This window comes from Miscanthus floridulus, chromosome 9 (genome assembly GCF_019320115.1).
Source record: "Miscanthus floridulus cultivar M001 chromosome 9, ASM1932011v1, whole genome shotgun sequence".
Lineage (NCBI taxonomy): Eukaryota > Viridiplantae > Streptophyta > Magnoliopsida > Poales > Poaceae > Miscanthus > Miscanthus floridulus.
In genome coordinates, this window is record NC_089588.1 from 18,370,889 (window position 1) to 18,442,651 (window position 71,763).

Here is a 71,763-nt window from a genome sequence, read left to right on the forward strand (position 1 = left end):
ACAAATGCACGGCGCGTCGTCATTTCCGTGTCCGCCGCCGCCGCCGCGGCGGCGGCCGCTCGTTCTCTCTTTCCCGCTAGTGCGCCCGTTGCCGACTGCTCGCCGCCCCGCCCTGAAACTGAAAGCCAAGTGGGCACGGCAGCGAGGCGCGCAGGCCACAGAAACGGGCGGCGCGGACGCAAAGGCAACAGCATCCGAGTAGCAGGCTAGCTATCGTATCGAGTGCGCACCGCATCGGCACGGCCCACCAGCCGAGCAGTCCAGTCCACCACAAAAGTCCCCACACCCCACAGATGCTGCGGCACTAGCAGGCGGCAGGGAACCCAGCCGAGAGGGAGGCGGGCGAAGGGCTCTCTCGGTCGGGGAGGCGAGGCCGCGTCCGCCCGCGCGCGGGGCGGGATGGCGTCCGGCGTGTCGCCGAGCATGGCGCTGGCGCTGGCGGGCTTCTGCTTCAGCCTCATCTTCATCGCCTTCGTCTGCTCCCGCCTCGCCTGCGCGCTCCTCCGCCGCCACCGCCGCCGGGCCCGCTCACGCCTCGCCGCCGCCCTCCCGCGGTACGCGTACGCCGACTACACCTTCGCCGTCCAGGTCCACCACCCCGCCGCCGGCGGTGGCCTCGGTGGGGGGCTCGGTCCCGCCGCTGTCGCCGCCCTCCCCACCCGCGCCTTCGCCGCCCGCCCCCGCGGCTCCGGCGCCTCCGACGCCGACTCCCAGTAAGTACTTCCCATCCTCCTCCTATGTCCCTCGCGATTCGTCGCCGCCGCTGATGCTCTGGCCGGGCCGGCGATCGGCGGTCCCAGTTCCAGCCTGCGCCCGTACGCCACCGCCTCGCTCCTGTAGCTGTAGCGTCCCCGTCCCGTGCAATCTCGCGTGCGGTCAGGCAGGTGTCGGTTCGCGTCGGCGGGGTCCAGTCGGTTACGTGCCGCGCGCCGCGCGGTGGGCGCGTTCGTTGGTTTGTTCGTCCGTCCTGTACCGAATCACATTTGGGGCGCTGCTGCTCCTTGTAGTTGCGAGGAGCGCCCTCGGGTGGGTGGGGAACGGGATCTCCCTCCCTTCTCCCCCACTCCCCTTGCAGAGATAATAACATTGGCCGATTGGGAATTCTTAGGTGTTCTGGCGGATACCAGAGTCACTGTCAGTGCTTATGAAATGAGATCATGCTCGGCCCTGTCTTATGATCCGTACTTTTTAGTTTTTTTTAGCCAAAACATTTTCTGATTCACACAACAAATAAGTTAATAGTATTTTCAGCCTGAGCTTATCAGCCAACAGTTATGCTTGTCTGCCTGTACTGTTATGTTTGTCGGCCATAGATATACCAGTTGACCTGTTCTGGGGACTGGGGGTGGGATTGAAACGTGAAATGGTTCGAATTAGGCTGTCTTCAATAGGAACTTAGGGGTGTGGTTCTGACTAATTTATTAGTCACATCGTCGTGTAGCCTTTAGGAACTAATATGAGTTAATTATAAAATATTAATAGACGGGACAATTTATTAGCCTAATTATCGTCATTAGCACTATTTACTGAGCAACATGTCAAATCATGACTAATTGGCTTAAAAAATTCGTCTCGCAATAGCACAATCTGGCAAGTAGATTTTTTCATTAATATTTAATCTTCTGCAGTGTCCAATCCGATGGGCAAAAACTAAAATTTTCCTGTAGGATCAAACCCCTATACTAAACTAAAATGGATAGAGATCTAAATCAGTCTGTACCTATACGGGAGATCTATTTTGACTTGCCAGAGAGGCACAACCCAAATATGGGCATTCTTTCTCTTGGAAACCCATTTGCAGAAAGGATTCTCTTTTGATACCGAATAGGCATTGAACTTTTTGCCTGTAGCGCTATCCAAAGGACGAATAGATTTTAGGTGTTGTTGGTGGAGATAGTCTTAGTTGTTGAATGTGAATGTTAGTCTGACCTTGGACTGTAGCACTATATAAGTTAACACAAGTTCTACTGCATCCTCATCGGTATGTGGAAATGATGTTTTGACTGATTCCAATAACCGAAACAAACTTATGGGAAATCATGAATAAACTTACCTCCCGTTAATTAGTGTTTTTACCGTATTATTCGGTGTTTTCCCAACACTTCGCCAAACCTGTGCACTGTGCCTCTGTGCTTGCTTAATGCTGCTGGGAATCGTGAAGATGTCCTTGCCACCATAGGAGATAGCCTTTTGGCACCGAAAGGGTTGTCAGTGAGGATGTTGATTGCGTTCTCAGTACCAAAGAAGCTGTCCTTGAGGATGTTGGTGCCTTGTCCTTGATGACTTCGGTGCCTAAATACAGTGGCGGTGCAGTTTTTTTTAAGTACAAGTGTACTGATTGTTGTGCTTCGCTGGAGATTGACAATGGAATCATGATGTCCCTCAGCTTGCATTGTTACTGAACAGCTAAGACCACTTGATCAATTCACATGACATCAAAATGGGGTATGGGTGTTAACTGTTCATGAAGAAGATGGGTCATTAGGCATTGTTATTGAGTAGGTTAACCTCACTTGCGGTGCCTGATGAAGTGAAACAGGAATCAGATTACGAGTATTCTGGCTGAATACTGAACCGTGAATTTAAAATTTTTGTCACTGTCAGAACTAGATATTTCACCCCAAGAGTTCTCAACTTAGTGCCTGTACTATTCTGCACAAGTTGGTTTGTATCATATTTACGTGCCTTTGGTTTTCTATAGCTTCACTGAGTTTACATGAGAACACAAACCATCTGATGGTAAAACGTGGAGGGAAAACAGTTTCAGTCTGAGTCATAGAGCGTTCCATTCTTAAACAAAGAGAGTAGTAACCATGCCTGGCATCCTATTCTCTCATCAAAGTGAAAATTGCTGATTTTCATTTCTGTTCCGTATCGATAATTCTTTAGCAACCGTCTTTGATGGTACTAGTCACTGAACTGTTCACATCGTTTTCTGGCAGGTGCGTCATTTGTCTCGCAGAATACGAAGAGGGGGATGTGCTACGCGTTCTTCCTCACTGTGGTCATGATTTCCACATGGCCTGTATAGATTTATGGCTGGAGCAGAACTCGACCTGCCCCGTCTGTAGAGTCTCATTGCTCGATAACCCTGACAGCGAGCACACTGCTCCTCCGCCTCCGCTACCCAGTGTGGTGGTGATCAGCCCTCCAAGCTCTCCTGAACCGTCAGCATCAGATCCATGCCGGTGCCTGTTTGCCGGCACCGGGCACTCGTCAAGGTCATCAGAGGCTCCTAGACATGAGGCCGACCAGGAGAATCAGGTGGCATCTAGGCCATCGGTGGACGGGGGTGCTAATAGCATGCCGCTGTCCGAAGTTAACCCCACTCCTGAGAATAACAGCCAAACAGTAAGGAAGCAGCATCTAGGGCCCTGCAAATAGCAATAGCAGCTGCCTGGAGTCGGCGAGTCGCTGTCCTGCAGGCTGCAGGGTGAAGAAGCACCTGTACAGGGGCGGATGTCTGGCTGGCTGCTGTAGGTTGGAATTTGTTGTTGGAAACGAAACACACTTCATCAGTTCAATATTCATGTTGAAACACAGCAAACCGTGGTACACGGATACCACAGAGAGATTAAAGCATCAGTGAATTCGCCAAAGGCTAGTTATTATTAGTATCATTACCTGTTGGCATCAGCAAATAGGAAGCTCTTGACTGGTTCCATTTGAGGAGAGCATTTGAAACTAACAGGATTTTCTGCAACAGAGATTAAAATAAACTTGTTTTATTTGTTGGTTGGTTGGTTGGTTTGGGGTGTGGGGGGAGAGAGGGGGGATGCAGCTGTTTCACTCAAGCTAGGCATGAAAATACTGTTATTATCATCGACCAGCAGAAATGATCAGACCATGTATTATTAACTACTTCATCCTTCACGAAGAAATTACAATCATTTATTTTGAGGAGTTAAACAGTTTTGAGTATAAATAAATGCATAAACAATACTAACATTTATGATACTGAACAAGTACCGTCAAATAATCAGGGAATTCATAATAACCCTATTTTTAAAATAAATGTTAATACAACTTTCTATAACTTAGTCAAAGTTAAAAAAAAATAGACTTGGTTCAGATATAAAATTGTAGTTGTTTGGGGACGGGGAGTTGCTAGGAAACCTATCGCAGTGTGTTGAAACGTATGCTATAGCTAGGGTTCAAAAACAATTAGTGAAATTTCAACTGAATTTCGATAATTTTAGGGGTCATCGAAAAAAAAAATTCTGATATCGAAATTGAAAACCTTGGCTGTAGCATCGTGTGGCCTGGATCCAATGTGGGAAAGTGTTTTTGTCAAGCACATACGATGACACCCAACTCGATCCTAAGGCCCAATTGACCTGTGAACCCCTCCTAATATATTTTCATAGCTATGACGCTGCATAAGTCAAATTAGTTTTTGAAAAATAATAATAATGACATGATTTTGTATTTAGAAGTGTACATAGAAGTGCTTTTGGTTATTTCTTCATAATTAGGAGTAGGTAATTTAGATACAAATTTTAATGGTTATTTTTTTTTTTGACAATGGATGAAGTGTGTAGTTTAGATGCAAATTTAAAACTTGTTAGATATTAATTTTGATAACGGAGATGGTTAGATGCAAATGTTTCATAATGATATAGGTGGATAATTTAGATGGTTATTTTAGAGTGTTTTCTTAATGACCGATGTGATAATTTTTAGAAATCTAGCGGTTATTATTGTCAATAACAACTAGAGTGTACCAAATCATTGACCTTATGTCTTTTGATTTTTGTAAGAATTTCTAAGATTTTTTTCCTAGTGTATCTCGTGAGGCATATAGGTTTTAGAAGGATATGGCCACCAAACGGTGACCAAATTCAAATGTGTGCATGTTTAAGAACAGAATCCGGATGACCAGTGTCTCTCTAACAAGAAGACGTGTTGCAGCTCATATCAAGAAATTTGGTGAGCTCCGGAACAAATACTGGTGATCTTTCCGGAAGCAGGAATTTGTACCATTGTAATTTCACCCACTTTTCGGAGTTAGATTACTGATCTTCTTTTATTACTTGGCCTGCTTAAACTTTGGCTGAATGGTAGATTCTCGCAATATAGTGGCAAATATTGACATGCTATCGTTATCGTTAGAGTTTATATATAGGCTGGACCATGTAAGTTTACTTGTGTATTATAATGGGCATATTTACTTGTGTATTATAATGGGCTTTAATATTTAAACCTATGAGTAAAGGTGAAATATACGATATCAATTAGTACCATATTGCTAGTTAATGTGAATGTAATGGTTCTTCTCTGTATATATATATACCAACCCCTCTTGATTAAGGTACACTAGAAATACGATGTGAGGAGCTCTATAAGTTTGGGAATTCTTATTAAGGGCTTGTTTGGCACGGCTCCTCCCGAGGGTCTCCTCCGGAGGAGCCGGAGCCGTTTTGGAGGAGCCACAAATTGTGGCTCCTCCAAAACGGCTCCGGCTCCTCTGTTTTTTACTGAAAAACGGCTCCTCCAAGAAAACGTTTGGCAGGGCTTCTCTGGAGGAGCCGGAGCCGGAGCCGGAGAGGAGCCCTGCCAAACAAGCCCTAAGGTAGACAATTAGATTTTTTTTTCTTTCTCTCTATCTATTGTGCCCACCATAGTCTATTCCATCTCGACGGCCGAAAGAGTCCTCTTGGGGCAGAAAGAAGGCGAATAAGGTTTTTGGGAAGTCGAGGGTGAATAGCTTGAGTCAGCTAAGGTCGAATACATCAACAAGACTCGGTGAGATCTAAATAATAAATCTAAATAACAGCACCGTTGGTACTCCTCCACCATCCCACTCAAGGTTACAAATTTCTAACCATTCTGCTATCGTTTATTTTATTCATTCCAATAATGCTCACTTTTATGTGTATGTTAATTTATGAGAATAACATGATTTATTTCATTAGCACTGATATCGTGCATATATTACCTATTCTATGATTTATATTTGGGATATAATACAACAAATGCCTCTAAAATCCTATTTTCCTCTCTTCCTACCGTAGTCATTCTGCGGAAACAGTGGTATTGTCTTTGAGGTTCCACAAGCGAGTAAAAGGCCAAAATGGCACCAACAGCTTTCTTTTTTGCCAAAACGGTGAAAATATTGAAATTTTGAGGATCATCATCTCTCTAAAACAAAGGCTGGCAAGAGATGAGTAGTCCTGCCATCATCACTACCATCTTTCTTTTTGTGCCATGACAGCGGCCATCGTACGTGATCCGTACTTTCTTCTCACAATTCTTTCTCCCGTGCCACAATCACAATCCTGATTTTCCTAATTAGATAATGGCTATCGTACGTGCTAGGTATGCTTTCGCAATCGCCATTCATGAAATTCAGGAGTAATACACAGATAGTGAGGCCGCTTACAATTGCATATCATGGGCGATGATGTGAATTCTTGCGACGATAGACATGTGCATCTGGCCAGTAAGATTAGCTGCCTGTAGAATTGGCACAGACCCAAGCAAGAATGCGCAGAGACTAAAAACAGAGCGATCAGATGGAAGATTGAACTTGTCGCCTTCAGCTTCTGGAGAATCACTAATCCATATGGGAGTAAGATTAGCTACTTGTAGAATTGGAACAGACCCAAGCAAGAATGCGCAGGGACTAAAAACAGAGAAATCAGGACTGAACTCGTCGCCTTCAGCTTCTGGAGAATCGCTGGTAGTCACAATCACAATCCATATAACCGGGAGGTTCACCAGACTTGCAAGCCTTGTATAACCTTATTATACAAATATAGTTCCTTGGATGCTTGAATTTTCCAGACGTGCTGCAGTGGAGAAACAAATGGCAGGCCTGCTATCTGAATTTGAAGGCAGCAGCCATGCCTGAAAGCAGGCCTGCCATCTGAACTTGAGGGCAGCAGCCATTCCTGAAATAGTGTGAAGTACTACTCCATTGGCAGCAAATCAGCACAACATTTCATCTTCAGAGTACAGACAGATCAGCAGGTCGGTCGCCATTCAACATGCATCAGTCTGTATACGTTGCATAGCTTCAAAGCAATGTGTCATGAATCGTGAAAGCAACACTGCATTTGGCCGACCCCAACTCCAAACCAAGGCCATACAGCTCACAAACCACGACGAAGCTGGCCAGATTCCATGGCCGCCGACGTGCCGTGCCGAGAACTGTCATCTGGATTCTGGACTGGAGCCTGCCTGCCTCAGCCTGTTCTTGGGGACAAGGCCCAGCTAAAATCCAAAGACAGATTAAAAGATACTGATGCTGTTGTGCGTAGAAGTGTGTACGTAGGGTCCGTTTGCTGAAGCTCCGCTTGATTCCGACTCTTTCATGCACTATATAGCTATATAATCAAGTAAGGATCTATTTTTATCTCTCTTTTTTTTCTCAAAAGAAACTATAAGTCGATGAAGTCACTATTTTTAGTTTCAACAGCTCTAATCCTCTATGGCCCCGTTTGCTGGTCTGAAACTTGGTTGAGACTGGCTAAAAAACATTGTTCCGGCTGAATGGTTGTGAGAGAAAAATATTGTTCCGGCTGAAAAAAGAAGCCGAATAAGCCCGAATATGGAGTAAGCCGAATATACCGTAGTAATAACAAGGAGCCAAAGCCAGACCCTACAATAAGGAAGAGGACACAAACAAAGAAGTGGTGATTTTGTCCTGGTGCAGCAACATGGTTGCTTGGTTGTCCTGGTGCAGCAACATGGTTGCTTGGCAAACAGAGTAACAAGATATGATGATGCTCACATGACAGGTGACAGCGCCATCAGTCCCTTTCACCTGCTACTCTACGTATTCCTATTGCCAATTTGGCGTGGCGCATCAGATAAACTCCGGAGAAGAAAACAAAAGCCAAAGCAGAAAGCACGCAGCAGAATCTGGGAAGCCAAGCTCTCACAAGAGTGGAACTGGGAAGGAGAAAGCAGTAGCCTGCACTCATCATCATCCTCAACTTGTTTTTGTTTCGTATGCCTGGTCAGCTTGGGACCAACTACCATCGAGCTCTTGCTTAGTTCCTCCAAACTCTTGAAAAATGTACTATGCAAAAAAAAGATTACCTATCACATTAAACTTACGGTACATGCATGGAGTACTAAATGTAGACGAAATAAAAAACTAATTGCACAGTTTACTTTAACTTTGCGAGACGAATATTTTGAGCCTAATTAGTCAATATTTGGACAATAATTCACAAATACAAACAAAATGTTACAGTAGGGAATCTTCACTATGTAAAATTTACCCATGCAAACTTTGCCCAACTAAACACCGCCCAAGTGCATGCATCATTTCCTTGCATTGATACCCCCTCTCATGCTCTGTTTATTGTAAACAGAGAGAGACAGTCATGTGGCCATAAATTATGACAGGGACATCACTGTGTACCTGCAGAAATTACATGATCAAATAAACAAGATGCAGGAACCAAATGGTGGTTGTTGGAAGAATGCATGTGAATGATATGATAGGCTCCAAACATCGGTAAACATGCAGTGGATCTCTGGAACAGTGGAATTAGTACAAAGATATTTGGTGGAGATGATGCAGGAATCCATTGAGGCACAGGTTGTTGCCCTGTGCTGCTGTACTAGGAATTGTGCTAGAATCACTTATATCACTATTACTGCAGCATTCCATAAACGGAAATGCTATACAACAACCGGGTGTTTTATCATCCGGTGGCACACGAATTTTTTTGGCTGCGGAACCGCAAGTCCGCCGCGCCCGCGTCGCTGCAGCGCCTACGCCGCCGTGCTTGCGCCCGCCCGTCCCCGCGCCGCCGCCGTCGTGCTCGCCCGTCCCTCGTCCCTGCGCCGCCGCCCCCGGCATCTTCCTCAAGTTCAGTGAGCTTCTTCCCCAACTCCGATGCCGCCACCAAATTTATCTTTATCCTTTCGTAGAAAAAAAATTGTTATTTATGATTTGTTACTTGTGATTTGTTAGTTGTGCCAAGGAGTAAGAGAAGAGAGGAGGAAGATAAAAAGTATCTATGGGGAAAAAATTCAGGTGTTATCGGATGCTAAAACACCCGGGTGTTAGACAAGCTCTTCCATAAAAACAGTGACGAGCAACAGGATACAGATAGGGAGGTACTCCTAAGCATCAATTCTTTCTAGTGTACTTCAAAGCAGGAAGCAACCTGGACACCATGATTTCATTTCATGGCTAATCACAACAATGCTGAGGGCCTGTTTGGTTTACAGGATTTTCAAAGGAATTCTAAAGGAATCGGAATCCTATAGTTTAAAACACTGTTGATTTCCTTCAGCTGCGCAGTGTTACTTCCTACGTTTTTCCTGTGTTATGGATTTCTGTGTTCCAAACAACCCTTCTAGTTATTTACCGTGTTTTTCCTTTCCTCTGTTTTACCACTACACACCCACCCCATTCCTGTGTTTTTTTTATATTCCAGTGTTTTAGATTTCTGCATTCCAAACAGGCCCGGAATAAAGACACACTCTATGATGACACTGTATAATCCTTTGTTAACTGTACGAGAACACAGAGCTAAAATTATCCGGAAAATAAAGCAAATTAAAAGAAATAAAGGAAGAAGATGACCCAAAAGCACAAATCAATCTCTCCTCTTTTTATACCATACCAACATGAGATTCATGGTGTCTTCCCAAACTCATTCGACACACCGGAATCTACAAATATCTAGATCGTCAACGCAACCATTTTCCTGGTTGGATTTGGTTTGGTTTGCTAAATACCACCAAATTCAAGTCAAAAGGCAGAGGGAATATGAACCAGCAGGCAGCAGTGAGCGACAGAGCATTTGGTTGACCTCATCATCAGGTGGCATCACCAAGATGAGGATCAAGGCGGCGTCTTGAAGGCCTGCACGAGGAGCGCGAATCCGAGCGCCTTGGCCTCCTCCTCGAGCCAGAGCCTGCTCTCGAGCGCGCTCCTGGCGCGGAGCATGACGACGGCGCAGCCGGGCGGGTCCTGGAACCACCAGCCGTGGAGGTCCCAGAGCACGTCGACGGGCGCGCCGTCGACGAACACGGTCTGGTTGCCCCGGAAGTTCCAGCGCAGGCGGCGCGCGTGCACGGCGCGCTTGCCGTCGACGCTGACCCAGAGCTCCTCCTCCCCGGGCCTGCCGGAGGCGGAGGAGCGGCAGCAGCCCACGGCGACCTCGTGCTCCGGCGCGCCCTCGGCGAACCGGACCCGCGCGGTGTGCACCGCGGCGCCCGGCGTCTGCCCCGGCGCCGCCGCCACGACGACGCGGTCGGCGCGGGACACGGGGCGGATGGAGCGCGCCCGCGGGATCTGGCCCTCGAACTTGGCCTTGACGAACTCCGCCGCCAGGTCGCCCACGGCCAGCACCACCTCGGCGCCGGCGACGGCGACGACGTAGAACCCGGAGACCGGCTCCGGGGACGAGGACGGGGAGGAGGACGAGGCCGCGCCGCCGTACCTGGCGGCGGTGAGGTCCCAGAAGAGGGCGAGCGGGGGCTTGTGTGCCGAGGAGGAGGAGGGGAGGCAGCAGGTGCCCTTGCGGCGGCGGAGGAGGACGGCGGGGGACGACGCGGTGGGGCCGGCGAAGGAGAGAGCCGGGGCTCCGTGCGGCGAGTGCGACCAGGTGAGCCGCAGGAGGAGCGGCGGCAACGACGGCGCCTGCGGGGTCGCGCGGTAGGTGACGGCGACGGAGAGCGTGGACGGCGGCGCCGGCGAGGAGGAGGAGGAGACGGTGAGGGTGGACGCCGGGGTGGTGCAGGCGACGCGGACGGCGCCGTCGGAGACGCAGGACGCCAGGTCCCGCACCGAGGACGGGAGCAGCAGGCTCGACGCGCTCACCATTCCTCCTCCGATCTGCTGCGCGCGCGGTGAGGCGTGGGTGGTGAGGTGAGGGGAAGAGGAGGAGGCGTGCGAGTGTGAGAGAAGAGGGGGGGACTGGACTGCGGGGGTGGGCGTTATGGATGGGCGACCGGCCTCAGCCCTCAGGTGGTGGGCGCGGGCGGCGACGTGGCAAGGCGACCCGACGGCGGGCGAGGGTGGCGGGCGGCACGGCACGCTCTGCAGCCCGCAGGCAGAGCACGAGAGAGAGACGACTGGTAACTGCCGGAGGAGGAGGAGGCGGCTTCGGCTTTAAGGCTGTCGGAGGCTGTGCTGGCCGTCGGATCACGGGCGGGGCGGACACCAACCGTCCGTTCGGCTTCCGCCCCGCACGCACGCTTATTTGTTGCTGTGATGGCGTGGGCGTGCAGCTTCTTGTCTTCCACGCGAGCTCCGAACTTTGAGAGCAAAGCTTGTCGGATCCTTAGGATTTACAATCTGTCACTCGCTTTGCAGAGCCCAAACTATATTCATCATTTTAAATAAACTATGAAAAATTAACTAATTCATTTTAAATTAGAAAAAAAATTAAGAACTGATTTATTTTAGATTAGAACAAAAATATGAATCCATTTGCCAACGTTTTGTAGCGCCGACCGGTAGATCTGTAGCCGTGTGTGTGGTCTCTGGCACTCGAAAACTCAGGATTTATATTAGTTCAATCAACACGCCCTACCTTCAGTTCTAGCGTCTGTTGGTGTTCGTGAGCACGAGTGCTCAACGAACAGATGAGAATGCTATGAGGCTTCGTCCTTAGAGAGAGCTTGGGCCTTTCTGGGGTAAGGGGGTGTTGCAATGAGAGGATTGCGTTGTCCTTCATCCTCTTTGGGGAGGCATTGTGCCGTCGTTGTGGCGTCAACAGCGTGGTGTTTTGATGCCGTCGGACACCAATCAAAACCTTGGAACGACAATCCTTCACCACGTAGATAGATCATAGTTAGGATTTGCAACTGGCATGGCACCACTGGCCTATAAAAATGGCTTCGCTAATTTTAATCCACATATTTGGTACTCTACTCGAAGTATGGATTCTCTTGGTTCATCTCTAAATTTAAAATAGCATAAATAATATGAAGACTTAAATAAATAAAGGGAAAAACTATGGGCAATAAAACACTAAGGACAATTAAAAAAAAATCCAAATCTAGCACCAATAGATAAATTATACTTTTTACAATTTTTTTTTGATATTGGTTCCATTTTTTTTGAAAATGAATTAGTTATGTTTTTTAGAAAATAACATATCCCATTATTTTCAGAAATATAAAACCACCGTTGAACCCAACTAGATGGCAAAATCTGTTTGGTATCAATAGTTTTGATGGTAAAAAGTTTCGGTTCTAGAGTTTCATCACGAAAACCAAACAACAATAGTTGGATAGACGAAAAATGGACGTTTTATGGTCTATATCTTGATTCATATATATAATATAAAAATAAAAGTATCTCTTTTCCATATAAAGTGTAACATAACAAAATCGTGGTTTTCATGGCCCTGTCCTGCCCGGGATACTAGGACATTCGTAACAACTCTACTTTTTTTTTTGTTTTAGGCCATGTTTAGTTCACCCCCAACTCTCAACTTTGACACTATGTAAAAAAAAAAGATTCCCCGTCACATCAAACTTGCGGTACATGCGTGGAGTACTAAATATTGACGAAATCAAAAACTAATTGCACAATTTGGTTGTACTTTGCGAGACGAACGTTTTGAGCCTAATTAGTCATCGATTGGACAATTATTACCAAATACAAACGCAATACTACAGTGCACTACAGTGTCGCTGAAAATCCGGCGACGCCACTTCCGGACTAAACGCGGCCTTACTTAACTTTGATCAAATATATTAAAAATATTAATATTTATAGTATATAATTAATATCATTAGATACATCTTTGAATATATTTTCGTAATTAATTTATTTGAACATACTAATATTTCTATATAAATCTAATTAAAGTTAAGAAACTTTTAACCAACAGGTTTCCTATAGGTACAGATAAAAAAGACTAGAGGGAGTAGTACGGCGGCGTCAGGGGGTGTCGCCATCAGGCTGCAGAGTGAGTGTCAGTCCAGTGACACCGAGAATGGGCAGCAGCCAGCAGGAACGCAGAACGCATGTTTCCACAAACTGAATGCAGCATGCATGCTGCTGTCGCTGTCCGCCCTGTCCCTCACGACGCCTTTGTCCGTCCTGAGTGCCTGAGCATCTCTTTTACCCTGATAATCACATTAAAAAAGTTTATAGTACAATAACAATAACATTATATTTGTGTTTAGATAACGATACTTTTGTCGTTATAAATTATATATGTATTATAAGAAAAATTAATAGCCAAAGTGTGATATTCGAGACCACATCAAATCAAATCGTGTCCTCTCTATTTTGAGAGGGAGGAAGTAAATTGAATTTGAAGACTTTATTAAGTAAAATCATATAAACAAACATAAAAATCATAGACACGTGAACGCTGTTGGTTAGGATCATAAAATCAGACTCTTTTAATTAACATTGTAAAGCCAATAAGATTATATAACTAAACTAGGGGCCGAGCTAGGAAATTGTGCGAGGGGGCTCATCTTCCCTTTCTTCTCCTCCACTCTTCTCTTTGTCTTCTTTCTCCTTTCTCCTCTTCATCCATGGCTATAAAGTTTAGAGGGGGCTCCATGGGCTCTATGGGGTAGGGGCTAGAGCCCCCAATCGGCCCACATTGATCTGTCTCTGAACAAAACTATAGATTTAGCTATCGGCTTGTTCGGCTGATCGTTTCTACGGCTGATAAGCCGGCTGATGCTGTTTTGTTGTGAGAGAAAAACACTGTATCATGACTGATAAGTTCAAGCGATCAGGGTGAATATGGTTTCCATGGCCCACCTCACCTCTCACTCTCTCATTCAACGACAACACCACGACCAGCTCGTCATCACCGAAAGAGAAACAGAGCAAAAGCGATTGCACATGGCTATGTGTGTTGAGAGAGTGGGCACTTGGGCAGGTCAACTAGGCACGAAGGGGCATGTGGGACCGAGGGTGGAGAGCAGCAGTGCGGCGGTCAGAGACCCAAGGGCGATGGCCATAGGTGCATTGTCGAGCTGCGAGCAAGAAGAGGCGCACACGGTTGGCTCCGTCACGTCCTCAATACGTTTTGGGCGAACTCTGCTTGCCGTGTTTTGGGCAAGCTCTGCCCCGTCCTGATGCGTAAAGGCATGCTGGGGGCGTAGGACTGGGCAATCAATTTTAACCGATACTTCGGTTCGGTTTCTTCGGTTCTCAGAAACTTTGGTATCTAGAAAACACAAACCGATCGGTTTGTCATAGAAGGAGAAATCGAGCAGTTCGGTGTAGCCTTTCTTCGGTTCGGTTTTCGGTTGAACTGAACAAACCGACGAAGACCGCGCGTAGGAGAAAGAGGCGACGAGCGACATCGCTCGGCCTGCGCAGCCTCGCCCCCGTTACTACCGCCGTCCGACCACGCGCCGTCAACGAAGAGCCGCCCCCGCCGTCGAAGAGCAGCCAACCCTACGCGGTCTTACCGTGCTGCCGACAAGCCGCTTTGCCGCGCTCCACGCTGGCGCGCCCCTGCTGACGACGAGCAGCCCTGCCCCTGCGTAGATGAGCCCCCGCTGCCATCGAGCAGCCCAGCTTCGCGGTCACGCAGCTCCACCCGTGCTGCCGACGCGCCACCCCACCTGGCCCGCGCAGGATTCGCTAACGAGAAAGGAAAGGGGAAGAGATTCGAGTGCCTTCCGTAGGGTCTGAGGAAGAGGAGGGGTCGAGCGGATAAAGCCAAGGAGAGGGAAAGTGCGTGCGTGGAGTCGACTCGGGAAAGTGCTGGCGGTGTTGAATACTTCAGTTTGTTCGGTGGTCGGTTCGGTATTACCCCAAAACCGAAGCCGTAGCTGAAAACCAATCTTCTCATATACAGAAACCGAAACTGAAAACCGAAAGAACCAACTTTTGGGTTCTGTTCGGCTCGGTTCGGTTCGGTTTTCAGTTTAAAAGTGCCCAGCCTGACGGGGACAAGTGGCAGCGTTGGCACCCGTGGGCCAGGTTTCATGGATGTGTGCGTAGGAAAGGAAGGGAGAGACGGGAAATGAAGAAGAATGGAGAAAAAAAAGAAAGACTCTGACATGTGGGCCCTACTTGTCAGGTGGCTAATCCCATTTTCGGTATCCCTAAACCGAACAAAAAAAAATGAGAGTCACGTTCTTCTTCAACCAAAACGCTAGACATGAACCCATCCCTAAAAACTAAAACGAAACCATCACGATGTCTCTCGACCAAACACAATCTTAACTTCCAGGTCCTGATGAGCTAGCGCTCCATCTAATGTGTCAGATAGTTTCAGTTGGAGACAAAGTAAGATACTAAAGGCGTGTTTGGATGAACTAGCACTAGTGATTAGTCCAACTAGTTGGGTTCTATGGACTAGTGAACTAACAACTAGTTAGGGCTTTGGCTAGTTGTTAGACCAACCACTAGTTCACCTATTTAGATCTTCAAAGGCTAAACTTTAGCCAACTAGTTGTTAGTTCCTGAGATCCAACCAGGCCCTAGTTCTTGCCTCCCATCTCGTCCTCCTTTTATATGGTCCGTTGCTTCTGATAGTAAACTCTTATCTACTGCTCTGCTCCTGTGGTCCAGTAATCATTCGGTCGATCAACGAAGTTGTTAGCAATAGATAAATATAAGAGGCAGCCGTTGGCAGGGGGTCGAAGTGGAAGGAAGCGTCGGCAGATGAATGGTGGCAAAGTGCGGACACGCAGGACGCAGCAATGGCATGACGATGAACACGCGAGACGAGAGAGGAGTAGGAGTGCTCCGATCCACGCTCATCACGGGCTCACCTCATCCCACCAACTACCAATTAGTGCAGTAACTGCCACTACGATGCGCGCGGCGGTGGAACGGAATGCAATACTGCTACAATGCAACTCGTGGAATTAATAACAGTTACGACTCACAGTAATTGAGGCTGGATCGAGAAACGGATAAACAATGCTTTGCTATGCTATGCTACCAACTACCAAGGGAAGCAAAAAATGGAGGATTACAGTTACAGTTACAGACCAATGAGAGGCTCTGTTGCATTGCCTCGTCCATCTCCATGTTTTATGGATGGTTGGCTGGAATCTTGTTCTTATTATCTGCTCGAAATCCACTTCCTCTAAACTGAGTACAAATTAGGAAACGAAAAATCGATAGACTCAGTTAGTAGACCACCAGACAGTGAGTTTATATTAGGGAATAGGGACTGCAACAAAGGACAATCTTGTCACATTATTACCTACACATAAAGTTACCCATAAGTATCAGGCACTATCGTCCTATTCGCTTGGCTTATAAGTTATACTTTTTTCTGCTAACGAACAATATTTTTCTCTCATAATAAATTAGCTAACAGTGCTTTCAGTCATGACTTATCAGCCAAGCGAACAATATATATATATATATAACTACTATCCTGTAGCTGGCTACAAAATAACTTATTATGTAGCCACTTTGAGTTACGATAATTACTATATTAATTTACGAGATTATAGTAACTCCTTACTAAGTGGTTTACTATAACGTTATGGTAAATATCCTCATGTGTTATAGTAACCCAACTATCGTAAATATATATTGACATTATCGTAAATTAGTATATAAAATTATCGTAAATGGAGGTGGCTACAAAATAACTTATTTTGTAGCCAGCTACTGAATAGCCTCTCCCTATATATATATATATATATATATATATATATATATATATATATATATATATATATATATATATATATATATATATAATACTACACATGTCCAGCCTCCCAATAAATGAGGGGTCAGGCATATCAAATCAAAAGATGATGAATTAGAAACGAAGCAAAGCCTTCTCAATTTCTATATCTAGTGTCTCTTAGCTTATGTCTTCCGTCTTCCATCAATGCAGCTGCATCCGCATACATGCAAATCGCTATCATCACGAGATAATTAGTCATCAATAATTTAAGGTAGACAGCAAAACCCTATTAGTTAGCGCACACACACACACGTGCCACACAATGTGTGTCGCGTTTGCATTGCCCGGACGAGGTGGAAGAACCTGCACATAAATAGTCTCATAAATTTGATCCCATCTTGACAGATCGATCATTGCGTTAAGTAACTGATGATAGGCCGGGTTTGCTAGATCAGGTAGCCAATTAACACTGATGGGACTCACTAGCCGGCCGTTTGAAATTTAAGAACCGCACACAGGTGCATGCATGGAGCATGGACCATTGGTCCTTGACTCCATGAGCAATGCAATTGCATGGCCATAGTCTGATCTGACAAGCAAAGCAAACCATGTGAAATCATGGCTAAAAAAAGCTCAGTTGGAGTATACTCAAAAGATGGTAGCTCTGGCATTCAAGGAGTGACGATCTGCTTCGATGACTGAGAATGCCGGCCAGCAATACCAGGTGCTTGATTGATCCCAGGAGCATTTAAAAATATTAAATAATATATTATATGCATGATGCATGGTTTGTTGACTTTGCTTCTTATAAAGAAGAACAAGCAGGCGAATGAAACAGAAAATAGTTGTGTCCCATGCTGAATATACACTTGTTTATTAAAGCAGAAATGGAACAACCAACTGAAAACAAGGAAAAGAGGATCCATGAAAAACAGTAGACAGCTCTTCAGGTTTCAGCGCTCTCAACAACCGGCCAAATCTGAAACCAGTTCTTAACCCTGTTGTTCCTTTCCAGGAAAGATCAGAAAAAGCTGGTATCCGTGCACAATGATCTACGTACAGTCTAGTAGATATCTAATCCTGTCAGCAAAAATAAAATTTGTATTGCCAGGAAAGTGAAGGAGGCAAACTAGTATTCTGCTCGTTTTTTTATCGTACCTGTATCACTAGCTGTATGTCTCAGCAGCAAGTAGATGAATTGCTGTTGCACGGTGGGGCGCAGTTTCTTTTCTTGTTAGACTACAAGTTAACACTGTTTCTGACCTACAACAGAGAACCAGCTGACTGAGATGATGTCATCATGCAATGGGAGCGAGGTTATATAAATATAACCTCCCTCCCATGTTCTAGCTGAGGAACCCCAGCGCCTTTCTCATGTTCAATTCAATTCCCCAATTAGAGGCAGGACAAGCACTACATAAAAAAAAGAGAGAAGCATTAGGGGGAAAAAATTCAGGTGCATTTGTCGTCTTCTATGCTCCAGTCAGAATGGCTCCTCGTGCTTACCTGCTGGTTGTTGGAGCACTGTAGATCTTGATCAGCATGGGAGGAAGCTTCCACTCCATCAAGACTCACTCAAGAGTCAGTTGGTCCTAGTTTAGCAGGCAGCAGCGAGGCAATGAAGAACCATTCCAGCACATGATTCCGTCCTACCTTGTATATAAAATTTAATTCAGTTGAATCAAGACCGGCAAAACTAGATTTGCTGCAACTAATACTAACTGGAATGCTTTAGAACTTCAAATTCGTTGTGTAAAGAACCAGATCTCCTGATCTTCAACAATTTTCAGAACCTGCTATACGAGGTATGATGACATGGATGGATGAAGTACGGATAAGGGGGCAGCAGGTTTTTTATGACTTAAAATGAATTATTTATGGTCTTTTTAGAGATTTAATCATAGTTTTATTATTTTTAGAAAAATATATAATATAGGCAAAACCACCTTCAAAAGCAGCCGAGGGTCAAAGTGCCCGAATTGTATAGTTCAATGGCCTGAGATATCTGGTTTTAGAGTTTGATGGCAAAAACCGGACTTCAGCAATAGTTCGATGGCAAAAAATAGGCTTCTTCCAAAAAACAAAGGGTTAAGTGTTGGTTCAGACTGACAACTGGATAAACAATGTGTGGAGGGATCAGAGAATCATGCTCATGGTCCCTTGACGTGTGAAATGTATGATGAGCAAAAAACATAGTATGGTCCTACATCCAAGCACATGCCAGTGCCAACAACTACCGAGATCTCACACTCCAATGGAACGCAGTGGAAGGTTTGTGACTTTATTACCTATACAGAATTCAGTACGAAAGCAAATGGATTCACCTCCTAATGATTGAGAGATTGACTAATGATGGATTCTAAACAAAGCAAAAGCTTGCTCCCCTGTCACATGGCTAGTGTCTCCATTTTTGTTAGGCTTAGAACACATTTTTGTTAGGTACCAACTAACAACTCTTAAATGTTAGAGTAACTAGGAATAGTACCACATTGTCTAACCACGTGAGGTGTTAGTCCTATGTACTCTATATAATCAGCCCATGAGGCCCAATGCAATATAACACAATCTCCACCAATTATATTCTCCTTCATGGTATCATTCGCCTAGGTTTAGAAATCGATCTCCGCCGGGGGCAGCGCCACCTCTTTAGGCGCCGGATCCTATTGATCCCGCGCCCTCTTCGTCGTCGTCAAGCAGCAGATCGGGTCTTCTCGCGGCGCGCGCCGCCCTCTCCGCGCTCGCCGTGGAGGATGCTGGGCGTCGCCCCATCCCGCGCTGCCGTGGTGGTGGCCCAGGCAGATCGACCCCAACACCGCGCCGCCATGGTGGCGGCCGGCCAATCTGTGTCATCCTCGTGCGACCTCGCGTGACCACGACCCGCCGTGCGCCCCGCCCCGTCCGACTCCGGCAGCTCGTGCCGTGAGCCGGGACGAGCCTCGCTGAGGTGCACTGTTGCTGGGGTACACCTGATCCGTTGCTGCTGTATCTTTTTGGTTTGCTCGATCACTGATCGGGATTGAGTCGCCCATCGCCAGTCGACCTCGCGCATACCTACTCCGGCATCGGCATCGACTACAATGACATCTACATCTTCGACTGTGCGGCCTGGCCGGGCAGGCGATGCCGAGGGGACACCTTCCCGCATCGCTTCTCGGTCATTCAGTCCGCATGTCTACATCATCGGTTCGCCATCACCACCACAGATCAGGACGCCTCCGCCGGCTTCTTCCATCGTCGCTCCACCTCGCGCGTACTCGGTCCGTACAACCGATTATGCGCGATCCACCTGGCTCCCGTGACGTCCATCGCCGAGTACTATGCGCATCTTCTCCGAGCAACAGGGCTGCTGGCTTGTTGCCGTGTCGCCTCGTCGGGCTGCAGCACCACCGCCCATGTGTCCGCTTCGCCGTTGCATCTACATCACCGTCCCCTGTGCATCGATGACTGTACTACGCACTCTTTGTTGTGTAACACCTCGGGTGTTAGCCTTGCATAACTTGACTTGCATAGCATGAGCATGATCATAAAGCATTCATATATAAGCTTTGACACTTGAAACATTAGATTGCAACATCTGCAACGTTTGCTTATTATCGCATGTTTCTTAAACATATGCAACTTTTCTCGTTATTTCATGTCTCCATGTGTCTATGCATATGATCATGAGTGAACACATGTACTTGGTGGATGTGAGTCACACAAACATGTAGCCACACCTAGGGTAGCAAATAGAACCTTGTTCAAGGTTGCATTTCATGAACCAACACTTAAGCTTTCTTGTGATTACACTAACTAGCTCAATGAGTGACTACTACATGAAATGATTGTGTGACCTTGCAAATAGCTTAAACATGTTTAGAATATCATCATGAACAACTTTGGTATTTAGGGCTAGGGCTAATTTGGTCATTATGTCATAGTTTGAGTATGTATCATCATTTGAATGTAGCTTGTTTGACCAAGTTTGAACTAGGTGTTAGAGACCTTGCATGGAGGAGATCACTAAAGCAAAGTTGTAGTGTTTGACTTAAGGAACAACTTTTATTTTTAGGTCATTGACTGATTCAGCTCCTAGCATGCTTGAATGGGTCTCACAAAAATCAGCAAAATCAAGCTTTCAACTCAAGTCTTGATCACTGACAGTGCTGTCAGCCCGACTTTAGATTGATTTTACTCGAGATTGGTTGAGAGTTTGGGCGTGATTTCTAAACAAGAAATGAAGATGGTACATCGGTCTACAAGTTCCATTTAGATGGTTTACGCAATAGAGCTACAGGTTAGCAGTTACATCATTGTCAAAACACGCTGTCAGGCTCGGCAATTCTTGACTGAACGAACTGAATCAAATCTTCGGTGGCCGACCGTTTTAGGCGCTGATCGCCGCGTGGCGCGGAGCGTGGCCGCGCGTCGCCGGCGCCCTGCCCACCGCGACCAGGCTGGCCAGGGCGTGCCTTTAACCCACCCACGTTCGCCCGCAACGCCCAGCGCCCATTTTTTGTTTTCCCGGCCTCCTTCTTCACCCACAGCAGAGCCGCCGAGCTCCCACAGCACCGAGCAGCACCGCCGTTGCCATAGCCGTGCGCAAGCTCGCGACGAGCCGCCCAATCGTCACCGCAGCAGCGCCACTAGCTCCCCAGCGACCCACTACCTCCACCCGCGCTCGCTGACCACACCTGGTAAGCAACGGCGCCGTGCGCTAGCTCGCCGAAGCATCCCCGCCGCGCCCGTCACCGTGGCTGGGGCACCTCCCTCCACCGTAGACCGTGCAACCTTGCGCGATAGGTTCGCCTGAGCCCTGGGAAGCTCGTCCGCGCCCTTTTGTGCTTCACCGTAGCCCCACCGGCGTAGCGCCATCATCCAGCGCAGCCACTCCGCCATGAGCGCCGCCGCTGTACATAGCCTCGACGGGAGGTTCCACCGAGTAGCTCACCTGGTGCGCTAGGTCAAGTAGGTCTCTCGGTGAAGATGTCACCGCCGGCGGACTCGCCGTCGACGAGCCATGGCCGCGCGATCTTGCTCAGCGCCGCCAGCTCTGTTTTGGTTTCGCTAACCGGTGGGGTCAACTGACCAGTGGGTCCCGCGTGTCAGCGACTCCATGTTTTAAAGCCAGTTCATTTTGAATGCAGATTTCATATGTTTTGTAATTTTTGTATCTTCAGTTTGGTAGCTTCAAAAATTATGGAATAAACTTGTTAGTGTTCCTTAGGAAGTGTAGTATTTAGGAAAAATATGTTTTTAACATTTACAGTAGAAATTTTTGAAGATTTAAATAGGGATTTGAAATGTGCTTTTGAATGCATTCAAATTTGTTTATTTTATATCTAGAGTTTCGGTGCTCCAAAATTTATGAAATTTTTGTGGTAAGCTAGTATTAGCATATATGAACTCTGGTAAAAATTTGAGGACTAGTGCATGTGTAGATTTATAGTTATAGATTTTTCTTTTATGAATAGTTAATCCTTGCATGAATTTTTATAAATTATTTACGAATCCAAAATTTATGAAATTTGTTGGAGGTAATCCTAGTACCATATGGATGCTAAGAAAAATAGGAAATCTGTTGCTTGACACTTTTCAATAGGGTTTTCCATTTATGCTATTTCAAGCCTTACTTCCTTGTCATTTTTGTATAGGATGTTCTACTTGATAAAATGACATAAAACTTTTACAGTAGTCCTTTGATAGCATTAGTAAGCCACTGTAAATTTTTGAGAATTTATGAAGTATATCTGATATATGTTTATTATTTAACCTAAATATCTCAGTAAAATAATAAAGGCATTTAAATAAATAGTTTGAGCTTCACCATTATATTATCTAAAATGTAGTTGGTATGCTTACACTGTTGGTAGATTTTATGTTGTCAAATTTGGAATGATTACATTGAGTAGACGTATTGTTACTTTGTATTACATGTTGAATAGTTTCCGGACAGATTCTGGAGTTTGATGAATTGCATGTTGAAAATAATGTGTACTGTAAAAATAGTTAATAACAAAGTTGTAGAGAATTGGATAAGCTTTCTATAAAGTCTAGGATCACTGTGTTTGGATTAGTAGAACTCTAGTTATGAGTGAAACAAGTAGCTACTGTTTTGTGGCATAGTCGATGCATTGTAGAAGTAGTTAATTAATAATCAAGAAGAGATATGCACCTACTCAATAAACATGATGCACTTAGCTGGCCGTTGTTGGCGCTTCTGACAAGATTGAACACATGCCTCTCACTTAGCTGGCCGGATAACTCGTTCCGACCACGAAGCCGAGTAATTCAACTTAGGCCAGGACCCGTTTTGTTGTGCGCTCCTTCTGGGGAACGATCAGACTGAGCCCAAGGGTAGGCTTGGCCTGAGCATCCTGGCATCTGGTGTTCCAGATTGTGCGGCGCGGTACGGACCCGCAAAATGTGTACCTAAGTTGTACCAATGGTGACCTAAGGCTATCGTGGCTGGTAGACCTGGGTTTGTGTTAGGAATAAATTCCCAGCTGGTTGAAATCGATTCGAATTGCTGTCTCTCCCGGATAGTGAGAAACTTGGCTAGTCCCAACATCGTAGCAATTGTGTTATGAAACATGATGGTTCGGATGAATATGGAATTACAATACCTGCTATGGTTACTATTGTATGCTTCTAAATGATATACCACATGTTTGGCACAGGATAGTTGCTAACCTAGAAATGGATAGTTATAATTAACCTGGTAAAGAATTTGTAACTATACCATGATTCAATTACTTTTACGCAAAAATGTTGTCAAGTTATGTCCACTTATACAGCCTTGCATAATCCTTGGAGTCATTTTATTTCTGGTTCATGACGGGTAAGTCTAGCTGAGTACCTTCTCGTACTCAGGGTTTATTTTCCCATTGTTGCAGATGGCACTGTGTATCATGGTTATTGCAAGAGTTGCTTCTATCCCGCTGTGGATGAGGAGTAAGCCTTGGGCAGGCTTCTTTATTAATTCCTATCCTTGCTTTTGTGGACCGTGATCCGACTTGGCACTATATTAAACTATGTTGGAAACTTTATTTTTGAACTTAATTGCTTCCGCTTTATTTATCAAACTCGGTTTGTAATAACTTTTATTCGTACTCCGATGATGAAATGTATCTGTGAACTTTATGTAATATGTGGCATATATGTTGAATCCTGTATGATCTTGGTTGTTGTAAATCGTTTATTGAGACCCGTCGTGGTACTCGACGGACTACCGGGTTTATATGGGTTCAAGTATGACAGTGCGACCGCTTGCGGGCTGCCATTGTACTTGTACTCTTATAAATTGGTCGGTTCTGCGACATGCTGCGCCATCCGTCTGCACAAGGTCTTTGTCCTGCTGATTGGGTCTTCGTCATCGAGCTGCCGCTACCCGCGCCGTCGCTGAGCCATGCTCGCTGGTCGCACCCCTCGCATCGTCGCTGAGCCCTGCTCGCCGATGCGTCTGCTCTCGCACTCTCGCACTGCTTCTTCTTCGTCCAGCACAACCACGTCGACAGCATCACCGTGGTTGGGGCCCTCTACCTTGTAAGTCCGGTATTGGCGATACCGACGCGTGCTTTCGTCCCCGATGCGTTGCTGGGACTGGCAAACCCAGCCCACGCCTCGGCGCACAGGTGGCTTGACTGCATCGACTTCGGCATCGACCCTCCCGTTCCTACCCCGTCTGCCTCGACTGCGTCGTCGCCTTTCTTCTACGTCTACGACGGCCTTTGCGTTGACTTCGGCATCGCCCCCTTCCACGACGACTGCCTCGACGCGTCTCCGTCATCATCATGGCGCCCCTCGCGCGCCTGCAGCTCCATCGACATGGCAATCCGACCACAACTACGTCGACCTCGGCCATCTTCAGCACGGCTTCTTCGACCACGGCTATTGCGCCCTCACGCTCGGCTACCTCGACATCGGCACAAAGGGCTTCCGCCTTGCATGAGGACTCATCGGCTTCTTCTCCAGCCACATCATATGCGCCGCATCGACTGTTATGACTGCATGGGATGTTAGCTTCAGCTTCTTCTCCAGTCTCACCGTCTACTGCGGGGGATGTTAGAGTAACTAGAAATAGTACCACATTGTCTAACCACGTGAGGTGTTAGTCCTATGTACTCTATATGATCAGCCCATGAGACCCAATGCAATATAACACAATCTCCACCAATTATATTCTCCTTCATTAAATTGCAACGTCCAAAAACTATATGGCGAATAAAAAATTCACATGGAATGCAACCTTAATCTCATAATTTTGCCCCCTTCTTGCCGGTCCATCATATTTATTACCAGACAGAGTATGCTGGGACTCACCTACTGCTGATGCAGGATCTGCAGTCTGCGCAAGGTCCTGGTCCATTGGTCCATGAATCATAAGCCAATCTGATCTGAGAAATGAGAATGTCAAATATTGTTTAACAAATCAACATACTAAATTGAATTATGGAGCAAAGTGCAGATATGAAAATGTGATACATGCATTGGCTAAACCAGTCACTGATCCCAAATCATTATAAATTCAGTGCATGGTCTGTTGACTTTGTTTTCAGATCCGAGAAATGTTGGTAGGGCAGAGTGGCTAAATGAGATGCACCTCAAAACATAAGGCAGGATCCGTGAGAACAATAGACAACGATTCTTTAACCTTTTAGGTTTTAACAACAGACAGAAACAGAAATAAATGGAATACTTCAAATTAGTTTCTTCTTTTTTATGGCAACTCAGATAATGTGGATCTTCTTGCATAAGGGTAGGGACCATCCAGCTAGTAGGCACAATTCTTTCTTGTCAATTGTGTGAGAAACAAATATTATGCTGCAGTTCAACTATATGTGTATGATAGAATGACAGGTAGATGAACTATGCACATGAGGCATATATCCTTTCTTTGTTCCTGGTGAACTAGAAAATTTTGACAATGAATAGTTATGGTCTATAAATGCATAGATTGACAAAAGAGGCCTCTCACCAACCTACTATTGGGTCAGCTGGCTGCAGAGGGACAAGATATATTACTCCTAACTGACAGCAGCAAGGCAGTTGAGGAGAGATGGTACATAGAATTCTCTAGTCTTACCAAACTAAAAGGTAGATAAAAATCAACATGCGTGCAAATTCTGATATCCAAATAGATGTATTATGCTTTCAGTAGGAAGTAACAGGTACTAGCTCCCAATTGGAAATGATGAGCTTCCATTCCTCTGTGTTGGTGTAGCTGGGACAATCAAAGCTACTTGTAAGTTGAAACAGCTCAAAATAGTACAATCTTCTGATCAGCATGAGAAGTCTCCATTAAATCATGAGCCCACTTGGCCCTAAGCTTAGCGATCCTTTTGCAGTAACATGATTGTACAGTGTTCAATGTATTATTCTGTCCCTACATTGTTCCCACAAAGTATTGGCGTACATACCAAGAATTGCAGATCAGTTGCCTGTGGCACACAAGGACCCTATCTTAGAAAGTTTTCAATTGCTGTAGATCAGTAAAAAAGTATAGGACCTACGGAGTTTATCTAACAGCTCAGTCTCCTAGAGCATACAATGGTCCCAACTTATACAAGTTTCAGCACCTGTAATAAGTAGGACCTATCCAACAAATCTGATGTCTTTTTGTGCCTACATCCTACTCAACAAAAGAACAGATATGATAACCTATTTGCAGGAAAGCAAATGATTTGAACCAGAACTTGTCCAGAGAGTGGAAAAAATGCGCAGATTACTGAGAGAGTGATTTAACTTACAAAATACTGGCACGAAGTAGATATATGCTCCAATGTGCAGCTTCTGCAACCATGAAAGGGACACTCCATAATTTTCCTGCAAATATAGGTCGCCCAAACAACTTAAGTGTTGGAGCCACATGAGCAAGGAGACAAGGTTCCATCTTCCATGAAGTTCATGAAGTTTTCATTCATCCATGTATGTTTTCGTTATTATATGCGTTGGTCTGAAATGTAGAGTAGTATAGAAGCCTTTGGGTCACATCTACAGTACACACAGAGGTCTAGTGGTAACAACACACACAAATTTCACAGCAACACCCCTGATTAAAATTAGTTGATATCATCAGATACTGATGATTGTATACAATCAGATTCTCAAGGATCATTCATGGCCTCACTTGTCTCCACCACTGCAACACTAGAAGTTGAACCCTCAGTGGACTCAAGGTCCATGCTGCCTCCGTGTAATCGCGTTCGAAACTGTGCTTTCCTCTTGCTTCTTCTCTCCCTCCACTTCACTGCAAAATCTTCAGACACCTCCTTGCTTGAGCTTTCACCATAATCTCCAGAACCCAAACCAGAAGCCATCTTTCCATCGGCCTGAATCTCAGACAGCCTCCTATTCCTCGCGGACACCACGAGAGGCCGGGCCCAACAAACAGCAAGAACAATGAGCGCAACGTACACAGAGGAAGACACCCACACACAGAGTGTCCACTTCAAGCCGCGTGCCAGGCTCTTTGCCCACGGAAGAGCTGTCTGCACAACAACCTCTGCTCTGTACACCTGGGGCAGCTGCACCGTCGCAGCTCTTGGCTGCAGCAAGACTCTGATAAACCCTGTTCTCCTATGGCGGCCATGGCCTTCCCTGTACTGCAACACCTTGAGACTTGCGGCCTGGGTCTCACTGCGTATGCCCAGAGTGAGTGGCACGCACAGCAGCGCAGACTGCGCCAGCCGGACATGGGTGCTCTTGTACCTCAGCATGTATGGCTGTGTAGCTGATGCCATGGTGATTCCAGTTACAGAGACCGCCTCTGCTTTTATCTTCAGAAGAAGACGAGTTCACCGTGCGATGCACACATCAGCAAACGAGTTTACCGGATCGGAGATTTGGTAACAAGCATGTGCATGTACCTGGAACATGCCAACCTCACGGTTGTGGTAGGAATCAGGAAACAGCAATGCCATGGACACCCTGACGGAGTGACCCGCCGGCAGCACGGCGCCGGCGCCTCGAGCTCCACCACCAAGGACCACCGCGGCGCTAGCGCCTCCGTGTAGTCGAAGAAGAGCTGCTGGCGCACGGTGACCTGGTCCTCGACCCAGTGCCGGACAAGAACGAAGCCGAGGAGAACGGACACGAGCAGCGCGGCCACAAGGGCAACGAAGGTGCACGCCGCGGCGAGCAAGCCGCGCGCCGGAGGCTGGGCGCGACCGCCGCAGGGAGGGCGCGCAGCGCCCCGACGAGAGCGGCGACGGGGAAGACGAGGCTGAGGATGGCAGACGCGACGAGCTCCCCGAGGAAGGCGAGCAGCCGGATGAGCCAGCCTGCCGGAGCGGCAAGGAAGAGGAGGGCGTCGTCGTCGGACTCACCGGTGGCTGAGCTTCTTGGCCGGCCCGTGTAGAGGCCGTCGCCGGAGTAACCGTGCTGCTGGTACCTGGACACCTGGTGCGGCGTTGAGTACTCCATTAGAGGCTTACAGTTGTAGCACCATATGGAATGTAGCATACTAGACGAAAGCTCGAGGTGTTGCAGTAGCCTGTAGAGTGCAGTGCTGCTGGAAGATGAAGGGCTACACGTGGCAGCATTGAGTGTTAGTTTGATCTCCACCAATTGGCCCAACGGCCAATTAGATCTTTGGATCAGCATCTGATCGGGCGCGCCCAACCGCTCTATGATTGGTGGGCCCCCATCGCACAACACGATAAAGAGAGGTGGGAGCTGGGGCTCTATCTACGAGGTGACCTGAGCCGCCGTAACCCACCCACAGAGAAACGTTAACAGATCAAGAGACAGTGCTGTCAGCGACGGGAAGCCGCCACCGACCTCACCGTCGCCTCTGCAGCGCCATCACTGCGCCTACGCTGCTACAACAACAGAGGCTACGTCGCTGCGGCACCACGGCCGCAACTGCCCTAGGGCGAGGTACATCAATAGTTCCCCATTTAAGAGCAGTTTATACCCTGATCTATGTTTTAGAGGTACTGTGATTCTATCAATGGCATCAGAGCCAGATTTTTCTAATGAGTAGATCTAGATCGAGGTAGTAGCAGTTTAGAACAGATGAGAGGGATCCAATTCAGATTGAAGCATAGGGTTCCTAACCCTAACCCTAGAAGGGAAAGAACAACAGAAGAAAGAGAGCCCGATTCAGATCGACCCAGACCAAACCCTAACCCTAGAAAGCCAAGGACGGAAAGGGGAAGACCTACCAGGGCTTCTCCACCGCTGTAGCACCGCCGCTGCGCGGAAAGAAAGTTCCGACGCCGCGCGGGTAGTCGAGCCGCCGCTCGCCGATGAGACGCCGACGTGCGGGCTCGAAAGGCGGGGAAGATGAACAGTGGGTCCGCCCAAACCCGAACCCTAAAACCCTAACCCTAACCGGCAAGAGGACGGCATGAAGAGAAGGACCTACTTGGACCTCGCCGCTGTCACCACCGCCACCGCGTGGGTTGTTCACCGAGATCTCACCGGTCTGTCGCGCGATCTCCGACGTGCGGGCTCAGGGCTCAGGGCGTCGCCACAAGGCCGCTCGATGGTGGCGCGCTCAGCCACGGGCGAGCGCGCGCGCCGGCGAGGGGCCCCGCAGCGGCATCGTACCTTTTCTTCTTCTCCGGCCGCCATACGAACCGCTGCTGCTCTTCTCTCTCTCTTGCTTGGCTGCGGCGCTGAGGGATGAGAAAGATGAGGAAGGGGAAGAGTGAGTGAGGGTTTTGGGTGCTGACCGCTGCGTCGCGGTTTTGATCCGCCGAGAAGGCCACGTGGCCGTCGATCGAGATCGGACGGTTTTGGGCCGAGAACCAGTCAAGATTGAGCCTAGTTTTTTCTTTTTTTGTTTTCCAGTAAATGTTTGTTTCTGGAAAATGAAAATGGCTCAAAGAAAATAGTAGAAATGTGAATTTTTCTGTGGATAAAATTCACAAATTAAGTTTAAGTTTCCGCTGCAAAGTTTAATGTTTATTATCTTTCAATTAAATTCGAACCAATGGGAGAATTTAATTTGAAGAACAGTTGTATTTAGTAAATTATAATTATGTTAATCCTCTGATTAAATTAGAACCAATGGGAAAATTTAATTAGAGTAGTCCATTTTTGTTTATGTAAGATTATGGTATTGTCATTTTCTCACCAACGTTGATGATGACGATATCATAATGAATTTAAGTTTAAAGTTTAAATCTTTGGTAAATTTTACACCAACATGGTGAATTTTTCAGAGAGTAGATAAGGACCAAGAAATGCTCCTAAACTAAAAGAATGTATTCCGTTATTAAGTTTCCACTACAATAAAGTTGATTATCTTCTAATTAAATTCAAACCAACATGAGAGTTTAATTTTGAAGAGTAGTTATATGGATTTCAAGTTAATTTATGAGTTTTAATGCATCAATTCTATTTTCTGCCCAACAGTGATGTAGAATTGATGCAGAAGCATATTGTATGTTTTAACCAACAAGATCACTCGGTTGCATGCTGAAAGGATCTAACAATGCCGAGAGGGGGGGGGGGTGAATAGGCGTATCTAAAAATTTACTACAAATGCTAAGTTCAAATCTGTCAGTTAATGTCGGAAGTCCCGGCGTTTGGGTTGGAACTCCCGATGTTGTCAGAAGTTCCGGCGCAAACGTCAGCAGTTTCGACGCCTACGTGAACTACAAAAGCGGTGCCAAATTTAACTTTGCGGATAAATAATCTTACAACCTCACTTCCTAGTGGTTTGGTGAAGATGTTGAGTCACTCCCTTGACGCCTTAATGCCTCCAAACCGTAGATCGAGTCCAAACCCTAAAATGAAAGTTTGGGGGATAAAGAGACAAACACATACAAGTAATCTCTAGCAATCACAACAACAAACACACAAGTGAAAGCTCTAGTTTGGTTTTGGTGAATTGATGAAACCCTAAGTGCTAACCTAGTTTATCAAGTGATCATGGGATATGTAGCACACTCCAAATGATGAAGCAAATGAAGATCATAGCATGATGATGATGATACCATGGTGATGATCAAGTGCTTGGACTTGGAAAGAAGAAAGAGAAAAACAAAAAGCTCAAGACAAAGGTATAAACCATAGGAGCCATTTTGTTTTGGTGATCAAGACACTTAGAGAGTGTGATCACATTTAGGATTGATAGCCGTACTATTAAGAGAGGTGAAACTTGTATCAGAATACGGTTATCAAAGTGCAACTAGATGCTCTAATTCATTGCATATGCATTTAGGATCTGGTGGAGTGCTAACACCTTTGAAAATGTTTGTGAAAATATGCTAACACATGTGCACAAGGTGATACACTTGGTGGTTGGCACATTTAAGCAAGGGTGGAGAAGTTAGAAGTGAAATGGAGTTGGTCACAAAGATGCTGGCGTTGGTCAACTGACCGAACGCTGGGTCGCTCAGCGACCGGACGCTGAAGGGCTGCGTCCGGTCGTGTTGTCGATCAGCAAAGTATGTAGTCACAGCATGATCGGACGCTGGCAGGGTCTGATCGGGCATGACCGGACGCGTCCGGTTGGCAAAAGTCGGTTTTGGGAGCTTACTAGAAACGACCGGACACTGGGGTCTGAGCGTCCGGTCACTTGTGCCGGAGCGTCCGGTCGCTTCATAGCCATTGAAATCTGGCGGCTCAGGTTTAACTCAGAATGACACGTGGCTTACATCGGGTGACCGGACGCTGGGTCCAGTGTCCCAGTCAACATGACCGGAGCATCCAGTCAGCCCACGTTGTGCCCAGTGAAGGGGTACAACAGCTCTATTTCGTGGGGGCTTCTATTTAAGCCCCATGACCAGCTCAAGCTCTCTCGCTTGGTCATTTGCATTGGCATAGCAACCTTGTGAGCTTAGCCAAAGCCCTCCCACTCATCTCCATCATTGATTCATCATCTTTGTGAGATTGTGAGAGAATCCAAGTGCATTACTTGAGTGTTTACATCTAGAGGCACTTGGTTTTCGTGTTTCGCTATGGATTTCGCTTGTTACTCTTGGTGGTTGCCGCCACCTAGATGGCTTGGAGCAGCGAGGATCGTTGAGCGGAGGGTGGTGATTGTCTTTGGCTCCGATCGTGGTGATTGTGAGGGGTTCTTGACCTTTCCCTGGTGGAGAGCCAAAAGGTACTCTAGTGGATTGCTCATGGCTTGTGTGATCCTCATCTTGTGTTGGTTGTGCGGCACCCTATTGAGGGTTTGGCGTTTGAAGCCAATTAGCGCGTGAACCTCCAAGTGAGTGAATCGCCACAACGAGGACTAGCTTGCCGGCAAGCAAGTGAACCTTGGTAAAAATCATTGTGTTCATCATTGATTCCGAGGTGATTGGTCTTCATTGTTATTCATCCTTGTGATTGATTGGTTCTTTCATCTACACGGTAGTATAACCCTCTTGATCACTCTCTTTACTTTACCGTAAACTAGTTGACAAGCTCTTTAGTGTAGCTAGTTGTGAGAGCTTGCTTGCTTGGTTGGTGTGGCTCTTTAGTTAGCCTTTGAGAGCACACTAACATAGGGTAGTGTCATAGCTCTTGTGTGAATCGACACTATCTAAATTAGAATTGTGGTAGGTGGCTTGCATTTTGAGTAGGCTAGCGCAACACTTGTTTTGCCTCATAATTGTCTAACTATTTTGTTAAGTGTTGTTGTAGAAATTTTATTAGGCTATTTACCCCCCTCTAGCCATTAGGACCTTTCAACAAGACACAATGATTTATCCTAAGGTTCGGCAACCCCACTAAGGAGTTCCTACGTCCTTGTTGTTGAGGTGACCACCAAGGTCGGAGTCTTTTTCCACCTCCTTGCCTCTCTCAAAGCGACCACAAAGGTCACTTGAGCTTTTCACTAAGAATTCGAAGGGTGATACAAACTTTCCAAGGCTCTTCCACAAGATGGAAGCTCTTGGGCAATGCCTAGCCGGCTAGGGGCAAAGCCCCAAGAGTAATAGATGCAAGATGAACCGGCTTGACGAAGAAATCAAATGCTCAAGCTTGCCAAAGTGATGCTCTTACTTAATCCACTCTCCTTTCACTCAAAACCCTAAGGGAATCGAAGATTAGAGCAAAGGGGGAAGGACAGGGGTGCTTTAGTTGCTTGGGAGCTATTGAGCACAAAGTGGGTCGGTCGGCTGTGAATAAGTCCGTAACGGTTAGAAGTGAAGAGAGTGGTATTTATACTCCAAGTGAAAATATAACCGTTTAGATCTATGTCGGAAGTTCTGACGTAGATCTTGGGACTTCCGACGTTAACAGAAAGAACTATTCACATGGGGTCAGAAGTCCGTGCGTGCAAGTTAATGTTGGAACTCTCGGTAAACGTCGGGACTTTCGACGGGCGTAGTTAAAATAGCCATAAAAGCTCCAGGTGTCGGGACTCCCGACAAGCTTTGGGACTTCCGACGAGCATAGACAGCCAGACAGTCAGAACCACCGATGCTGGGACTCTTGGCTTGGGTCGGGACTTCTGACGTCCACAGTCACTGCGCAGGCTAAGTGACTAGGAGTCAGCACATCCGGCAAGAGTCGTGACTTCCGACTGTCGGGAGTTTTGGCTTACGTCGGGACTTCCAACACCAACAGTCATAGAAAAATAATCTACGTGCTCGTAGAGTGCTAGAGTGTCTCTCTTTTGATTTAATTATTATGCTTGAGCACTCTATCTTCCTCAGACCAACTAAATTTGCATCCCTCTTTATAGTGCGGCGGATCCTAAACTCAAAAGCAAGAATAAAACCTTTGGAGAGCGCTTTGAGTTCGTCCACCTTTACAACTTCAAAAATTGAGGGATACCATTTCATCTTTATCAACTCTTTGATTTTTTCATGGGACTAATAGCTGCAACGTATCTCATTAAGATCATATTAGTCCCTAATTTGGATGTCATCAATACACCAAAACCCACATAGGGGGCAAATGCACTTTCAATCTCCCCCTTTTTGGTAATTGATGACAACTAACTTAGGCTTTTATAAGAATGAAAGATTTTAAAACTTTTGAACCCCAAAATTTATGAAGAGCTCCCCCTTGATGTATGCATGAATTTGAATATCAATTAGAATCATCTATACATGATTTACATACTTCAAGACGAAAGCTCCCCCTAAATTTTGCAATCCATGGGGTGCAACAAGTGTGTGAACAAATAGATATCCGTGAAAAGAAAATGCAATATGACATGTTATTTCACACAACAAATAAAAAACGATGGTCAAGATTTCAAAGTAGAAATTTGAAGCAACACATAGCCATCAAAATACAAGCACCATCACAAGTAGAGACAAGTACAAGTTAATAAGCTAGATAGATAATCATGACTTGTCCTACAATCATTCATCACGAACATATATAGATATTTGTCCAACACAAAAGTGGCCACCACACGACAAAGTGCTTACATGCTAAGGGTTTTAAAAGTCTCCCAACAAAATAACTAACTAACTTATTACAAGATATCAAAGCCTAACACTCCCCCTTTGTCAACAAGTGCCAAAAAGGGTAGGCCGCATGAAAAACCAACTACTCATCCTCATAGTCATCATCCTCATCATGGTCACCGTCGTCACCACAGTCGTCATCTTCATCATCATTGTCCTCGATGTAATCCTCATCTTCTTCCGTCGCCTTGCCCTTTCCATGAGGGCAAGAAGTGACATCATCTTCATAGGCCACACAAGCCTCATCATATAGAGCCAATGAATCATGGGGAGGCACAAATGGCGGCGGAGGAGAAGAGACAATCCCTACGTGTTGTTCCAACCGATATAGCCTCTCTTGTATATCGTGCTCATGTTGAGCACTAGCACAACACTGTCCAAACATGTATGTCATTAAGAACTTGAACTTGTTGGGCTTCTTTCCAGAGGAGGACGAAGAGAGGGGCTTGACACTAGAAGAGCGAGCAGCAACAGCAAGTGTTGAAGCACCACGGCGAGAGCGAGAACCCGCAACACCTTTCCCTCTAGCTTTGGCATCATCAGCTATCTCCCTCAGTTCTCTAGCAGCAATGATGGAGGTCTTGTTGGATATCTTGAGGAGCTTTTGCTGAGTGTCATAGGGAAATTGGATACTGGATACTTGCTCAATGACATGCATAATGTATGGTGCATAGGGAAGATGCTTCACCGGATCCTTGGAAGCATCATGTATCTTGTTCCAAATGTATCTGCTGATGGAAAACTTCTGAAACTCATCTCCAAATCGCTGAAGCACCTTCTATGAATCATCACGAAGGAAGGTGGAATCACCTACCTTGGGATATAAGATCTGTCGTAGGATGTTGTTCAAAACATAATAGTAGGGCTTCAGAAACACTGTTTGTCCATCAGCTGTGTGTCCATCAAGATACATATGTTGGTACTCCTCCAAAGCAACATCCTCATACTCAGTCAATTCAGTTGCAGTGCGGTCGCTGTGACTCAAACCAAGAAGGCGAGAGAAAGTGATTAAGTCCAACTTATAATGCTTGCCTTCAGTAGTCCAATGAACAATGTCAATAGCACCGTAGGGTCTCGCTCATGATGATAGGAAGCATAAAACTGACAAATAAGCTCATTATTCCAATGCTTCCTAAACGCTAGTAGGTAGGATAGCCCCATTGATTGTATATCCTGAACCATCTGCTCCAGCTCGGGTTCCTTGTACTTTCCAAGAGAGTATGCATCAATGCACTTCATCTGAAGGACCGGTGGCTCCCTCTTCTTCTAAAACTTCCAATATAGAATAGAATCATAAAAGTCATAATGGAAGGGGTGCCAGAAATGATACTCAAGTCATAGATCCTTCTCGTCCTCAGCATAAAGGTTCCTGCCCCTCTGGGACCTAATATCCTTAACCTGGTGATGATAGTCCACTGGAAGAGGAGGAGTCCATCCACCAGTAGGATTCGGAGCCATGGCGGGCTCCTGCATGATCGGTGACACACTCGTGAATGGAACAAGCTAAGAGATGAACCCCAAATCATGACTCGGGGTGCGAGTTGGTGGAGAAGCAATGGTGCATCCGGCATGGTCAAGCGCTTCCTCTTCTTCATCAACAATCAACATATCCCCACGACGACGGGCAGCACGGGAACCACCAACACCACCATGCTGATATGATGCCTTGGTGTGACTAGACGGTCTAGGGACAGCAGCATGGTCCTGGTTCTTCTTAGAATGCTTCTCCTGATGATGCGAAGGACTTCCACCATCCATGACTGCGAAAAACATGAAGTGGAACTTAAGAAATAATACAAGGAGATGTGAACGAACATCGAGAAGTGAAGAAACAGGAATGGAGTGGTCACCCTAGGGTTGGGAGTCCCGACCGAAGTCAGGACTTTCAACAGCCAGGAGTTCTGGCCTGGCATTGGGAGTTCCGACGGTCGGAACCACCGACATTTACTAGGACTTCTGGCGCACAAGGTGACCATCCCATTCATGGGGCTTCAAATCACAACACTCATTCAAACAAGGAAGATAGAGGAGTAGAGAGAGAGGAAGAATGGAGTCAAAACACAAGGTACATTGGAGTTAGGGTTAAGATGCCATGATAGTACCTTGAATCAAGAAAGGAGGAGACAAAGAAAATGAGATCATAGTCGACGAGCGCGAGCACCTCCACCAATGGAAACTCCACCACCAATCCGATGAAGAAGACCAAGACACGGGCGGTGGAATGGGGGCAGGGAGGTCGGGATTGCCGGTAAGGCGAGCTCCAAGCAGGTCGAAACCACGGGCGGGTGGGTGGGGGGGGCAACGCGATGGCGGCAACGGCGAGGAGCAGTGAGAGCGGCACGAGGAGATGCAAGGGCAGTGTGAGGAGAGTTGAGGGCGACAGGAGTGCGGGGAGGAACAAAATAACCATAGTAAATGGACCGGGCCGGGTAAAAATGAATCGTGCAACCGACGCAGCACAGACAAAAAGCCAGATCTGCGTCGGGACTCCCGACGTATGTCGGGACTTCTAGCCGTCGGGAGTTCCGACCTACGTCGGGACTTCCGACGTAGGGAAACTAAAAAACCCTCAAACTTGAACCCACTACACCATGTGGGGCAAAAATATGATGGACACTAACATTTTCACAAGTGACTAGATTTCATTCAACCAACACAAAGCAATAATCACTCATGAAAATTATAAAATAGATTTTGAAAGTGTCACACAATGTTTTCTTAATTCATTTCTCCTAACTAGATCAAACAAAATGTGTGTGCAAGAGATCAAGCCACGTTACAAGAATCAATGATATTTAGTTCACTCCTCAAAGCACAAAATCTTGACTCATCTAGGGGCTTTGTGAAGATATCGACTAATTGCTTTTCGGTGCTCATATGGTGAATGGCAATATCTCCTTTGGCTTCGTGGTCTCTCAAAAAATGATGCTGGATGTCTATGTACTTTGTTCGAGAGTGGTTTACAGGGTTGTTTGCCAACTTAATGGCACTCTCATTGTCACACAAAAGTGGAATCTTGGTTAACTCACATCCAAAGTCTTTTAGTGTTTGTTTCATCCAAAGTAGTTGGGCACAACAAGCGCCGGCCGCCACATACTTGGCTTTGGCGGTGGATAAAGCAATAGAATTTTGCTTCTTAGAGCTCCAAGACACCAAGGATCAACCAATAAATTGGCAAGTCCTGGTAGTACTCTTTCGGGTTACTTTGCAACCGGCATAATCCGAATCAGAATAGCCAAGTAACTCAAAAGTAGAGCCCTTAGGATACCACAAGACAAGATTAGGAGTGTGCACTAAATACTGAAAAATTCTCTTAATAGCCATCAAATGACATTCTTTCGAATTAGCTTAAAATCTTACACACATGCACACGCTAAGCATAATATCGGGCCTAGATGCACAAAGGTAAAGAAGTGATCCAATCATGGAGCGATATACCTTTTGATCGACTATCGATAGATTATGCTCGGCAGTCCATCGAGGGGTATCCCGCGATGGTAGATTTGTCGATGGGGGTGCGCGTGATTAGGAACCGGATGGTGACACAAGGTGCAGAGACAGCGATTTAGACAGGTTCAGGCCATCTGATCGACGTAATACCCTACGTCCTGTGTCTTTGGTGTATTGTATTGATCTGGACGACCAAGTAGCTTGATGTAGCCTATCCACTAGGGGACCCCTGCCTCTCCTTATATAGTCTGGAGAGACAGGGTTATAAGTAAAGTATCCTATTTGGTACTATACAATATCTTGTGGTGCACGCTGAGCAGCGCCGTGCACGCCTTGATCTTCTAGGCCAGGCCACCTTCGATGGTGTGGCCTATGTCTTGGGGGCCATACCCCCACAGCTAGTCCCCGAGCCTGATAGTAGGTGACGTAGTCACGTGGTGCCAGAGTCATAAAGTAGAAGACCAGCCGAGTAGGCAGCCAGTCCCTAGGCGTAGCCTCAAGATGAGAACAAGCACATTCACTGCAAGGTGAAGTGTGCCCACTTAGTCCCCGAGCCTGCTGGAAGATGAAGAATGAATCTTGTAGCATGGTCAAAGAAGTCTGAAAGCTTGCCGACGTCGTCTGACATGCACGTATCAAGACCCCAGACGTGCTACCCAAGATCAGCACTCTGATCCGAACAGCATGGAGCAGCTTGATAGCACACTGACGAGACATAGCAAGATCCGAGCAGCAAGGGAGTCCCCGACGTCGCTGGCGATGACCGAGCACCGAGGAGCGAGGAGTCCCCAGCGTCGCTGGCGATGTCCGAGCACCGAGGAGCGAGGAGTCCCTGGCGTCGCTGGCAATGACCAAGCACCGAGGAGCGAGGAGTCCCTGGCATCGCTGGCGATGACCGAGCATCGAGGAGCGAGGAGTCCCCAGCGTCGGTGGTGATGTTCGAGCACCAAGGAGCGTGGAGTCCCTGGCGTCGCTGGCGATGACCGAGCATCGAGGAGTGAGGAGTCCCCGGTATCGCTGGCGATGACTGAGCACCGAGGAGCGAGGAGTCCCCGGTGTCGCTGGCGATGTCCGAGCACCGAGGAGCGTGGAGTCCCCGACGTCACTGGCGATGACTGAGCACCGAGGAGTGAGGAGTCCCTAGCGTCGCTGGCGATGTCCGAGCACCGAGGAGCGTGGAGTCCCCGGCGTCGCTGGCGATGTCCAAGCACTGAGGAGCGAGGAGTTTTCGGTGTCGCTGGCGATGTTCGAGCACCGAGGAGCGAGGAGTCCCCAGCGTCACTAGCGATGATGAGCACCGAGGAGCAAGGAGTCCCCGGCGTCGCTGGCGATGACCGAGCACCGAGGAGCGAGGAGTTCCCGATGTCGCTGATGATGATCGAGCACCGAGGAGCGAGAAGTTCCCGATGTCGCTGGCGACGACCGAGCACCGAGGAGTTCTCGGCATCGCTGACGATGTTTGAGCACCGAGGAGCGAGGAGTCCCCGGTGTCGCTAGCTATGTCCGAGCACCAAGGAGCAAGGAGTCCCCGGTGTCGCTGGCAATGACCGAGCACCGAGGAGCGCGGAGTCCCCGGCGTCGCTGGTGATGACCGAGCACCGAGAAGCGAGGAGTTCCCGATGTCACTGGCGATGACCGAGCACCAAGGAGCGAGGAGTCTCCGGCATAGGCGGCGATGACCGAGCACCGAGGAGCGAGGAGTCTCCAGTGTCGCTGGCGATGACCGAGCACCGAGGAGTCCCCGGTGTAGGTGGCGATGACCGAGCACTGAGGAGCGAGGAGTCCCCAGCGTCGCTGGCGATGACCGAGCACCGAGGAGCGAGGACTCCCCGGTGTTGCTGGCGATATCTGAGCATCGAGGAGTGAGGAGTCCCCAGCATAAGCGGCGATGTCCGAGCAGCGAGGAGCGAGGAGTCCCTGGCGTAGGCGGCGATGACCGAACACCGAGGAGCGAGGAGTCCCCGATGTAGGCGGCGACGTCCAAGCACCGAGGAGTCCCCGGTGTAGGCGGCGATGTCCAAGCACCAAGGAGCGAGGAGTTCCTGGCGTCGCTGGCGATGACCGAGCACTGAAGAGTCCTCGGTGTAGGTGACGACGACCGAGCACCGAGGAGGGAGGAGTCCCCGGCGTCGCTGGCGATGACCGAGCACCGAGGAGTCTCCGGCGTAGGCGGTGATGACCGAGCACTGAGGAGCGAGGAGCGATGAGTCCCCGGCGTAGGCGGCGATGACCGAACACCGAGGAGCGAGGGGTCCCCGGCATTGCTGGTGATGTCCGAGCACCGAGGAGTGAGGAGTTCCCGGCGTAAGCGGTCATGTCCGAGCACCGAGGAGTCCCCGGCGTAGGCGGCAACGTCTGAGCACTGAGGAGTCCCCAGCATAGGCAACAATGTTCGAGCACCGAGGAGTCCTCGGCATAGGCAGCAAGGTCCGAGCACCGATGTAGCTGACGACGTTCATGCAGTGAAGTGTGCCCACTTACTCCTCGAGCATGAAGAAACCGAGTGCTGAGGAGTAACCGACGTAGCTGGCGACGAAGCATGAGTGGCGAATAGTCCGATCAACTGGTCGACGGCGAAGTGAACATTGAGTAGAAACGATCAGCGAACAGTCCGATCAACTGGTCGGTGACGGAGTCCATGAACCAAGCGGTCCAACCAGTTGATCAGTGGAGAAGTCCGAGCACTAGGTGGTTCGATCACCTAGACGATGATCCTGCAATACAAACATGTAGAACGGGTAGTCCATGATGCACAAATAAATAAACTCCAGAGAAAAATCAGCAATGGTGATGAAACGGCGTATGCAGTTCGATGATTAGTTGGCGTGAAAATATATTTATGTTTAATATAAACTGCCCAAACAGTTAGTGTGTAGCTGAGTCTCCAGCCCTAGCTAGCCCATAGTCCATAACATTGAGCGCGGAGCCCATGCACGTGTAGGAGGAACAAGTGTTACCAAGGAGCCCCTATCGACCACCCATAACGCAAAGCACAGAGCCCATAGCACGTGTAGGGAGGAGCTGAAGACAGGGCCATCTCTGGAGGTGTCTGAGCATCAACGCGACTGTTCGGGGGTTCGAAAAATCGTTTGGAGAGCAAATATGGAGAAAACAGTTCAGAGAAACATTATAGCGATATACGGAGATTCGAGAATATTTAGGAAAATATTAAACCGTGACTTAGCTTTAGACATAACGTCTGGTCGGCGGCGTATGGCATTATCTGGTCGACGTTGTGGGCAGCTCGCTTGCAACTCAACGGCAATGAGGGATGTCGGTGAGGGCCGCCGAGTAATGACGACAAGACAACGGCGAGGGGCGTCGGCGAAGGATGTCGGCGAAGGCCGCCGAGCGGTGACAACGAGTCGATGGTGAGAGACATCGGCGAACGATGTCGGCGAGGGCCGCCGAGCGGTGACGATGAGTCGATGGCGAGGGACATCGGCGAAGGCCGCCGAGCGGTGATGACAGTGAGAGACGTCGGTGAATGATGTCCGCGAAGGCCACCGAGTGGTGATGACGAGTCGACGGTGAGGGACGTCGGCGAAAGATGTCGGCGAAGGCCGCCGAGCGGTGGCGACGAGTCGACGGCGTGGGACATCGGTGAATGATGTCGGCAAGGGCTGTCGGCAAAGGCCACCGAGGGCAGTGGCGGCGAGTCGTTGACGAGGGCACCGGCGGTGAGTCATCGACGAGGGACGTCGACGAAAGATGTCGGTGAGGGCTATCGGCGAAGGCCGCCGAGGGGTAACGATGAGTCGACGGCGAGGGACGTCGGTGAAAGATGTCGGTGAAGGCCGCCGAGCGGTGACAATGAGTCAACAACGAGGGACGTCGGTGAAAGATGTCGGCAAAGGCCGCCGAGCGGTGACAATGAGTCAATGGCGAGGGACGTCGGCGAAAGATGTCGGCAAAGGCCGCCGAGCGGTGACGATGAGTCAACGGCGAGGGACGTCGGCGAAAGATGTCGGTGAAGGCCGCCGAGCGGTGACGATGAGTCGAGGGTGAGGGACGTCAGCAAAAGATGTCGGCGAAGGCCACCGAGCGATGACGATGAGTCGACGACAAGGGACGTCGGCGAAAGATGTTGGCGAGGGCTATCGGCGAAGGCCACCAAGGGCAGCAGCGGTGAGTCATCGACGAGGGCAGCGGCGGTGAGTCATCGATGAGGGCAGCGGTGGCAAGTCATCGACGAGGGCTGACGAGAGCAGCAACAGTGAGTCATCGACGAGGGACGTCGGCAAAAGATGTCGGCGAGGGCTGTCGGCGAAGGCCGCCAAGGGCAGTGGCGGTGAGTCATCGACGAGGGCAGCGGCGGTGAGTGGTCGGTGAGGGGTGACAAGAGCAGCAACAACAAGTTGTTGGTGAAGACGACCTCAGAGGTGGTTCCGAGATTGGATCTACTGTCGCAGGGGCTGGTGTAGCAGCGATGAATCATCGTCGTGGACCGGGATGGATCTCCACGAGATTGACGACGAGAACGCGTTGTTGATTTGAGATCCATCTAGCTCGCCATGGATCAAGTGCACACCCCTACCTGGCGCGCCAACTGTCGACAGATTATGCTCGGTAGTCCACCGAGGGGTATCCCGCGATGGTAGATTTGTCGATGGGGGTGCGCGTGATCAGGAACCGGATGGTGACACAAGGCGCAGAGACAGCGATTTAGACAGGTTCGGGCCATCTGATCGATGTAATACCCTACGTCCTGTGTCTTTGGTGTATTGTATTGAATACATGATGTCGAGTAGAGGACCCCTGCCTCTCCTTATATACTCCAGAGGGGTAGGGTTACAAGTAAAGTATCCTATTTGGTACTATACAATGTCTTATGGTGCACGCCGAGCAGCGCCGTGCACGCCTTGATCTTGTGGGCCGGGCCACCTCCGATGGTGTGGCCCATGTCTTGGGGGCCATACCCCCACATCGACGTCCTTTCCTCCTTGATCAAGATCAAGATGTCCATTGGTTGGCATGGGTGTCTTGATGGGCTTGGCCTTGTCCAAGTTAAACTTGTTCAACATGTCGTTGGTGTACTTGGTTTGACTTATGAATGTGCCATCCTTGAGTTGCTTGATTTGAAATCCAAGAAAGAACTTCAACTCTCCCATCATGGACATCTCGAACCTACTTGTCATAATCCTACTAAATTCCTCACAAAAAGCCACATTAGTACTACCAAATATTATGTCATCAACATATATTTGGCAAACAAAGATATCATTATTGACTTTGCGAGTAAATAAAGTAGCATCAACTTTTCCTATCTCAAAACCTTGTTTGAGTAGGAAATCCTTTAAACAATCATACCAAGCTCTAGGGGCTTGTTTGAGCCCATAGAGCACCTTGTCGAGCTTGTAGATGTGGTTTGGATACTTGGGGTCTTCAAAGCCCGGTGGTTGCTCTACATACACCAACTCGGATAGGGGGGCATTGAGAAATGCACTCTTCACATCAATTTGATATAGCTTGAAGTCATGATGGGCGGCATAGGCAAGTAGAATATGAATTGATTCTAGCCTAGCCACTGGTGCATAGGTCTCCCCAAAATCCAAGCCTTCAATTTGATGAATCCTTGAGCCACCAACCTTGCCTTGTTCCTTGTTACCATGCCATGCTCATCTTGCTTATTGCGGAAGACCCACTTGGTTCCAATCATGTTTTGCTTGGGTCTTTCCACCAAGGACCAGACTTCATTCTGAGTGAAGTTGTTCAACTCCTCTTGTATGGCTATCATCCAATATGGATCATCAAGTGCCTCTTCCACCCTACGAGGTTCCAAAGGAGAAACAAATGAGTAATATTCACAAAAACTTGCTAAACAGGAACGTGTAGTTACCCCTCGTCGAATGCTCCCCAATATGTTATCAATGGGATGATCTCGTTGAATGGATTGATGCACTCTAGGATGTGGCACTTGAGTTGATCTTTGGATAGGGCCATCATCATCATCATGGTCATGATTGGTTGAAAGATCACAATCATGATCTTGTGGAGGGTTGACTTCACTTCTTTCTTCATTATTGAGTTATGATTGAGCTCGCTCATTGTTGACACCATCTTCACAAGAATGACCTTGTGCTTCATTTGATCTCCCATCTTGATTATTTCTTGTTGCTGAAGCTTCACCATGTTCATTAGATGAAACATGATGAATGGTTGGATCAAGATCATCATGCACTACATGGTCTTCATCTTTGTCTTTGACAGGCTTTACTTCACCAATGGCAAGCTTTTTGATTGCTTTGTGTGGAGCTTCTTCATTACCTACATTCTCAACATTGACTTGCTCTTTTTGAGAGCCGTCGGTTTCATCAAAAGTCACGTCTATCGCGATTTCAATCAAACCAGTGGTTTTATTGAAAACACGATATCCATGTTCGTTAGTACCATAACCAAGCATGAAACCTTCATCAACCTTTGGTGCAAACTTAGAGCTTTTGAATTTCTTGTTAAGTATAAAACACTTGGATCCAAACACTCTAAAGTAGTGCACCTTGGGCTTTTTACCGGTTAGAAGTTCGTAGGTGGTCTTTTCTCTTTTCTTGTGAAGATATAAGCGGTTGATGGCATGGCATGCCGTGTTGACCACTTCCGTCCAATAGTTGGTTGGAGTCTTGTACTCATCCAACATTGCTCGTGCGGCTTCTATGAGCGTTCGGTTCTTCCTCTCCACAACACCATTTTGTTGTGGAGTGTATAAAACCAAAAACTCATGCTTGATTCCTTCTTCATCAAGAAACTCTTCAATGTTGGTGTTCTTGAACTCCATCCCATTGTCACTTCTAACTCTCTTGATTTTGACATCAAACTCATTTTGGGCTCTTTTTACAAACTTCTTGAAGATACCTTGGACTTAACTCTTTTCACGCAAAAAGAATACCCAAGTGAAACGAGAATAATCATCAACAATTACAAAACTATATTTGTTACCACCAATGCTTATATAAGCGACGGGTCCAAATATGTCCATGTGAAGCAATTCCAATGGCCTTTCGGTTGTCACAACATTCTTGACGGGATGTTTAGCTCCAACTTGTTTTCCCGCTTGGCATGCGCTACAAATCCTATCTTTCTCAAAAGAAACATTTGTTAGTCCAAGGATGTGTTCGCCCTTTTGAAGTTTGGCCAAGTTCCTCATCCCAATATGGACAAGTCAGCGATGCCATAACCATCCCATGCTAGATTTTGCCATTAAACAAGTCTCAGGATTTACTCTATTTGATGTGAAATCAACTAGATAGAGTTTTCCTTTTAAATGACCCATAAATGCAATAGAGGAATCCTCCCTTCTATAGACTTCCACACCCTTATCCATAAAGAGACAATTATAACCCATCTCACAAAGTTGTGAAACGGATAACAAATTGTATCTCAACGAATTCACAAGTAAAACATTGGAAATGGAATTATCATTTGATATAGCAATTTTACCCAAACCGAGAACTTCTCCTTTTCCATTGTCACCAAACACAATATTTCCACTTTGATCATGACTTGGTTGGAATGATGTGACCATATCCTTTTCTCCGGTCATATGATTGGTGCATCCACTATCCAACACCCAACTTATTCCACCGGAGGAATATTCCTACAAAGACAAATTAAGCTTTTGTTTTAGGTACCCAAAAAGATTTGGGTCCTAGGGGGTTAGTCACATAAAACTTAGGCACCCAAACACTCCTCATAATTTCCTTTCTCTTTTGGGCACCAACATACTTAACCACAATCTTGCCATCCTTGCCCCAACAACACATATAGTCACTAGCATAGCACCGTGGAAGTGGTGCTTGTGGCTTTGGGACATCGGATTGCTTTGTCTTGATTGTCTTGCTATTTATAGATTGGATCTTTGGAATGTAGACCTTGTTGTTAGCCTTGCATATAAGCTCATCAAGAGCAACACCCTTGTTGAACTTCACACAAGGCACACCATTGATCATGTTCCTTCCATTGGCCTTTCCATCATACCTATTGTAGCCAATGCCTTCCTTGATTGATGGGTCCTTTGATGACTTGTATATAGTCTTGTTAGATTGCTCTTGACACTTGCACCCATTCTTCAATATCATCTTCAACCTATGAATCTCCTTGTCTTTCTTCTCTAACTCAACAAGGTTAGTTGTATATGCATTCACATCAATTTTATAGCATCTTTTACAACCAACACTAGTGGAGACATTAGAGTCTTCGGTTGCCTTAGGAGAAGTTGAAGTGCTAGCCCAAAGAGTACTATAGTTTAACTCAAGATTTTGGTATTTTTCTTCCAAGCTTGTGAGGCTTTCTTGAGCTATACTCTTCTCATTCTTAAGGCTAGCTACTTGATCATTAACCGAGGAATGTTCCTTAATCAATTTCCCAATTGAGTTATTGGCTAAAGACAATTCTATGGTTAACTTCTCAACCTTCATCTTTTCCTCGGCGATAGATGCTTCAAGTGCAAGGTTTTTTTTTCTCTCTTGAGTAATTATATCTCCTTGCATCTCTAAGCATCTATCCCTCTTCTCTAATTTCTTCATTAGCATTTTTATTTTAGTGAAGGTCTTTTTACTAAATTTCTTTATCATAGTTGCTTCAATTTCTTCTATGTTCTCATCACAACTATCATTCTCATCACTAGAGGAGACGGGTGTAGTATGTACCTTCTCTCCTTTTGCCATGAGGCAAGTTGGAGTGTAGTACTCATTGTCGATGAGGTTGGAGAAGAGCTTCGGTGGTGAAGATAGGTTGGGGAAGTGTTTTGGTGGTGAAGTTGAGTCGGGGAAGATCATGGTCGGTGAAGAAGAGTGGTGGATGGCGATGTTTGTGGCTCCCTTCATCTTCTTCTCATCATCACTTGAGTCACTATCACTTGACTCCCATTCTTCCCCAAGATGAGCTTCACATCTCTTCTTGCCTTTGTTCTTCTTGTCTTCATCCTTGTCATGCTTGTGCTTCTTTTTCTCATTAGGACAATCGGCTATGAAGTGACCGGTTTGACCACATCCATAGCAAAATCTCTTTTTGAACCTTCTCTTTCCATCACCATAGGTCTTGCGGTTGCTTTTCTTCTTCATAAACTTTCTAAGATTTCTAATCACAAATGCAACCTCCGCATCAGAATCTTCTTCTCCACTTGATGAATCATCCTTCACTTTTTTCTTCTTTTCTTGACTTAAACCTTGACCTTCATGTTGTTGAGTTGCTTTAAGGGTTGCACTCTTGTTGAATCCTATTGCATTAGGATTTTGATTGTGAGCATTGATTGCATCTTCATCTAGACACTCATGTTGCTTGAGTTTTGAAAGAACTTCTTGGGGGGTCATCTCATCATAACCGGGCCTTTCCATGATCACGGACGCTAGCATGTTGTTCTTGGCTCTATAGGTTCTTAACATCTTTCTAGCAACCTTGTTGTCATCCCATTCGGTGCTTCCAAGAGCTCTTATGCGGTTGACCAATGCCATGAGCCTATCAAACATGGATTGTGTTGTTTCATTTTGCAAGAATACAAATCTTTCCAATTCACCATGAAGCAACTCGATGTTGCCTTTTCTCACACTTTTATCTCCTTCAAATGACACTTTCAAAGTATCCCAAATTTGTTGTGCACTTTCCATTCCATTCATTTTTCTAAACTCATCCGGAGCTAGGCTTGACACAAGCAATGCTATGGCTTGTGCATTTTGATGGAGGTTGTGCACTTCTTCCAGAGTTATCTCTCTATCTTCATCGATAGGAATCATCACACCAACATCCACAACTTCCCAAAGTCTTGCGGCAATGAGATGCATCTTCATCTTGTAAGACCAATCGGTATATCTTGTTCCATCAAAGTGAGGTGGCTTGCCAATGTTGATGGACGGAGTATGTAGTGTTGAACCTTTCATGAGTTGTCCATAGTCAAAGCTCATATTTGAATATATTCCCTTTCCATGAGCATGCTCAACGGCTCCAATATCACTAGCGGCATCTTTGTTTGCTTCATTCTTGTCATTAGTATCATTCTTGCCACTTATTGCATCATCAACCTTCTTACTCAATTCTTCCTTCATCTTGCTCATCTCATCTTGCATCTTTTTCATTTCATCTTGAAAGAGCTTGGCTTGAGCACTCATCAACTCTTCAGCTATTTTCTTGGCCATTTTGACGGCAATGGCTTGCATCTTGTCGGACTCCGACATTGTTTCTTCTCACGCGGTGAAGGGCAAAGAGAAGACCTCGCTCTGATACCAATTAAAAGGATCTAACAATGCCTAGAGGGGGTAAATAGACGTATCTAAAAATTTACTGCAAATGCTAAGCTCAAATCTGTTAGTCAATGTCAGAAGTCCCGGCGTTTGGGTCGGAACTCCCGACATTGTCAGAAGTTCCGGCGCAAACGTCAGTAGTTTCGATGCCTACGTGAACTACAAAAGCAGTGCCAAATTTAACTTTGCGGATAAATAATCTTACAACCTCACCTCCTAGTGGTTTGGTGAAGATGTTGAGTCACTCCCTTAACGCCTTAATGCCTCCAAACCACGTGCTCTGCCTCGTCCAACCCTGAGGCCGCGGGCTCCGCCTCGCCTGATCCCGAGGCCGCGGACTTCGTCTCGCCCGACGGAGACCCATGCCGCCGTCCACCACTCCAGGTCCAAGTGTATGGGCCTGCGTCAAAGCTCTGACACCAGGGAAGAGACTGGCACGCCCCAATATAACCCGCGGCCACGATGGGCCATACCCGAGTGTTCACATCACGAACAACACTGGGCGTAATGGTGCTGTTCTGCCTAACCCTCGTACGAACACTGACAGGAGCGTCAGTTCACCACAACGTCCGCCAGGACGGAGTGGAGCTCCATGACCGGCAGACAACGCCTATGCATGGCGCCAGTGATGAACAGGGCCACGACGTGGAGCCGTCCCTGTTGACATCTACAGGGTCAGAGGGACCCGCATGAAGGATAAGAAAGTCCTGGAGATCCTGAAGGACATCCCCTCTCTCTCTCTCTCGTTATTCTCCTTTTCTCCGCTGTAACCCGTGCTTTCCCTTGGCCTATAAAAGAAAAAGACGGGCGCCCCATGAAGGAGGAGAGAAAAAAAACAATCGAGCAATCGAACTATCGACCCAAGCCAGACCCGATCGAACCATCACAAACCTCAAACCGATCACAACACACACGCACGGCTAAGGACCAACCGAGCTCTCGGCACCTGTTCATTCCTTCTATTAGAGACTTGGGACCTGTCCCTCTCTCGTCTGTTTGTTACCCCTACTGCAAACTTTCAGGGCTAGTAACATGAACGGCAGCGACGAACTGGACGTAGGGACATTCTGTATGAACCAGTATAAACCTCCTGTCCTCTAAGCACACCATCCGAGCCAGATGCGCAATATTAAAAATTTACTTGGTGGTGACTCAAACACCGACAATACTATATAAACATGAAATTGTTTTATATTATAGACTTCATATTGATCTTGGAAATTTGTTTTTGTCCACTACAGGGGCGTAACTATGAAGTGGAGATGAAAGGAAGCATCAATCAGATGGACCGATCAGCTAAGATTTCAGAATACCTTAACATAGTCAAAATCAAGTGTCAGATTGTTGATGAAAGTGTTCTCAATGTTTTGGAGCTCCTATGCACCTTTGGCATATGTAAGCTAACTTGCAACTTTCCGCTTCTTAAATGTTCACTTAGAATTATTGACAAAGGAGCACCCTGCCCTTCATAGAAATTTAGTTGGCTGATAAAATCAGAAATTTATACATGGAGTTATCGAAGTTGAACTCTATTGCATAGACATTGGGATATATTAAGTAGACTTCTATAATAGTTCGGACTGTTTGAGCTGTTAATTAGTTTTGACAAAAGATGACCTAAGTGGTTTGTTGGGACCATATATTTGGCTTGCTTTTTAGTACTGAATAATAACACAGATATCAACATTTAATTTTTCTAAGCAATCACAAACTGTATTGACATATTATCCTGCAGCCTCCCCATTTTCTTGAATGCTCCTTAGGTATGATCGGTTATAAACCTTTGTGATTGAGCAGCTCTAACTCAATTCTTTACACAATCTCATTCATGCATTTGATTATCCATGAAACTATTGCTTCTCCATACTTTTGTAGTTTTGTTGATTAAGCATACATTTACTCACCTCCTACATGTATCAACTTATTCATATGTGTCTCAATCATTGCTTATATATCTTTATGTTGGTGCCTCATTATTCAATCTCTGTTTATTTATGGAAGTATGCTCATAGTGTATATATCACTAATAGTGTTCTCTGATAATATAGTAATGTGTCAGATCTATTTTTCCTATTTAAGTTTTATTTCAGTTTCCTTCGGCACTTGATTTACCATCCTTCAAGAGGGTAGAAACATGTATCCCCACATGTTTTCTGTTTTGATTTGTCTTTGTACTTTCCAAGGATTGCAGTTTACACAGATATTAGAATAACACATGTCCTCTTTTTTTATTCTCTTTACCCGTCATATTTCTTGGACCTAAAAAACAAGCATAAAAATATTCTCTCTTTTGAACTTCAATCTTTCAGTTTTTAGAAAACATGTGTGCTCTGCATTTCTTCTTAAAGGGTAGTTTACCTAGTTGTATTATAGTTCAAAGTTGAAATTGTTGTAGTTCATCATGGTTAGAAAACTATGTGTTAGACAATTAGTCATTGTTTTGATCTATTGTAAGTTAATTGAGCATGTCAATCAGATTGGGCAGAATGTTGGTCAAATGAATTTCCTATATTCAGGGAAATGTGTTCCTGTAGTTTGAAGATTCTGTCTAGTAACTGAATTTCTGTTTTTATAGAGAACAATCTAACAGTGGGGGCCTTCTCTGTTGTATTTCCGGTCAAAAAAAGAACTCTGAATTCAATTTGCCTTCCATTTTTGTACAGGTTTTGGTTTCTGAAATGAGCCTCTAGGAACATTTGTGGTATCAAGGAATCTACTATCTTACATTGTTAGGAAGTGCAGGGCTAAAGTTCTCAGCAACAAAGTTGCCACCCTGGTACAGAGGTTATAGGGCGTGTTATGTTCAGTCATAGACTTCTAGTTACATGAATGTGCAAAAATGGCAGCACAAATTGTTTGGAACTTTAAATATCTAGTTGTATCTAGCATATCATGTCACTGTTATTTCTTCACTGAGATCATGAGGGTTTGTTTGACAATCTGGACCAATTAATGCCCCATTAGCATATGTACTTTGGTTTAGGGTTGTGCTACTAAGGTGACCTCTCTTGTAGCATAATCTGTTCTTCTCTCTATGTTGTTGCATGCAATGGTTCGATGGGACATCTGGTTGCAAGATTGGAAAAGAAAAGGGTGACATGTCTAATTTATCATTTGCCAAATTTATTTCCTGAAAGCTTTGCAATCTATGCATGTAATTCTTACTATCACATGTTAATTGCATCAAAATTTAAAGAAACCAGAGCGGTAAATAGTGGCGGCCTATGGACTACTACGGTAGTTTGGTAGCCTCCTGGCAGAGTAGAAAACACAATGGCTATAGTAAGATCTTAGACTGGCTCAGGTTTGTGAAATTCGAAGCCAAAAATGGCACACTGCATTAGAGGACAGCATTACGAAACACAGAGCAGAAGAATTTGCCAGGAATACTTCAAAAAAAGATTTGGAATATGTAGAAAAGATGTATTTCTAGCTCCAGCCCCTGAGGCACGGTTAGGTAGCATGATTTTTATCAAATTACTTGGCAGTCGATACAACACATCTTGTAGTGGCATGTATTGGCAGGAATTCCAAAACAATGTCTACAGCACAAGTGTATACCAACAACGAATCACGTACTTATAATAATGGGAACGTGTTAATTTTCTTTTCTGCAATAAAGTGGTCGTTTTTCTAGTTTCTTTTTTAAATGCCCGTGTGGTTGCACAACATAATATAATAGTTGGCCGGATAAAGCTCAAAATAACACAACACATCTCTATGATCTATTTCTTTTTGCACTACTTATTAGCATTGATATTTTCAACGCTTTCTTAAACAAGACCAAAGTAACTAAGAAAGTTCAACCACGACAACATTTAATTCAAGTATTCATTCCATTAAAATAGTCATGACAAAAACTACACCACACTAAGTTGCAAATTATCTTGTAGCATGCTGAACATAACATCAAATGCCATCTATGTATCACGTATAATGCTCGTCTCTTTTACAAAGTTTTCTTATTTTTATTTTTCTTATAAGAAAGAACCACATAAAAGAAAACAAAAACTAGTGTTTTACAAGAACACAACACAAACTCCCCCTCAAATTGACCATTGTCTCAAAGAGTAAGAAATATTCAAATCAAGAATAATTCTCCCCATATAAGAAAAAGAAAGGAAATTTTACCCCAAAAAATCCGTATGCTCCCCTTAACAAATGAAACCAAGAGAGACATGATGATAATATGATATACATGACCATGACACCATATATACGGAAAAATGCACTTTGTTTTTGCCGATCCCAACTTGCACTATAACTTGCACTTGGACCTATTTTTTTACAATTTAACCATTTTTTCGAAGAAAATTTACGTTTGGCCCCCCTGTGAGACTTAAACTCATCTTTAGACACTGGGGTCGGCGTCAGGACTCATGGCGCCGAGGTAACACGTCTCGGCGTCACAGATCTTGGCGCCGAAGTGCCTGGCCGAAATCCTAGGTGACGTTGACGTGGCCGGTATCTCGGCGCCATAATACATGGCGCCGAGATCGGCGCCACAGATCTTGACGCCGACCTCGGCGCCACGAACTCTGGCGCCGAGCTGGCCCATGCTGCTTTTGCGCAGGCGGCCACTGTGGCTTGTCGCCTCCGCCTCCACGCTGCCGCTGTGATCGGCTACATAGTAAAGACTGCTGTTGCAACCTTTTTCTCATCTCTCAAATCACTGGAGTGCATCAGTGCATGGCTACAGAAAAAAGATTGCTGCTGCCTGTGATGGCTGGTCCTCGGTAACCGCGGCGCCCAAAGACACGCGAGAGGCGCGCCTGCGGCCTGCCGTCTGGCTCTGGCACCGCCGTGCTCCGCTTCTCCCGTCCCTGTGCCGTCTGATTTACGAAATGTTGAATGGCCATAGCTTCTAAACAGTGTATTGTTTCTGTAATTTATTTACACTAGAATATTCCTTGTAATTAAATCTATAAAACAAGACCCATATTGACTATATTTTCATACTAAAAAATGAGTGGCACATGGGCCCCACATTTAAAAACTTTGTTAAAACGTAGCCTTATTGGGTCTCATTCTGTTGGGCACATTATTTCCAATAATAATCTTCAAACGGCTCGTCAAACGGACTTGCAATTTGTGTGATATTGCATTTTGAAAGTATGAGAAAATCCACTCTCAAGTGACATGAGGGGAGAGAGATTGACTGCACTGCACTGCACTACACTCCACTGCGCTGCTGCTGTGTGTTGGTTCCGAGATCGGCCAGTTGGCTGCAACTAGAGAGGTCTATTTTCTATAGAAATTTGATTAAAATAATAATTATTTGAGTGGCAGTACGTGTGCAAACTAGTAGTAGGTGAAAGCCAATCTCTCCTCTCTAGTGATGGCATGGCTACAGAAAAAAGACTGTTGCTGCTTGTGATGGCTGGTTTGGTGTACGGATATAGCAGATGGAGTTGGTCAGTGGTCCTTTGAAGGTAAACAATATCTTCTCCACTGCATCTCTGTGTTCTAATCTTGTGGATGCTGTGAACTGCAGTCTTTGCTGACATTCATTACCATTCTCAGATGCTTTACAATCACGCAAATATATTCCATGTCCGAGTATGATACATTGATATAGCCTATTTGCATGTTACAACTATAAGACCTTTTGGAATCGCTCCTAATAGTACGCAGAGTATTTGCTTGAAAATTAGAATTTAAGATTTGGGAAACTCAAACATCACGCAATAAAGTGCAGGATAATGCGCTGCAGTAGACTTGCGTTTGTTGACACCAAACCAGCCATCACAAGCAGAAGCAACCTTTTTTTCTATAGTCATGCACTGATGCACTCCAGTGATTTGAGAGATGAGAAAAAAGGCTGCATCAGTAGTCTTTTCTCTGTAGCCGATCACAGCGACAACGCAGAGGCGGAGGCGACAAGCCACAATGGCCGCCTGCGCAAAAGTAGCATGGGCCAGCTCGGCTCCAGAGTTCGTGGCGCCGAGGTCGGCGTCAAGATCTGTGGCGCTGATTTCGGCGCTATGTATTATGGCACCGAGGTATCGGCCATGTCAACGCCACCTAGGAAAGATGAGTTTAAGTCTTTCAGGGGGGCCAAACGTAAATTTTTTTTTCGAAAAAAGGTCAAATTGTAAAAAATTATGCACTTGGACGTGCTCACGTGCATATATTTTAGACATAATTAATATAGAAAAAAATTGAAAGAATGGGGAAGAAAAATCTGCACATAGATCAAGAACCTACGCAAGAAATGTTCCAGCAAATTGGGAATGGATCAAAGATAGGTGAAACGAGTATAGTGCCCGAAGAAATCCCTGAGTTACTGACCACTGACCCCTTCCTGTATCTATGGCTGTATCTGTAGTTCTGCATCTGCACTCTGCAGCCGTTCGTTCTGTCCTCCAAGCCGTGGAATGCCGATCGAGAGGAGCTGAGCTACCTGAAGTCCTGAATCCTTTCTCTTCTCCATACAAACTCTAAAAATTAAGAAAGGAGGAGAGCTAGGATCCACCTCATGTTGCACGATTCATGCCCTGAACGAGTTGTTGGAGCTGTCCATGGACCTGAGATCCTTGTACATCCCCGGCACCAGCTCCTGCTCCATCGTCCCCGCTCGTCTCCGCTTCCTCCCCTCCCACATCTGGTACCTGATGCAAGCTCCGGCCGCGGCCAGGCCAACCAGGACCAGCGACAGCGCCGCCATCGCTGCGGCGACGCCCGGCGACATGCCCTTCCGTCGTGCAGGCGACGACTTCCTGACCTTGAAGTAGCCCACCTTCCGGTCGTCGGCCTCGTACACCAGCGTCTCCACGGGGAAGTCGATGAGGTAGCAGTACCCGCTGGCGCCGCTGTGCACCGCGGCCCAGCAGCTGCAGTTGCCCGCGCACGCCGCCTCGCACTCCGCCGCCGTCCTGTTCGTCTCGAACGGCAGCTCCTCCTTGTACGCCACGGACACCCGCTTCCGCCGCACCACGTCGAATCCCAGCTGCTGTCCGCTGCCGGCGCACAGGTCGGCGGTCTCCTCGGCGTGGCACGACGGTGCGTCGGCGGCGGCGGGGGCGCTCGTGCTGTTGTCGTCGAGGCACTGGCACTCGGCCTTCCCGGGGACGCACAGGCCGTACGCGCCGCACGGCGTCGGCAGCTCGCACCGCTCCGAGATGGCCCTGTAGTCCGACGTCCACGCCTTGGATCCGTTGGTCCAGTAGTACGCGCGGAGGTTGCCGTCGTCTTCGAGCGTCATCCGCCGGAAGGCGCCGGTGAGGTTGTCCACGAACGTGTCGAACGAGAGCACGTCGACTCTCCGATCGCCGCCCTCGAGGTACAGGCCGAAGAACCCGCGGGAGTCGAGGCGGCCGTAGACCGGCGGCTCCGTGACGCTCTCCGGCTGCGCCTCGAGCGCCGTGTGCCGCCAGTACGTCGTCGGCGTCGTCCGGACGCCGTAGAACTCCATGTGCAGCGCCATGTACGACTTCCCGAGCCGCAGCGCAAACCGGCGGTTCGCGGAGACGAGCGGCGGCGAGGAGCTGGTGAAGTTCTGCCCAAGGACGAGCGTGTCGGACGGGTGGCGGAAACTCTCCCACTCCGGCACCGTCTTCTCGTACCGCCGCACGACGAGGTTGGAGGAGTCGAGCAGCACCACGACGTCGCCGACGGTGTCGACCGTCTGCCACAGCACGCCGTCGTCGTGGCCGGTGAGGACCAGGCTGCCGTCGTCGAACGTGAGCGTGGCCGGGCGCGACCAGTCCCCGAGGCGGGCCGGCGTGGCGCGCCAGACGGGGAAGGAGGACGGGAGGTGGACCACGGCGAGGTCCAGCGACGCCGCTCCCACGCGGAGGAAGCCCAACGCGAAGGCGCCGCTGGGCGCGTACAGCACTGGCTCGAACGGCACCGCCGCGCCCGCCGCGTGCAACGCGGTGAAGCCGTTGGATAGCTGCGTCGTGAGCTCTTCTCCCTTGGTGGTGACGCCGTTGACCAGGAGCACCGTCGATGCGACGCAGAGCATGACGATGGCAGCGGCGGCGGCGATCGCCGGATCACGCTTGCCTCGCCTCATTACAGAGTGCAGACAAAGGACGCGATGGAGGTCAAATGTTTGGGATCGGGACAGAGAGTATTGCACGCTGCATACTAGGAGTAGTACATTTTTGGCATAGGCATTTTGGGGAAGGTCAACTGTGTGCACGCAGGCAATGGATCCCTGCACGTCCAATTCGAATATAATAAAAGGATTCAGACGCATGAATGAACAAAAAACTTTGCAATGTTTGCAAGTTGTAAGTTGCAACTAGTGGCAACAAAGTGCGTAGTGGTGGTATGATTGTGAACTGGCAAAAGGTCAACTAACTTTTGCCTTGCAAAAGTCAATCAACTGGTTTTCTTCTAATTAACTTCTATCTTTTTTTTGTCTTGATTCCTGAAGTGATATTTGCTATCTTCGTGGCGGTCTCTGATTTCCTGAGAAGCAGAACTGGCAACTGTTCAGGTGTCACAATCATTGAGTTCGTCAGGTCAGCAGATGTTGCCAGCCGGTGAATGAAACACTCGTGTTGTGCGGGCAGCGGGCGTTTACTTGGATTAATTTTGGAATCCCCTAAAGTTTAAACCCCCACCACCCCCCCCCCCCCCCTATTCCATGGAATGTTTCAACAAATGCATGAAACATTAAATATAGATTAAAAAATAACTAATTACACAGTTTACGACTAATTTACGAGATGATTCTTTTAAGCCTAATTAGGCCATGATTTGATAATGTAGTACTACATTAATATATGTGCTAATGACGAATTAATTAGGCTTAATACATTTATCTCGTTAATTACTGACGGATTCTGTAATTTATTTTTTATTAGTATCCAAACACCTCATGCGACACCCTATGTAACATCCGATGTGACACTCCGAAACTTTACGCCCTAAATTTAAAAAGCCCTTACTTGGTTGAGGATGCCCACAGCTTGCGCGACCTGGGCGTTGACGTTGAAGGGATGTGATGGAGCTGAAAGAATGTGTATTGTTTTTATTCTTATGCCTTGTTTAGATTACAAGTTTTTTCGCTCTCTTTTCGTCACATCAAATCTTTAGACACATATATGGAGTATTAAATATAGATAAAAAAATTAATTACACAGTTTAATTATAAATTATGAGACGAATCTTTTGAGCCTAGTTAGGCTATGATTGGACAATAATTGTCAAATACAAACGAAAGTGCTACAGTGCCAAATACCGATTCCTAACCCTAATTTAAACAAGACCTTATCTATTTTGACACCAAATGCTAACAGTCCCCCTGACATTGGGATCTTGCTAGCTAGACTGAACAAAAATCATAAACAGACTAGCTTCTGAGGACGATCTAATGTCATTATCGCGTGCTTTTCTATTTTTCAGTCGAAATCTTAATACAGACTAGCTTGAACAGTCGAATAAAGAATGAAGCTGACCCAGCAGAGCCCAAACAACAGTCAAACACTATGCTGATTCCTAACACTATGGCAGTAGCCTGACACGACACCAGTGCCGGCCCTAAGGGTAGGCCACCAGGTGCGACAGTCGAGAGCCCAAGCGGAGGAGGGGTCCAAGCCTAAGTATACAAACCCTCAGGTCCTATAGTTTATTAGGCATTAGCAAACTAATAAGAAGAGAGACATAGAACTGGCTAGGCGGTCCAAAAAGACAACATTGACATTTATTTTCTAGTTTTCTTTCCCCACGGCCCTGGGGTAGAGAGGAGGCGAGGAGTCACGCTGCACACAACACACTTGTCCCACGGCCCACCGCAACATCAGCATGTGGAAGATCGGACGCCTGCCCCTGAGCATTTCCTTTCACAGTAACATAGAAGTTAGAGCATCCTAGCTGGAAGAAAAAAAAATACTTTATAATCCTAATAATGTTGGTAAAAGTGTAAAGCCACTGTATATACACTGCCCTGGGTACACTAAGCTAGTACTAGTACGGATTCACATTCACCCGCACTACTAGCACTCTTCTGTGAACACCGCCGTTTCCTCCTTGCTCCGCGTCCGCCGTGGGCAGCGCATGGCGGCAGAGCGGGCACATGTTGCTCCGCGACAGCCACTCCCTGATGCACCTGCCGTGGAACCGATGCTTGTGCGTGCACGGCATCACGCGGAGCCTCCTGCCCTTCTTGTAGCTCCTCATGCAGATGACGCACATGCTGTCACCTCCGGACGACCCGTCGTACCTGTGCTCCTTGAGGCCCGCGATGGCTGCGGCGGAGGCCGGGACGGCCCCAAAGCCGCGGTCGCCGTCCGCGTCTCCTTCGCTGGGCACGAAGGGAGGAGGAGTGGCGGTGCCGGCCTGCTGGATGTGCGGGACGTGCAGCCCTAGAGCAACTATGTCTCGAGATATCTCGTCGCCGTCGTCGTCGTCGTCGTTGAGGTAGAGGTCGTAGTTGTCGGTGTCCGCAAGGTGGCCGACGAGGTCGTCGTCGTCCTGCCGTAGGTGGCGGGAGCTGTTGTAATTGTAAACCATCTGGCGGCACACTTGGTCCTGCCACTGCATTGGGCGCTCTTCTTCCGGCTCGTCGGCGTCGGCGTCGTCCAGCGGATAGAAATCGTCGGCGCCAGCAGTGTCAGAGGACTCATCTGCTGCGGCGGCGCTACCGGCGCCCGGGACGAGCTCGCCGCCGGCGTCGTGTTGTACCTCTTCCAGCCGTCTACGTGCCTCTTCAAGGACCGCCAGATATTCCGCGCTCCAGTCCATACACCAGGCTCCGGCAGGGTGCTCATCTGCGACGATACGCATTGGACTGTTCGACATGAACGATGTATATTTATATATATATATTATATACTACAAGTTGTGCCTTTGCCTGCTCTGCTTGTCGGTGTGGAGAGGATTGGTGGATTCGTGGGGCTGGTGCGATGTATTTATACACAGGCATAACCGACCGACCGACCGACATACGGGCTGTCCGACTCCTGGTCGTAGCCAGCTGCATATAGTAGGCCGGCGAATGCGTGACGGCTTAGGACTCTGACGGCGATCGGCTTTTGGTGTCGGTAATTAAGTCGGTTGGACGGCGGCCGCGGCAGGTCGGTTCGGCGTCCGATCGGATAGGAGCCGGAGCTGGTCACGGCGCGGACTCCGGGCGTCCTGTGGCGGCGCGCGAGCTCCTTGCGGGGAACCTAGCTCCAAAGTTCTACTTTTGTATAGGGAACGTCCCTGCTCGAGGTGAACGCCGGCGAGCATGCATCTGATGTTGGTCAGTGGGTAAGCCTCTCCTGGGCTCCACCGTAAGTGGTAGTGGAATTTGGCTACGTTTTGGTGCAGTAGGTTTTTGTGTGTCCTCAGAATTTTGACATTACCCCCATCATGTAGGCTAACAGATTGTTCGATCAAAACTTCAAATCATGTGGTGCAAGAGATTGTTTAATCTTTAGTGCAACATAAAGGAATAGGAACAGAAGAGTTGAGAACGTACAGGAACAGGAACACAGGAAAGTCCACATTTGTTAGTACACATGAGAAGTAATATGATAATATATCAATTTTAGTGTGGGATGTCAGAATCTCAATTTTCAAACGTGGGTAGACTGGAGGTCCCAGTTTCCATGCACAAAAGTACATATAATTCTGGTATACCTGTGTCAACCACTAACCACCACAACCCCAAGTAGAGAAACGACTTTTAATCCGCTTCGAAATTTGGCTTTTGTCCCGGTATTTTTTTTTTACCTGGAACTAGAGAAACCTTTAGTCACGGTTGGTAGCTCCAACCAGGACTAAAGGTCCCTGCCCAACGGCTACTACGGCAGGCTTTTGCTGCAGGAGACCTTTAGTCCCGGTTGAAGCTACCAACCGGGACTAAAGGTTAACTTTACTTCCGATTGGTCCCTTTAACCGGGAGTAAAAGTCTACTCCCGGCTAAAGGTTCCGTCCAGGACTAGAAAGAGATCTTTAGTCCCGGTTGCTGTCTTCAACTGAGACTAAAGGTCAAAAAAAGGCTAGCTTGATAGTGGGTGCATGTCCCGAAGCATAGCTGACACCACTGGCGCGAGCTGTAAAGACTAGAAGGGTAGTGCTTGGTGCCAGCGACAGGTATGGCGGAGGACTAGATGCGAACCCCATGCTCTTTGCTGCAAATTAAATGCATGCAGCGATATGTATCTGGAGCAAATCCCCTCTATGCCATCGAATTTTACGAGCATCCCTTACTTGCCATCATAAATTATGCACTCCCTTCAGAGCCATCAATATAGATTTACGATCTCTTATATGCCACTAAATTAACTATTGACTAAGATCAGTGAACCAGCCGTTATAACGCCGTTAGTGGGCTAATTTATTTCCTTTTCTACCCCTCCTCAGTCCTCACGGACACCTCCTCTCCTGTTCCGAGAAAGATCAGCCTCATCAGCTATCGCAACACGACCTCATCTCTTGGCCGCAACCCTAGATTGACTCGAGGAGATTCCCTAGCGGCGGGCGCCGATCTCCTGATGGCGCCGCCCCCAACAGCCTGGCGGCGCCGCCCAATCGGCTATCTGCGCCGCTCCCATCGCCTGACTGCGCCGCCGTCATCAGCTGGCCGTGCGCGCCCCTACCGCCTGAGTGCGCGCGCCCCCTGGCTAGAGAAATATGTTGACATGTACTATTCAGTTGACAAGTTTAGAGCTGCATATGAGAACCTTATCCCAGCTATGCGTGACAAGTCACAATGGCCAGAATCAAACCATGGTTTCTTCATGTATCCACCACTCCTTAAAGTGACTGCTGGTAGAAGACATAACCAGAGGTTCAAAGGATCTGCAGAGGCGGGGGGCAGCACAACAAGAAAGAAAGGTTCACATCAATGCCCCATTTGCAAGGGATATGGCCATCGCTGGTATAATTGCAAAAATGGTGACCCTGAAGACATAGCAGCAATGCAAGCTGTGAAGTAAGCACTCTGATTTTTTTCTTACAATTGCACTTTTTATCAATTTCAAACCGAATAGGTAGCTCAGATTATTTTCATGTTGTTAATGAAACATAGGGGTCCTCCAAAGAGAAGGAAGAAACTCATTCAACCATCAAGTGAGAGCAACATTGTCCCTGTAGACCCAGCACCTAAAAATGTTTTTTCCTGCTTAGGTATGAATTTGTACACTTACATTCTCTATTTTTTTAGTATGATTACATTCTGATCTTTTTGTGAAAACCTGCATTCTTTTCTATTACAGTCAAGGTACCTCAGTTAGCTTAAGCTCAGTAAACTCTCTAAGGTATTTTCGTTTTAGTGCTTGCATATTGTTTTTGCAACGTCGATCTTGCTATTATCCTAAAGTATACAACTTTTGTGCAGGTCTGGAAAGGGCTCAAACCAAACCGAGTCACTTTCCATTGAGTTCTCCTTGTTGTCTTCACGTGAAACTACACCACCTCCTACCATCTCCATGGCTACAGAAAAAAATGCTAAAGGGAAGGTCAAGGCAGTAGAGAAGAAAAAGAACAAGGCAACAGGGAAGAAAAAGAAGAAAGAAGTTCCAGTCCCACCTGAAAGTCCAGCTATGTGTACTAGAAGCAAAACCCCTCAAAGGAGTAGCCCTGCCTCACATACTAGGAGCAAGAGAAAGCTTCCAGAGCTCAATTTGTAGCTGATGCAGTTCATTTTGTATGGGGGCACTTCTTATTTTGCTTGGTCTTTGTGAAACCAAGTCTCCTGTTATTTTGCTTGGCCTATGTGGGCTAATATCTGCTATCACTATGTTTTTGTGGCTGCTTATATGGCTGTTTGGATGCTTGAATGCAAATCAAATGTTGCTGTTATGTTGTGTTCAATTATGCATGTCTGCATGATTGATTTATCATGTCAGATTTGTCTATTTTGGTTGGTTTGTATATAATGTTGATTATTATCAGTGTAATGGCATGTAAGCGATGAGACTGTCTTTTCATCCCATCACTTAACAGTAACCTAACTGTGGTATGACGGTAATGGCGTATAAGGGATCACAAATGTATATTGATGGCTCTGAAGGGAACGCATAATTTATGATGGCAAGTAAGGGATGTTTATAAGTTTTGATGGCATTCACGGGATTTTCTCATGTATCTGACGATGTAGCTCAAGTACTAGATAGTATAGTTACCGTACCGAGGTAGTCAGCGATGTTGTAGCCATTGCTGAATTGTCCCATACCGAGGTACATCTGCACCAAGATCTTTAGTCCCGGCTGTTATTACGAACCGAGACTAAAGATAATATCCGGCTGTTATTTGCGGCAGACTTTTGCTACATGGGACCTTTAGTCCCGGTTGAAGCTACCAACCGAGACTAATGTAGCCTCGATGGGCCGGCTCGACCTGAAGCCCACACATACGAGCATATACCAGAATTGCTGGCCAGTCCCACTTATTAGCACCACCTCGCTTGCTCAGAAGAGTGAAAGCTAACTTAAAAGCTCAGCTCTTGAGCCATGCAGCATGACCTTACCTGAATAGAACAGATCGTACCGCTGCATCCTTGACTAAAGGTCCTTCCTACTTTAGTTTATACAAAATATTTGAACATTATAAATGTGTAGAATACGTATATTCTAGCAGCGTAGAATGTGTATTCGAAAACCAAAACGAATTATCAATTGAAAAAAGAAAAAGAAAATAGAAAAAAAAGAAAACCTTTAGTCCAGTAACAGCGTAGAATGCGTATTTGAAAACCAAAACAAATTGAATTGAAAATAGAAACAAAAAGAAAAGAAAAAGAAAATAGAACAAAAAAAAAAGAAAATAGAAATAGAAACAAAAAAAAGAAGAAAAAAAACCTTTAGTCCCGGTTGGTATCAACCGGGACTAAAGGGTCGGCCCACGTGGCTAGGCCGGGAGGCCTCTTTAGCTCCGGTTGGTATTATCAACCGGGACTAAAGGTGGACCTTTAGTTCCGAGCGAGAAACCGGGACTAAAGGTTGCTTTAGTCCCGGATTCGTGCTCTCGGTTGGAAAACCGGGACTGAAGGGGTTTTCCAACCGGGAGTACAGCTTGTTTCTGTACTAGCGAGCGCTATGAATATTAACAGTTGTGCATGTTTACATATTCTTAGTCACTGTTTAATCTCAGAGCAGCAAATTAAAGAAAAGAATCACAAGGCTGTGTTTAACTAGAATTCAGGTCATCAGTAACTAAACAACACATGGGCCGGGTTACAACAAGGCGATTCAACCTGGGGCCGCTGATGCAGCCCACCTGCCCTTACATCTGTATTTTTCCAATGTTGGTTACCTAATTGTGGCATAAATTTCCTGATTATATTGCACAGCCAATCCTCGATCGGGCACTGCCGCGATGCTTTGCTCTCAAACTACTGATACCCGGCCCTGAAGGTATGATTGGTCAAAGAAAAGGGCAGGCATCGTTCTCTACCCTGATTCATGAATATCCAGTTACTAAACATTCAAAGCATTTAATACCGTACCGTTAGACATTAGCGATATACCAATATCATCTAATCCAATACAACAAGACCCGACAATTCCTGTACTAGGGTGTGTTTGGTACAACTTCTCCACCAGCTCCACCAGCAGCTCCACAGCTTCTCCACCATCCTTATTAGTTTAGGACAGTGAAAAGTATTTTCCTTTTATTTTAGGAATTTTGGTAACATTCCAACAAAAGGAGATTTTTCACAGGTCAAACCAGACCTAAGGCTTAATCTAAAAGAAACTACTAGATTGAATCTACCTGCATTAAAAAATCACAACTAAAAAGCTGATAAAAAAGACGAGCAAAGTAAGTGATCGAAAATTTTTCTTCTTTTTTCGTCCTATCTATAAGAGGAGAGCATATAAAAAAAGGACACACCCGCACGCGAGGGACAGAGGAGGAGGGTGGGGGTTGGAGGAGGTGGGCTGAAGGGGAAGGGACAAGAACGGGAAATAAACAAAGGAAGAAAAAGAATAGAAAAAAGAACAAAGAGAAGAGAAGGATATTGAGGACGTTCCAGCCTTTTTTATCTACCATGAAAAGTGGTTTAGCCAAACATTTTACCAAAACAGCTTGAGCTCCACTAGTGAGGCTGCTCGTAGAGTCGAAACAAAAAACTGCTCCATTAGTGAATCTCGGAGCTGTTCCAAACATAGTGTTAATGTATCATTGTGTTTTAGAGTCTCAATTCCTCAATTGGCAGACAACCATAAACCCAAAGAAGAAATCCCCTTCAGCCACAGATTCATGGTGGTTGCATGTCGAGGTGGTCGGTTTCCGTCTCTGGCGCTACCATGGAGGGTTAGTTGCTGCATAAGGACTCTCACTTTCCCATGCGGTGGATGAATTGCGCCTGCCACGGAGGCCAGGAGCACCTAAGAGGCATATGGAGGTTGTTCCACATATCATCGCAAGCCATGAGGTTCTTCCTTTTGGCACCAAATGCTTTTACACACCCTACACCAAATAACTAGAGTGCATCCACCCTGCATACCGCCGCTCTGAGAAAGGCAACAAAGATGGAGATGAAAGGAGGAGACATGCTGCTGCTTTCATCATTGTAGCCATGGATGTTGTGGAAGAGGAGTGGCATGGATCAGTAGGCGATGGGAAGCGTCGATTAATAATCGTAGGCGCGTGTGGTGAAAGGAAGGGGTGGGGAAGGTTGGTTTTGTGGGGGAGACAAAGCGTGAATCGGGAAGAGCAAGTCGTCCCGGGGATAAACCAATGTGCTTGCAGTACGGGAAAGGAGTGGGATCTATGGATGTGCGTGTAAAAGGAAAAAAAATGAAGGGGATCGGGCAGGGCAGGTAGGGGACCATATAGGAGTCACTGATCATAGGTTGGAGGCGGAGCGTAGTCAGGAGGACCAGAGGATGGGCAAAGCGCCACGTCAACTAATGGACTGTGAGGTGGCTGCTTTGGTCAAGGATGAGTTACTTAAATAGTTTAGGGGCCTAGGTATGCAATTTCATAGTTTGGGACCTGCATGAGAATAGCTAATAGTTTTAGGACCGTCAGTGTAATTTACTGCTATTCTAGTTACCTGAGTTGATTGCTCCTATGCATGTTTGCATTTTAGTTGAGTTTATAATACTCTACTATAAATACATACGTGGACAATAGTTTAGGATAATCCTTATTCATTAGTCAGAGACGATCCATATTCACTGGTTAGTCATATTTAATTTACAACAAATAAGAAATTCTTTACGGCATCCCAACTTTAAAACAATAAAAGGAAAAAAGGAAATGGTGAAAGGTATTACAGTTAGACAAACTATTGGGCTTCTCTTTCCTGGCCCATCAGCCCAACGGAGCACCATAACCCTAATAAGCCTCAACTCATTTTAATACTTCAGTAGCCAGTGTCTCTTATTTCCCACTCCTTCAACCTCCTTTCCCGAAACAAAGCAACTCTGCCGCCGCCGCCACCGTCGCCTTGTGGAACTTTGGCGTCGTTGGCTCACCACCACCACCGATGCTTGATGCCGAACTGCAAGATGTGCTACGGTGTTGCTGCTACAGTTAGGCTGCCAACCAGCTATATTTTTCAATTTGGCACTAACACGATGGGCCGGCCCAGCCACGACACAAAAAAAGCATGGCCCAGGCCTGGCCCGGCCCGGTTAGCATCGTGCCCATGCCTGACATGGCCCGGTCGTAGTGCCATGCCTGGGCCGCCATTTCGGCCCACAGTACCGGCCCAGGCACGGCACGGTTAACAGGCCGGCACGGCTGTTGCGCGGCTCAGAGCCGTTGATCTACCTCCCCTGCTCCTCTCGACCGTTGGATGTGCCCGTTGGAGGGGGAGGAGTATATAAACTACCTCACCCCCGTCGCCCCGTATCCCACCTAAACCCAAATTCATTTTGAGCGCCGCTCTCTTTCTCCTGTCTCACTCTCCTCTCTGGCTCTCTCCGCTGCGACGACGACTCTCCTCTCCCGCCTCCAACCTCCTCTCTTCTTCTCCCCCTCTAGTGGCCTCTTGAGCCACCGGTGGCCGGCACTGGCACACGGCACAGCATAGTACCCCCCTCTTCTTGATCTCACATCATCGATGTAGCCTCGTCCTATCCTTGTTCTCCTCCTCTTCGTCTCCGTCAACCTCACCGGATGCCACTTGCTCTGGTGCTCCGGATTCAAATCCGTTGAGGAACCAGAGGGACGGATCCGTGTTTCGTCAATGTCGCTGGCGATTCTGGTGCTTCGGCTGCAAAGGTAAGCCTAACCCTAACCCAAAGCCTAACCCTAACCCTAACCCTAACTTGCTAATCCTTGCTGACCCTAACCCTAGATCTGTACTGACGCTTCTTTTTTGTAGCCATTGAGGAACCAGGGCGCTGGCGAGTGACGATGCTTGGCTCCGACGACGAAATGGTTGAGGTCGGCGCCAACGAAGAGAGGCAGTTGTGCGGGTTGGCCGGAGATGACGATGAGGATGACCTGTGCGAGGACACCGAGGAGCTGTTCGGCTGTAGCGCTCAGGCTCCCATTGATGTCGGCGATGGTCAAGAAGGCGGGGCAACAAACGATGAGGAAGGTGAAGAGGACGAGAACAGCGCCAAGCGCTCTCGTCCCTCTACCTCGGTAGTGTGGCTGGATTTTATGTAGATCTTCAAAAAAGTCAATGGTAAGAAGGTCAGGTATGCCGCTAAGTGCATCCATTGCTCTAAGCAATATTCTACTCTCTCTAGTGGTGGCACTGGTCACCTCATCCAGCATAGGGATAAATGCCCCAGGAGGCATGAAAAAAATCGCATGTCTCAGTCTCAGATCTCTTTTAATCCTGATGGTAGTACTTGGGAGTACTGTCCTATGGTTGTACGTACTGAACTTGTTCGATTGCTTGCTAGGCTAGATGTTCCTATCAGTATGGGTGAAACTGATGTATTTGAAGAGTACATTAGAACTACTCATAATCCTAAATATGTTCCTGTCTCTAGGCAAACCACCACTAGAGACATGGTTAAAATTTTCACTAATTGCAAGGCTAAGCTTGTTGAGAATCTTAGTTCTTCTACTGTTAATTATGTGTGTTTGACCTCTGATATTTGGTGTGGTAATGCCAAAGAGGACTACCTTAGTGTTGTTGCTCATTACATAAACTCTGATTGGCAACTAGAGAAGAGGGGTGCTTGGTCTTGTGCTTATTGATGTGTCCCACAATGAACAAAACATTGCCGACCGTGTTGTATTTGTGCTTATTGATTATGGTTTGACTGAAAAGGTGTTTACTGTTACTTTGGATAATGCATCATCTAATGTTTCTGCCATGCGTAAACTTAGACTTGTGCTGTCTAAATATCTTGGTATTGAGGTTGTAAATGATCCTGTTGAATCACAATCAGACAATGTATCATCCTTTACTACAGTTAATTCAATGTTCTTACATTAGCGTTGTGCATGTCATATTATCAATCTGATTGTTAAGGAGGCCCATGAGGCTCTTAAGCCTTTGATTGAAACATTTAGAACTACAATATTATTTTTAAACTCATCTAACCAGAGAATTGCTGCATATAAAAGTTACTGCATTGCCACTGGTGTTTGGCCTAGAAAATTTCAGCTAGACATGGAGGTAAGGTGGAATTCTACATATCTGATGCTTAAACATTTGTTTCCTCATAAGGTCCCATTCACTACTTTCATGCATGCTCATTATCCTAGGATTGAAGGTGGTCCATTGCTTTTAACTGATGAACATTGGGCTATGGCAGAAAAAGTGTTTAGATTTCTTGAATTGTTTTAGGATTCTACAATTGCATTATCTGGTGTGTACTATCCTAAATCTCCACTTATGATTCATTATCTTGTTAAGATTGCTATACACCTAAAGAATTATGCTAATGACAGTCACATCAGACCTGTGGTTCGACCTATGATAGACAGATATAATAAATACTGGAGGGACATACCATTGCTTTATTGTTTTGCATTCATCCTGGACCCTAGAGCTAAAATGAAAGGTTTCAATAGAGTGCTTAGGAGGTTGGGTAACCTTACTGGTATAGATTATACTACTTACCAGTTTGACACTAGAGCTCGACTTACTGATGTTTACAATAAGTATGAGGAGAAATATGGAGCTATTAGGTTGAGGAGGACTATCCCTCCTAACCTGTCTGGTAAGAAAAGGTCTGCTTGGGATGAAATTTATGATGATGATGATGATGATGATGATGATGTTGGTGGTTCTGTCGGTGGTATGCATCCTCTAGCTGCTACTCTAAGCATGGCTAGAGATACCTTTGCAACTGCCTTGCTACAGGTTGCATCTTCTTCAGCTTCTAATGCTTCTAAACTTGTTTCTTGGGCTGTGACACTGTGAACCAGTTAAATGATGATTTTAACATCTTGAACTGGTGGCCTCAGCACAAACTCACATATCCAGTGCTGTCAATCATGGCTAAATACATTTTAACTATTCCGATGTCTATCATATCTTTAGAATCTACTTTTAGTATGACTAGCAGGATCATCGAGGAGCGGCGGAGGAGGTTGAATCCTGAGATGGTGGAGATGCTAACCTGCATCAAAGATTGGGAGGTTGCTAAAGCAAGGCTGCAACAAATGGTGGAGGACAAGGAACTTGAAGAAGCATTTGAAGAACTTTATCTTGATTAGTGTCTTAGTGATCATTTATTTAATGAGACACTAATATTCTAGACTTGTGAACTTTGATGTAAGGACAATGAACTTCTATGGAGCTGGGATGTACTCTTTTTCCCTGTCTAGGGTTTCTCACAAGGGTGAGTTTTACCTAGATAGGTTTTTAATGAGGCAGCCATTGCACTAAAGCTCCTAATAAATTGTTATTTTGTTATCTCTTCATGTGTTTGTGTGATCTTGTGAGTTTCTATGATCTTAACATCCTATGATCTTAAGTTTCTGTGAACTTGTAAGGTTGAATCTTTGATAAGTTCCTTGAACTTAACTTTGAGTCTGTATTGTATAAGTTTGAGATGATAAAGTTACTGTCCTTGATATTCTGATCATTTTGAGGTGTTAGGCACTTATAGTGCCAGTGCCAGTACGGGCACTACGGTCTACGGGCTACCGTACCCAGTGGCATGGCATGACACACCTAAGTCATGATAGTGCCATGCCTGAGCCGCTAAGTCGGCATGATGGCACTATCAGGCACGGCACAGCTAACATGCCATGCCACGTAGTGCCGTGCCTAGCCATGCCCGTGCTAGTGCTGTGCCGGATGGCCCGTTTGGCCAACTATATAGGCAGCCCATGGCTATGGCACCGCCCCGCCCATCGATCAAACCTGAATAGAGATCAGGCACTAAGGTAATTTCTTTTTTCTCTGCTCGATCTGGATATAGGATACTCTTATGTCACATACCACTTCTAGCGGAAAGAAGCCATCCGACGTTGCCAAAGGCCGCAATTCTTGACTGACTTATTTTGTACATGATTCTTCCCCCACCTCATATCAATGTTCTCGTGGTATCATCTACCAATGAGTAGTGGAGAAAATACCCATGATTCTCTCCTTTCGCTTGGGCACCGCACTAAGCCGCATATTCACCATGCCACCAATAGACGTCAGCACTAAAGTGTGTCCACAGTAAGTCACCTACAGACGCACCTTCCTAAAGCGCGTCTGTAGTAAGTCGCTAGTGGGGGTCACCGGTCCGACAAGGTCAACACGTGTTTGTAATAAGTGCTTACTACAGACGCATGTTGGTAGAACGCGTCTGTGCTAACGCTATAGACGCACATTTGTACAATGCGTCTGTCGCTGTATCAATTATTACAGACGCATTTTGTGATTTCTGAGTCTTGGATAACGGGATCAAACCGTACGGACGTGCGTACGTAACACGCGTCTATAGTAAGATCTCATATTGCAGACACGTATGTTGTTACAGACGCGTGTTTCCAACATGCGTCTCTAGTATTCTTACTTGTAGCAGACGTGTCCTGCTCTATACGCGTTGTAATTAGTGGTAGACGTGTGTTCCATTCGTGCATCTATAGTACATCGCCGACGTTGCCAAAGGCCGCAATTCTTGACTGACTTATTTTGTACATGATTCTTCCCCCACCTCATATCAATGTTCTCGTGGTATCATCTACCAATGAGTAGTGGAGAAAATACCCATGATTCTCTCCTTTCGCTTGGGCACCGCACTAAGCCGCATATTCACCACGCCACCAATAGACGTCAGCACTAAAGTGTGTCCATAGTAAGTCACCTACAGACGCACCTTCCTAAAGCGTGTCTGTAGTAAGTCGCTAGTGGGGGTCACCGGTCCGACAAGGTCAACACGTGTTTGTAATAAGTGCTTACTACAGACGCATGTTGGTAGAGCGCGTCTGTGCTAACGCTATAGACGCACATTTGTACAATGCGTCTGTCGCTGTATCAATTATTACAGACGCGTTTTGTGATTTCTGAGTCTTGGATAACGGGATCAAACCGTACGGACGTGCATACGTAACACGCGTCTATAGTAAGATCTCATATTGCAGACACGTATGTTGTTACAGACGCGTGTTTCCAACACGCGTCTCTAGTATTCTTACTTGTAGCAGACGCGTCCTGCCCTATACGCGTTGTAATTAGTGGTAGACGTGTGTTCCATTCGTGCATCTATAGTACATCGCCTGCGGACTTAGCCGTTGGCACGTGCTAACGGGCAGATACTTTGCGCATACGAAACACAACAGGCAGTGGCCGTGGGCTCTTGCATGTCTGTCATGCAGGCGGCGCCGGCCGTGGTCGCACGTGGCGTAGGCCTATGGCTTTGAGGCGTGCGGGCAAAGTTGTGCAAGAGCCCACAGCGCTGGGTCTCATGCGGGTGTCCGGAGGGGTGCACGATAGCTAGAGGGGCGCGCTACTATGGCGGGTGGCAGGCCGGAGGGGCATGTTGCTGCAGTGGTGCTTTGCTCTCCTCCATAACGCCGGTGGCCAGGCCGTGCTCTCCGCGTTCTTGAACTATAGGTGAGCCACCGGCGCTCCTCTCTTTTCCTTTTCTCTGCCGGAGCACCGCCGCGTCGCTCGATGGCGAAATTCATCGCCGTTGTTCCATCTTCACCCAATTGCCCGTGCTCCCAGCTCCGCCTAGTTCTTGCGGTCCTCCTCGAACCGCTGTAGCGACCTGTTGCAGCCGCAATCTCTGTCGGCGCCGGTTGCCGTTGTGGTCGTGCCACCATGGGCACCTTGCCGTAGCCAGCTCATTTCGGAGCTCCTCTTGTCACCCCATTTATTGTTTTAGCTCCCCTATAACTCCATGATGCTCATCGGCTTCATTCTTTTACCTCTATAGCACATGTCACGTTGGAACGGCGACCTCTCCACTGGTTCACGCCACCGCATGTGCCATCACCGCCGACCATCTAGCTCCACCTCATCCCTGGTTCAACCAAGCAGCGCTTCGACATCACGGTGAGCTGCTGATGCTTCCTAGGCCCTTAGACTAACCTCTACCGTGTTGTATCAGTTGAAGCACCGTCGTGACGCCATTTTGTGTCCGCCGCACCGCCATGGCTACAGTCGAGCTTGAGTCTGACTCTAACTCGTTCATCTCTGATCGTGCTTCGCCATCTCGAGCTGTAGGGGATCACCAGTGTGCTCAACTCTCCTCCCTGGTCCCCAGCGTGATTTGCTCTTTGGCCTCCTGATCTCTAGCGTGTGCTTCTCTGTAGGTGACCAAATTCATTCCTAAACTACATCGTTGTTCTTGTGTGAGCATGAAAAAAATCAACTTCTTACTCTCTCGATCACTATAGTGCTTTCTCTTGATCGATCTCTGTAGTGCTTCGCCATCCACATATCCTCAAGCATAGCTTCACCGCCGTGAACAGTTGTGAGCTTAGCAAGAACTTTTATGAGCTTGTGTGAAACTATGATAAATTTGCTTGTGTGAAACTTGCATTGTGAACTAACTCTACTGAAAAATGTGATTTTTATTACTAAAGCATTGATAAATTTGCTTATATTCTTCCATTTTCAATCTTCCTTTGTAGACTATGGAGGATCGAGACCACTGGATGTACCTTAAGAACTGTACTTGTTATGAGTACTTGAAAGGACTAAAATATTTCCTAGCTGTTGTCGAGGTGGACATGAGGAATGGACATAAGTCATCTATGTTATGCCCATGTGTTGACTGTAACAATGAGAAGCAATACTTGAATTCATTCTCGGTCCATGCCCACCTAATTCTTCGAGGCTTCATGGATGACTACAAATGTTGGAACAAACACGGAGAAGAAGGTGTCAATGACCGAGATCAAGCGAAGGCTGCTGGGCAGCACGAT

At 46.7% G+C, this 71,763-nt stretch overlaps 4 protein-coding genes and 1 pseudogene across 5 annotated transcripts; 1 reads left to right on the forward strand and 4 right to left on the reverse strand.

Moving 5' to 3' along the window:
* The first annotated feature begins 224 nt into the window (after positions 1-224).
* Positions 225-3,903, forward strand: LOC136483496 (RING-H2 finger protein ATL8-like). The gene is made up of 2 exons (XM_066480576.1): positions 225-713; positions 2,943-3,903. The coding sequence occupies exons 1-2, from the start codon at positions 400-402 to the stop codon at positions 3,382-3,384; spliced, it is 756 nt and encodes a 251-aa protein (XP_066336673.1). The 5' UTR covers positions 225-399; the 3' UTR covers positions 3,385-3,903.
* A 4,415-nt stretch (positions 3,904-8,318) lies between these two features.
* LOC136481478 (uncharacterized) lies at positions 8,319-11,223 on the reverse strand. 2 transcript variants are annotated; one of them, XM_066478820.1, is made up of 2 exons: positions 9,780-11,223; positions 8,319-8,374 (listed from the first exon to the last, which is right to left on the reverse strand). In XM_066478820.1, exon 1 carries the CDS (start codon positions 10,793-10,795, stop codon positions 9,812-9,814), a length of 984 nt encoding a protein of 327 aa, XP_066334917.1. In that variant the 5' UTR covers positions 10,796-11,223; the 3' UTR covers positions 8,319-8,374; positions 9,780-9,811. The 2 variants fall into 2 exon arrangements, with proteins under 2 accessions (XP_066334917.1, XP_066334915.1); XM_066478818.1 differs by lacking the exon at positions 8,319-8,374 and adding an exon at positions 8,382-8,880.
* A 15,424-nt stretch (positions 11,224-26,647) lies between these two features.
* LOC136479356 (seipin-1-like) lies at positions 26,648-27,965 on the reverse strand (annotated as a pseudogene).
* Positions 27,966-53,910: 25,945 nt separating this feature from the next.
* On the reverse strand, positions 53,911-55,641 carry LOC136481480 (PAN domain-containing protein At5g03700-like). The gene has a single exon (XM_066478821.1). The coding sequence runs from the start codon at positions 55,604-55,606 to the stop codon at positions 54,080-54,082; it is 1,527 nt and encodes a 508-aa protein (XP_066334918.1). The 5' UTR covers positions 55,607-55,641; the 3' UTR covers positions 53,911-54,079.
* Positions 55,642-57,469: 1,828 nt separating this feature from the next.
* Positions 57,470-58,326, reverse strand: LOC136479357 (uncharacterized). The gene has a single exon (XM_066477248.1). The coding sequence runs from the start codon at positions 58,324-58,326 to the stop codon at positions 57,508-57,510; it is 819 nt and encodes a 272-aa protein (XP_066333345.1). The 3' UTR covers positions 57,470-57,507.
* Positions 58,327-71,763: the final 13,437 nt, after the last annotated feature.

Bases quoted from the DNA above. Each gene is read 5' to 3' on its own strand.
- LOC136483496 (XM_066480576.1), top strand. From the start codon at position 400: ATGGCGTCCGGCGTGTCGCCGAGCATGGCGCTGGCGCTGGCGGGCTTC. The intron at 714-2,942 runs GTAAGTACTTCC...GTTTTCTGGCAG, and splicing joins GCCTCCGACGCCGACTCCCA to GTGCGTCATTTGTCTCGCAG.
- LOC136481478 (XM_066478820.1), bottom strand. From the start codon at position 10,795: ATGGTGAGCGCGTCGAGCCTGCTGCTCCCGTCCTCGGTGCGGGACCTG.
- LOC136481480 (XM_066478821.1), bottom strand. From the start codon at position 55,606: ATGAGGCGAGGCAAGCGTGATCCGGCGATCGCCGCCGCCGCTGCCATC.
- LOC136479357 (XM_066477248.1), bottom strand. From the start codon at position 58,326: ATGCGTATCGTCGCAGATGAGCACCCTGCCGGAGCCTGGTGTATGGAC.